This window comes from Larus michahellis, chromosome 5 (assembly GCF_964199755.1).
Source record: "Larus michahellis chromosome 5, bLarMic1.1, whole genome shotgun sequence".
Taxonomy (NCBI): Eukaryota; Metazoa; Chordata; class Aves; order Charadriiformes; family Laridae; genus Larus; species Larus michahellis.
In genome coordinates, this window is record NC_133900.1 from 23,070,092 (window position 1) to 23,131,039 (window position 60,948).

The 60,948-nt window shown below is 42.1% G+C and overlaps 2 protein-coding genes and 1 long non-coding RNA gene across 11 annotated transcripts in view; 1 reads left to right on the top strand and 2 right to left on the bottom strand.

The window, feature by feature from the left end:
* The window catches only part of LOC141743992 (uncharacterized), a 9,732-nt gene extending 6,909 nt beyond the window's left edge, over window positions 1-2,823 (bottom strand). The window contains exons 1-2 of the long non-coding RNA XR_012587303.1: window positions 2,685-2,823; window positions 1,923-2,036 (exon numbers count right to left, since the gene is read on the bottom strand). This is a non-coding gene — a long non-coding RNA (uncharacterized LOC141743992). The remainder of the gene's footprint in view (window positions 1-1,922; window positions 2,037-2,684) is intronic.
* A 19,733-nt stretch (window positions 2,824-22,556) lies between these two features.
* On the bottom strand, window positions 22,557-60,294 carry BBS12 (Bardet-Biedl syndrome 12). Of its 8 annotated transcripts, none has more exons than XM_074589105.1 (6): window positions 60,178-60,294; window positions 36,983-37,431; window positions 30,762-30,899; window positions 29,933-30,016; window positions 28,371-28,470; window positions 22,557-25,903 (listed from the first exon to the last, which is right to left on the bottom strand). In XM_074589105.1, exon 6 carries the CDS (start codon window positions 25,885-25,887, stop codon window positions 23,749-23,751), a length of 2,139 nt encoding a protein of 712 aa, XP_074445206.1. In that variant the 5' UTR covers window positions 25,888-25,903; window positions 28,371-28,470; window positions 29,933-30,016; window positions 30,762-30,899; window positions 36,983-37,431; window positions 60,178-60,294; the 3' UTR covers window positions 22,557-23,748. The 8 variants fall into 8 exon arrangements, with proteins under 8 accessions (XP_074445206.1, XP_074445207.1, XP_074445208.1 ...); XM_074589106.1 differs by lacking the exon at window positions 60,178-60,294 and adding an exon at window positions 51,482-51,530; XM_074589107.1 differs by lacking the exon at window positions 60,178-60,294 and having other exon boundaries at window positions 36,983-37,099; window positions 37,335-37,529.
* Window positions 29,365-35,671, top strand: LOC141743994 (uncharacterized). 2 transcript variants are annotated; one of them, XM_074589114.1, is made up of 5 exons: window positions 29,365-29,591; window positions 31,142-31,297; window positions 33,240-33,368; window positions 33,477-33,614; window positions 33,850-35,671. In XM_074589114.1, exons 1-5 carry the CDS (start codon window positions 29,589-29,591, stop codon window positions 33,937-33,939), a joined length of 516 nt encoding a protein of 171 aa, XP_074445215.1. In that variant the 5' UTR covers window positions 29,365-29,588; the 3' UTR covers window positions 33,940-35,671. The 2 variants fall into 2 exon arrangements, with proteins under 2 accessions (XP_074445215.1, XP_074445216.1); XM_074589115.1 differs by lacking the exon at window positions 31,142-31,297 and having other exon boundaries at window positions 29,493-29,591.
* Window positions 60,295-60,948: the final 654 nt, after the last annotated feature.

The window sequence follows — 60,948 nt, forward strand, 5'->3', positions numbered from 1 at the left end:
CTGTAATAATTAACTTCCAAGCATCTGGGAGGCTAAATTGCTCAGTGATCTGTCTTTTTCTATGCAAAGGCAATACTCATTCATGAGAGTCACTAATTAGTTTACATTCATTTTTCCCCTCAGGAAAAATTACAGAATGAGTGCTGGGATAAACCACTTTGTTACACCCTCAGATTTATAAAATGCAGTCTTTCACCAAGTACTCAAAGGAAAAGTTGTGAGAATATGCCCATCTTTGAAAGCAACCTGAAGAGCAAAAAGGGCTCGTATGTTGCTATATAGTCCTTATCCCAGAGACAGTAAATCGATGCGCAAATGGGTTTTGCCACTAATGAAATATCTATGTAAAGATATCACTGCTTACAGACATGACAGCAGATAATCCAGAAAGTGGTAGAAGGACCTGCTCATACTTTACGGGTTGCATGTTAATTTTTTCTGTAGAAGGTGTATTGCCTGGCCAAAGAACCACCGGCGAATGCTAAAGAGGAATTTTGCTCTAACATTAACGTGGCCAGCTACTGACCTCTGCCTTGTTCAATTGCCAGCCGTGAATTCCAGCCATTTCATACTTCAAACGGAGTTTGGGAAAACTTCTCTACAGACCCCTATAACGTTACAAAGACATGCAAGGAAAGCTAGCTGTACCTTAAAGAGAACGTTGAAGGTGCAAACTCCAAGCAACTGAGACTTAAGGGTGAAAAGCAAGTTACAAGTGCTGTTACCAGTCTGAATGCTCTGAAGCCTTAGCGGTCTGTTAATGTTGTTAATCTGCCCTAATCTAAACCTCAGAAATTCTCTACTGATACCCCAAGGGGGTTATAAAATGATAATGGAGAGAAAGTTGGACCCACTGACTGGCCTTGCCACAGGCCACAATTACTCTGTGACATTAAAAATAAAAGGTTGTCCCCTTCGACATTGAGCAGCAGTAGGGGTCAATGTATGCATCTTATCAGTGGGTTTCAGTCGTCTGACAGCAGACGAAGGGAAAGGCTGTGTAATCCTCCCCAGACCCAAGAATGAAAACCAGGAGGACACTGAAATAGGCACAGACTCATCTTCCTTTCTCTCGTCTGCCCCACCCTCCACCCCCAGCTTGTCTCGTCTCCTCATCCCTTATCCCCACCCTGTTCCTTTCCCTCCCCTTGCTGTCAGGCACAGGTTTCTAGCCTGTTTCTAAATCTTTCTTCAGCTCCTCGTGCCAAGCTCTGTTCTCTGGACTACTTTTCCTTTGTATCTCACTGTGGCTCCTAGCCATATGCTCTATAGCTGGGTTTCCTTTCCCCACTTCTTAATCCCTACCACCTTTCTTGAAGCTGAAAGCCCATGTTCTCTTTCCCCAGCCAACCCTTGTAACCCCATAGCTTAGTTTTCCATAGACTCTTTCATTTTCCTTTCCTCTAGCACTTTCCCTCCTCACGGTAGTTCCCATTTCCCTTCTCCTGGCAAGGCAGTAGCCTCCAGTCCCATCAGATTGCCCATCACCACTACACCGGCACACCTGCCTACATATGACAGGTAATGCTGGACAATCTCCAGCCAGCTCTGCTGGGAGCCTTGCTCCTCAGGCCACCCTCCAGCCCAGGGGACCCAACACTGCCCCACAATGTCACATCGCTTCACGCCCCGATGTCCCCAGAACGTGAAGGAGGGGGCAGAGGAAAAAGGAGGCTGTTTAGGCCTGCTTGGTACCTGCCTTTCAACTATTCTCCAGCCCTTTGGTGTAAAGTTTTAATCAAGGCTATTCTGGAGCATCTGGACGAGTTTAATGGTTGTAACAAAACCAGTCACAAGGCTTCCTCTAAAATTCTGTGGGACTAGATGAAATTTTAAGTCATCAGTTCCAAGCTCATGTGAATTCCTTTCCCACAAAAAGGCTGAAAAACTGAAACAATTTTTTAAACTCATACAACTCTTACCACAAAACTCTTATTACAAAACTCTTCATTCTTCTTTAAAGATGATACTATTGCATAGATGACCTCAGCAAGTGCAACCAATCACAAACTCATACATCTTCTAGGAGTGCTTCACTGCAGGGGAAAATAGCAAAAATATATGTGGCTAACTTTATTGCCGTAAATATTAAGGGCTTTCAGTCTGACTAATTGCACACCTTGAGTCATTCACTGAAGTCAACAAGTAACTTGTAAAAACAACAAAAAACTCCATAAGCAAATAATGATAAAATCCTTTCCCTCAAAGACAAGCATGTCAAATTCATTGCAATTAATGATATTAATGAATTAAATGAAATCAAGGTGGCCAGCTAGCATTTCTAGCGCATGTATTTGCGTGCATATATTATACACACAAGGATGCATATAACCGAGTGCTCAGAAGTCTCTTTTGTAAAATTCACTGGGCGTCCTGGCCAAGATGAATGCTGGATTTTAGCTGTTATTTCCATTCATAATTGAATAGCAATTTTTCAGACAGAATAATCTCAGAGTTTTCATATTAAAATGACAGCAGTTTATGAATCAATCTATGGGCTTTGTCATTTAATGATTCATTTATTTTAAAAAGACCAGATTAATATCGATGATTCCTTTCATTGGGTTACACACCACATTTTATGTCAGTTGCTCCTAATACGATGTTGGGCTTTTATTAATTTCTTCTCCATTGTTGCATTTCCCACTGTTGTTGTTGGAATACAAACAAATAAGGAAACTCACCTCAGAGGTATTAGCCTTTTCTTATGACATCAGTGTGTAGGCTGTCCATAGCCGAGGCATCGGTTAGTCACTCGCACCATCTGTGTGGGCCCGGAGAAAGCAAGATGTAATCTGTCATATGGTGAGCTTTGTACAAAACAGCAACAATCCGCATTCAGCTGCACAGATGAAATGGATCCCTTGAGGAGCTTCAGTCTGCCAGAGCGTGCGCTTGTGGGTGTCAGCTGCTGGGGGTCAGCTCTTCATAAACGCAACGAGGGAAAACTTTCTGTTTGTCCAGACAAGAATCGGGAGGGTGGTGGCAGTTTCACAGACTAGAGTTTGCTAGCCAAACTGCGGTGGTATTAAGTAGCACTTTGAAATTCCAGAGCCAACATCCTTTCTCATTTTTACTGACGTAAGAAAATTTGCTCTGGGATGATTTGAATACAAGAAAGGAGAAAACGATGAAATCATTCCTTTTAGGTTTTTAGTCCCCACAGGAGTAAACCCATTGTCTTCCCAGGCCTCTCTGAAGCTACCACGATGTTGTTCCTCAAAGCAGGGAAGGCAGGGGTCTACCACGCAAAGGAAAAGGCTAAATGTATAGTTTGCAGGTCTATAAAAGTCTCCCTGTACAGCAGTGTGCAAAGGAAGAACCAGACGTGCACAGGATATATCCCCAGGCTACCTCACCTATTTGGCTGCAATTTATGAACATGTTACCTTTTACTCACACCCCTCAAATAGCACCTCTCCACTGACTTCTTTGGCAGTCATCTCTATATTTTATTTTTGGTGCATAAAGATGACAATTACATGAAGGTAAAGCAGCATTTTTACCTACGGCACTTGCATGTTCCCAAGAAAAGTGTACTAGAGCCTTTACTGCCCTACATCAAATTACTTCAGCTTGTGCTGAACAGAATTCCTGTAATACTTTTTTTCCCTAGATAGGTGTCTTGTCACAAGCCCTACCATTACAGATACTGTAAGATGACACCAATGCCATGCCAACTACTTTGGTTTTATAAAGGATATCTGTGGAGACTACTTTCAAGGACAATTACTGACTCCAACCTCCTTCTTGTACTGGTACCAAGTAGCCTGAAAGGCATTATCAGTTGCTGAACAATGGTTGTCCTTTCTTCCTTATATACTGTTTGCTACTTTTTTGGGCTTTAAGTAAAATCTCTGATACTTATATTCAGAGCAAGAATACAATCTCATGCACAAATTTATTATTGAGCATAGTTATTTTTAGGGAACACTGGGTTTTTTCCTAGTGGCTAGTTTCACCACAGAGGCACAGATGAGCATAAATACTTTCCCCAGCTGTGGCTGTGGAATGGAGAACAGAACCAAGCAGCAGAGAACTGTGATCTTTAGCAAACAAAAGACTCTGAAACTCCAAGGGAGGAGGAATGCAGTCTGTCTTCTCATCCCAACAGTCATCAGAAGGGGGAAAGCCAGCTTTCTACTGTAAAGCTTTTTCTGTAAGCACTACAGCCAACCCTTTTCATGTTCTGCTGCATCTAATAGTCTGTGCTCTTCTTGTATGGTTTCTAGGAGAACTCTCCATGCTCCATAAGGGCAGACAGATGAGACAGTTACAAGTATCATAACAAAGCTCTCAGGAGCTAGGGGTAGGAGAGCAGGAAGAAGTGGAAAATGCAATATAAGGAATGAGTTACTGCCAATGCATGTTTTCTCCAGAGCCTATAACAAATATAAAGTTAGGTTACCCATCTTACAAAATCTGCGATTTTATTAAACAATTAGTTCAACTATTATTTTGAACTAAGTTGATTCCATGTTTAATGCAGCCCAGCCAGTGTCACATGACTGGCAGACACACAATTAGTGAGTGGTTTCATGAGTTAATTGGACCTATTTGGGAGCTCTATTTAAAATTTTTTTCAAGCTCAGGGGATGACTGCAATTAAATTCACTTCATTGGAGTTGTTAGCTTGATGACAAGCCTCTTTAAATCAAACTTTTACTGTCATTTTTCCTTACACTCTTCCCTTCAATATCCTGAGCATAACTCTTAAGAAATTAATATTTTAGGGTATCTCCACTTTGCCTGCCATTTTTAAAGAGATGATTCCCAGACATCTCCCATGCTCTCCAAGTTAAGCACCAATAAAGCATCTCAGCACTCTAAAACCAGAGTCAATTCAGGCCTCAATCCAAATCCCTTAAAAAATCTACTGGGCTCTTTCAACTGATCGTGATAGACGTTGGTTTTAAGATGTTTGAGTACCTATCAGTTCTCACTAGAAGACCTGGCCCTATACATCACATACATGAAACCGCTTGGTTCTAGGACCTGTAGTAAGGACAACTGAGTAAAAATGTGACAGAAATGCTGATGAAGTGATTTGCATTAAAAAAAACCAAAACAAAACAAAATATAATTTGTAGCTTTAGCCAGTTATTTTTTATGGAATTGTGCTTAACAGATGGAAGTAATTTTTCTGAAAAGAGTATGAAAGAGAGGCCCCTGAAATTTTATGAAGGGGTGAACAAATGCATTTTGGCTGCCAGATGCCCAAGACACACCACCAAATTCCTAGTGGTCTAGGAAAAAAGCTGCAATGTGAGTTTTACTGTGTCACGTGTTAGGAGGTGACAGAGGTGAATAGCTTTGGTTGTTAAAATTAGTAAAGCAGGCTACCTTTGTTCTTCCATTCACAAACAAAATAGATAAGCACTGAATAGTCTCTTAACTATTTGTATTTCAGTCTCTTTGCTACAACTTTGTGTACTGTCTTCAAAAAACAGATTAGCATATATTATGATGTTTGGATTACTATCACGTGGGATAATTGAAAACACAGTTACATTACCTCTCAGGCGCAAAGCTTTTTTCCAGGATAGTTACCCGGAAGAAAGGCAAGCCATGCTGTAAGCAATCGGCAACAATTGAGATGTGGCACAAATGAGTATAAACAAAAGGAGTTGCATTTGCTTACCTCACCTCTGAATTTGATCTATTGATCTTAGCATATGAAAAGCAGTGGTACTGGGAGTAATTTAGCTGTAATTCCTACTCTGTTGTAGTTAACTGTCTGTCATTGACTTCAACCTGCAGAAGATCAAGTTCAGTATGGTTAAGAATTTCCCGGCTTTTAAAAGCATTATCTTCAATACATTGCAAAGCAGAGGCAGGACATAAAGGTCTGATCCCAACTGCCTTTAAAAAAAAAAAACAAATATCAATAAGACCTTTGCTATGAAACTTCAGTGGAATCAGGATTAAGGTTTTAGGCCACAAGAGAAAAATCACGTGTGATAAATAACACTGTACGGTTTCAGACTGGTTTAAGAAAACTCTACCGTCGTGTGCTTCCAACAAGTTGTGGTCAGTCTGTCAAAAGTTGTTGAAAAAAAAATCCTTACAAATATGTAGGAATATAAAAGAGCATTCAGAATGAGAACAACTCAGAAAAGGGTTACACATAGCAAACAATGTTCACGTTGAAATGCATAAGACATGCTTCCTCTCACTGGAACACATGCTTTATGATTTTCAAATCAATCTAATCTCACTTGAAGTGACACCATTGTCACCGGCCATAAAGTACAATCTCACAACATTACTTTTTAAGGTAAATAATTTGTCTGAAAGAAGAAAAGAATAACTGTTCTTAGACATAGTACCTGTTGCTAGCCTTTTCCCAGGATGCAGCTGCCATTTGCATGGCACTTGTACCACTCTATAGCTTAAGGTAAAGATATAGCCCTAACAACTCTCTTTTCTCTCTCTCCCTCTTCTTTTTTTTTTTTTTTTTTTTAAATTCCCAAGTGTTAGAGAAAGAAGAGATTTTTGACTCCAGGAACAACAGCCACAGCCCATGGAAAGCAGAAGCAAGCAAAAGTCTTTTTGGTACACCCAATTCCCTCCCCAAGACAGACAGACATCATTTTTTCAGATGAGACACAACCCGGCACTCCACAAAACAAAAACAAAAATTTTTTTAAAGTGTATGACACAATGGAGGAAAGAGTTTAGTGCTGAGGGTAAATTCCAAATCACTCGGCATGTTTTCCTGGATTCTCTCTTACGTAACCCCCAAAATTCAGTCTCAGAACAGCCTGCAGGGAACAGAGGGGAGTGGGTCAGGAGCTCATTGACAATACCAACCACATGTGCACATACACACACAGCCACCACACACACACACAGCAACATGAATTAGCTAGTCCACTGCAAATGTCAGCCAATTTATGTAATATCCTTTTATTCGGCATTTCAGGTTGAAAAATCTCAATAAACAGTCTCTGAAGAATTAGAAGTGGGGGAAGTTAGTTGGATTCATAGTCTTTCCCCAGTCACCACTGTTGTTGGCTGCTTGATAGTCTATACATTAATTGGATTAAATCACCAGTGAACCAGCAGGCATTTATTTCCTAAGAATCACCAATGCAATTGGTGTTAACAAGTTCTAATTATTATTAACCGCAGCTGTCATTTTAAGTTGACTAAGCACAACAACTCTGGGCTGCTGCTGTTCATGTTATCCCACGAGGTGCACAGAAGACTTACTTCCAGAATCCAATTTGTCCAGAGAATAGTTTTTCAGATGGTGAAGAGCCAGAAAGTACAGACTGGATGACAGCAGTGCTAAGATTTGCTGATTTAACACACCTAGGAAACAAAGGAAGAGCTGAGAAGCTGGGGGAGAGTATGGAGATGAATAGAGTGGATATAAATAATACCAATGATTTCCCCATCCAGCCTTTCTAGTGAAGAAATCCATTGGTGGTATACTTACACCCCCTGAAACAGGATCAAGAATCTCACCCGTTCAGCACTTCAGAATTACATCTTGGGCAGATCATGAAATACGACCTTTGATGCTACATTACGTTACTCTTCTATTATTTTTTTTTAATTACTTTCATTTCAGAGTTCTGATTTCCTGTTCTTTCTAGGACACTGAGCAGTAATAAGCTGCAATGAATACTGCAGTCTTTTTTACAAATTGGAAGGAAAGAGGAAGAAAGCAGATTTTCTATTCAGCACAAAACAGAAGAAATTTCAAGTAATTGGCTTGCAATCAGAAACAAAAGCTGTTCTGCTCAAAATAAAGCTTACAATGCACATCAGGCAGAATTCTGAAATTCTATCATATCCCTTCACAGGAATTGAAAAATCTAAGAAAAATTTAGGGTTAAAGTTCCAAAACCAAACACAGAAATTCACAATGAAATAAGTGGTCTCTATGTCCATAACGATGTCATAAGGGAAAAACAAAACATCTAATCAGTAAGCACAAAAGCTTGAATCTTTACATTTGTTACAGTACTTGTGTTTATTATGAACACCTTTATTGACTTTGAATGCCCATAAAAAACTCACCTGATGAGCCTTCCCTTAAAAGCCATTGGTTTATGCTCCTCTTCAAAGTATAAAATTAAGTTTTTCCTACTCAAAACATCTTAATAACTGATTATACATTTAGGATTATTTATATGAAGGAGTAGACTTTTTTGTTTTTAAAATGATGAAGGTTCAAAAAATTGTGTTATGTTTGGTGTACTATTTTATTATGTACTTGACTGGTCAAATAATTTTCTTGCAGCTATTTTGAACCTCCATGACAAAATAATCTGTTTATTCAGTCTCATGACTGATCTGATCTACATGAAGAAATTTTATTCTGGAGAGTTTTGTTTTATTGTAGTCATCTTCAATTCTAATTAATACTTCTGGTTTTGATGGAGAAGACAGATCTATTCAACATATGAATCTAAGCTCTAAAACTGAGGGTAACATAATTCTGTCAAAGATAAGGGAATGCATAGAAAATTAAAAAATAAATCTGGTTTACATGAAAGGAAAATGTTCAGCAACAGTCTTAAACATTGTGAAAGCATCCATTTCATTTATTTACAAGATTTAAGTTCTTTTTCTGACTTTTCTTTTTCAGTAACTAAAGTTTCCATTTGTCTTGCTCCTCCTGGAAATACAGCATAAACAATAACATAAGTTGTTATTACAAATACTTAGATGACTTTGCTGAAAGAGTATTTACCTCAAGCATGTCCCAAGAGTCATCAGATCCAGTTTGGCTTAAAGGTTTTGTCTAAGATTAAATGCAAAATGGCCCTTTAGGTCAAAGTAAGACAGAGGATATGTTAGTAAAAAACCTACACGAAATACAAAAGTATTGGAGATTGCATTCTACTTTAAGCTTAAAAAGATTATGTCTCAACATATCATTGTCAATGACCCTTTATTTAAATGAATCCAGTTGATATGAACTGAATAGACCATTTTCCAGAACAGGAGGCACATTTATATGTCTTAAACGTGGACTATCATTACATGCCATTACATGGTATCTCCGAAAAAAAAAAAACCAGCAAGCTCCAGACTTGCTCTAAATCCTCCTGAATTCAGTCTCTTTTGACTGAAATACAAATTTTAGCGATGTCTGATGAGGTGCCTCCTCCAAGAAACCCCACTTGTAGAGAGCATGCAGACACCACAGACCTTGCAGTATGCAGGAAGATAGATGGTAATCTCTAAAACTGAGATTAATATAATCCTCTACCACAAAGAAATAAGCAGAAGTGATGGATTTTTATTTTATTTTCAACTTGGAATTTGTTTTACTTAGAGATGTTTAATTTATAATTACATCGTGCTGCCTGAATGCTTAGTTGTGTTATGGCTCCCTGCCCAGAGATCCTCACGGATACAGCTTTTAACAATTTCTTTGTGTTTCACAAATGGTTTGTATTTGCTTTTTTTTTTTTTTAATATTAATTGCAAGATTTTAAAATGAAAAGAAAAAGCAGTAACAACAGTGGAACAGTTTTAGGCTCAAGCAGTTACTTGTCTCCAGAATTTCTTGTGGAACTGAGTTGCTTCAGAGTAATGCAAAGTCAGCAACACACGTACCATATCAATCTCTAAGTAAATGTGAAATATTAGCTGTATGTAATGCCTTCAGAATTATGTCTGATGTAATGGTAAGAGATTATCTGTTGTAATTGCAACAACTACAAAACCTCTCATAAGGAATTGCCATTTATTGCTGGTCTCGTAGTGCAGCAGATCTTTGCTGCCTTAAACACATCTGTAAGGCAATAAGCAGACATTCATTATTACAATGAAGTCATAAACCTTTAGAGATCTTACCTCGAAGCAAGGCATGGGGTGTGGGCTTATTTGGTTAATGAAAAATAGGTAATGCTGGAATGCTAGAACAACAGGAATGGGGATTTTTCTCCCTGAAAGGGAAGGGTGACAATACATCCTTCCCCAGAGTAGTTCGTTCTGAGGCTGCACAGCCTATAGGCAGTCCCCTATAGGGTACACTGGAGTCCTCATAGACAATGCAATAGTTTGCAGAAGGGCAGATGGTTCCCACAGGTATCCCAAATATCAACCGTAGCCAACCTCTGGTGATCAACTTACTAAAAAACCAAATGAAACCAACAGCAACAAAAAATGAACTCGTGATATTCCACAGCCTGGTTTATGTATTACTCCAGATAAGGTCAGGGAGATAGTCCCATCCACTGCAGGTACTGTCCTCCAGACAAGGCTACACAGTGACCCTCCCTTACCTTAACTTCATTTTCAGTGACATTGCTTTTACAGGACTGGAAAGTCCTGATTGATTGCAGAAAATCAGAAGTAGCCCTGGTTCTTCTCAGAAGCAAACACTGGGATCTTGAGACCAAATATTTCGTATTTGAGGATGTTGTGGGGTTTGGCTTTAAGTCCCTCACTTTCCTGCCAATTTCAAATGTGATTCAAAACTGAGTTCATTTTCTGATCTGTTGCAGTCATTCTCACAGGACTTTGTTAGAAGCAGACTGTAGAGGGGATTGTAAGAAAATAAGTTGGAAGAATTTCTGGAGCTGGCACATCCAGAAGGATTTAAGAGGCTAGATCAGATGACAAGGCCATCATCTTTCTATTAATTCCTTCCTTTCATGCACATTTTGGAGGCCTAGGAAGAATTCTCTCATGCCTAGGTTTTTAACACAAAAAGCTACTCATGTAGAGACAACTGTAGAAGATATGCTGTTTGACTGTCTTGTCATTAATGAACATGAAATTATCAGCTAATAAAAGATGGTGACACAGTAAAGCAACCCAAGAATAAATCCTAGACCTCTTGTGACTCCTTCCCAGGAAGTTAAATTTCAGTGGGACATTTGCTATTGTTCTCAACGGACTGCAGAGAGAAACTCAGGCTACCGTCAGCCGTGATTTCCCGGCCAATAACAAGGAGGAAGTAAATGCTACAAAGAATCCTTCTTAGCCTGCTGGCCACAGCACAGCTACAAAATTAGCCTCTGCTTGTAACATTCAAACAGATGGGTGTCACCCAGGTGGAACAGATGACACATTGAACAACAGACAGTCTCTCACTCTGTCATATTTGACCCCAGAAGAATGACAAAGCTCATATTTAAGGAAGAAATCACTATGCTCTGCTATGCATATTATGTAAGTCATCTCGTGTGCATTTAGAGACACAGGTACAGAACAGAGTGTGTGATTTGTAAGAGTTTTATCTACAGTAACTTAACCTACAGGCATTATGGAAAGATAACTCTGTAGCTGAGCTTCCTACACAAAATAAAACCTCTTTAATCTGTCTGTAAAGCAGATATTTTGTGGAATGAACAAGAGCAGGGAAGAGTATAATTAGTTCCATTTCAAAACAGAACACAATGGAGAAACAAAGGGCAGTGAAAGAAGAGAAACAGGCTAATGGTAAAGTTACCTCAGTAGATTTACCGCGCTTCTGTCTTTATGAAGAGGCATCAGCAGAGCAAGGTACACGGGCTTAAAAAAAATGAGTTTACAACTGCTACATGCATGGGGGAGGGTAGTCCCATGTTACTGTAGGCCCCGCAGAGAAAGAAATAGAGCCTGATAGTTAATCACACTATTTATCTGATTATTATTAATGCCACAGTACAGAATATTTCACTGAATGAGGCCCCTTACAGGGCCAGATCCTGGCCCGCAAGGCTGCTCTGGGGAACGGAGCCATCCCAGTGGGCTGACAACCAGCCTCCTGGGGACAACAACCCACCCACCGGCTGAGACTGAGAGAAACTCAGCACAACGCTGACTGTACCAGGAGAAGATTTGCTGTATAGCACATACAGATCCTGAAGGATAAGTGACATTTTAAACAAAGCTGGATCAGTTCGGTTAGAAACGGATTTAAACCAGGTGAAATTCCCGAGATGCTGAGCCAGGTAACTTCTAGTGTACTTTCTCCTCAGGAAATGTGGGGGTTTTTTTCAGATAAATATTTAAAGTAAATAGGTAGGTTTTCATCTATTTAGGATTCCTGCTGAAAGCAATGAGTTTGTAAACAAGGGAAGAAAAACAGGGTATGAATCTATTCTAAAGAAAGCATAATTAAGAGCACTTTATTTTTACAGCCCACAGTAAAAACCCTTAATAGCTAGAAACATTTGCTGTTTTTCAAAGCTTGAATATTTCAGAAAGACTGTTTTCCATCCAATATCACAAGAGGGAAATAACCAAGACCAAAATAATGTCTCAGAGATTTTATTTTACGTATGATTCAACTAGGCTAAAGGAAATACTACCTTCTTTGACTAGAAGCATGGAAGAGTTCAAGGATACAATATTTGTTTTTAAAGAAAAACCTAATACACATGTTTGGAAAGGAAGAGGACAAGACTTAAGCTCCTGGCAGTATTTGCAGACATCCACAGACATTTTGAATAGAGGTATTCTTCTGGGGGCTTTCACCTTGTCTGAAGGTTTTGTACTTGTTCCAGGTCTTGCACTGTTTATTACATTTTAAAAAGTCAAGTTATTCTTTCCTACTGCACTGCAAACTAGAACATTACTCTTGCTAATTTTGGGGACTCAAGAGCAAACAGAGCAGGGGAAGAGCCAGACACAGATGAAAGCATAATTCTAAAAAAGCAATTGAAGTTTCCACTTAAAAAAAAAAAAACACCAAAGAAAACCCAACAAAAAACCACCAACAACAAAACCAAACAGAAGAGGTAAGGATTTTCCTCAAGCCTGCAGCAATAGACTGTTAGTTTTCTGCTTGCAATATTAAAACCATTGCTGTAAAAAATGCCTGACCCAGCACCGCATCAAATCAGCAACACAGGAAACATGACAAGGGGCAACTTCTTATGCTTTTGTCAGACCAAGACAAATAAACAGATAGAGATCCAACACTGGAGATTAATATTAAAGCCATAAATAAAGAAATCACATGTAAAGTAAACGGTAGCAGATTATAAGGAATTCTTTAAAAGAGATATTAAAAAGAGGTAGTGAAACTCAAAACCCCATACACATACTGCAGTCTCATTTCATTTACAGAGTATTTAAAGACGACATTCATTCTGTCCTGCCAGCATGCCAGTTTGTATGTAGAGGAACTGTTCTGCTCTATTGACTTTGCACTGTATGTTGTATGACTACTAGCAGCTCTACTTGGCACACTATAACTGCTGTGGTTTAATCTTCATCCTATATTCCAAAAAAGAGCTACTGTGTTCATTGTCACAGTTTACTACTACTCTCCAAGAACTACCCCGTCCTAGATATTATCCTTACAGAGTCCAGACTTATGGGAATTCTGTATGGTCAAGCAATGGAGGAGGCTTTTAGACAAATTCCATCAGCTTTATCAGATTTTCAAGTCAAGGAAATGTCTTTTAAGGTGAAGAATCACAGAATCGTAGGGTTGGAAGGGACCTCTGGAGATCATCTAGTCCAACGCCCCTGCCAGAGCCAAATCTTAAATGACATCAAATATTCATTCATTACTACAATAATTCTGACTCCTGTTTATTTTCCAAGGCCTCATTTTGTTACACACTATATGAACAGAGTAAAGAGTTTCTTCTCTACAGAGTCTGCGGTTTTAGAGACAAGAAACAGACTGACAGAGCTGCATGTGACTGTCTCCAAAGCTGACCATTCTCCCTAAGTGGCATTCCCTGCAGGAGACATCCTTTAACTACTAGGGATGCTGGGCTCTGAACCCTCATCAAATTCTTCAGTGGAAAGGATGGCTCAACCTACTGCATCTCTGAAGCAAGTTTTTTTCAGGTCATCATTAAATACCCAATTGCTATTGCTGTTAGAGCTTATTAGAGGTTCATCCAAGAAAGAGCAGCTTTTAATGAAGGTTATACTCCTCATCGGCATTAGCAGTCCTCAATTGTACATTTCTTTCCACTAAGAAATGATCAGAAAGACACGCTTTTCCAGCATTCAGAAGAGTGAGGAAGGACAATCATGTTTTTGCAATAATCCATTTCTTAGGGACCAAGCCTTTTAACTCCCCAAAGCAATGGAAACTTCACTGATGTTTTTAACGAAAAAGGGATTGGTTCCTGTATTAATTCACAACCAAAGCATCATTTCCCCTTCCCCTCCAGTCTCCTGAGAATAACATATCAGCAAAATAACATCTCGTCGCACATGCACATCAGCAAAAGCATCTGTAAATTCTCATTCAAGAACTGAATTTGTGGTAGTGGCTCATAGCAGCACATAAACCAGAAAGAAAACAGCTTGATTAGCCTTTCAAAAGAAAATCCAATTCATAACAAATCCTATTTTAACTTGCTAGCTGAGAGATGGACGTGAGCATTTGAGGGAGGGCAGGGAATGGAACATCTTATTTGTATAATGCCTCTTCACATCATGGTCACGTGTTAAATTCCAAGTATCATGTTGTAGGGCAGTCTAAAGTTCTACTTTACAGAACAGGTAAGCAAATGCAGTTAATTAAAGCAGCACCTCTTCGCACAGACAGAAGTCACATACTTATAAATTAGTCTGTATTTTGGAAGATGTTTTCTTCAGCAGTTTAATAGTAAGTCTGTTTAATAATCAGACTTGAACAAATAAGAGACACTGGAATAAACAATTTTCAGTCATTTCCTCCATCTTCTCCTGGCCTTTAAACTCCTCTCTTCTTCCACAGTTTCACTGGCCATATGAATGGCTGTGAGAGGAATCTGGAAGGCTGGAGGTCCTACTCAAGCTCTGTTGGGAAACAGTCCCAAGGATCCATCACTGGAGCTGAGTGCTGATCCCAAATTAGCCACAGCAACTCCATGTATAGTAATTACCGATCTGACATTTGGCAATTCTGTTGAGCTTATTTACTGCACTGCTCTGAGACATCAAATACGTCAAAAATACAAGCTGGAATAATTGCATAGCAAAGGTCACACATTAAACCATTTTTTAAGTTAATTGCCTGGTACTTCAGATAAACAAAGATTTGGGCTTCTTTTCCAGTAAAGCTCTCTCACTGCCAATTAATCTGAGTTTCCTGGCTTTTGGCAGCCATCAGCATACTGTCACAGCTAAATGGCTCCAGAAAACAAGTAGCCTTGAAAAAGAACAACTTGCATGATATGCTTGGGATGGTTATTTAAACAATGCTTACCTAACTAAGAGATGAAGGGCAGTGAGAAGTGAGGTACTGAACACTGACTGCCCCTTACCTTGAGCAAGGCATACTCAAGGAATGGGAATAATGTTATATTAGGAGGACTTTGCCCGTTAATTAAACCGACCTAATCAACATACTGCTGCACGTTTACTAGTCTAATTTTCATCACTGTAGGGAATCAAAGACATTATACTGATATGGAATTAAACACATATAATTCCCTTCATGACTACTTCCCCTAAATTAGTACATGCATGCTATATGCATATCTTTGAGCTGCAACCCACAGACAGAACTGCAAATGCAGGGAGCAAATTAAATACAGGAGTTAATAACCAAAACAAGACATAATTCCTTTCAATTTACTGGAGGGGTTCTTTTTGTAAAAGGCTGTTCTTTGACAAAATTGGGATTTACCTATAATAGATAATTATTCTGAAAAAGGAGATATTTTGATGGTTGTCTTGGACGTAAACAGGGGGTGAATAGATTAACTGCCTTGTCTCAGGATAGTATGACTAGACAAGAGGTCAGTGTTGCTAACTGCGAAACTGGGTCTGTCCTGCTCTAGAATGTGTATACATATGTAGATATATAAATAAAATTTATTTTATACAACTCTGGAGATATTTTGGCTCTCCAGTACTAACAAATACGGTGTTTCTGTTTGTTTTTAAGTTTAGTCAGTGAAAGCACTGACTCAGATTACACCTTAGAAATAAATCAGTTCAACTACTGTTATTTTTAGTCCTTTCTCCAAATCTGGTTAAATATTTGGTCTCACAACACAGCGGACAAAAGTTGTGAATAGCACTAAACCCCACCTACTGATCTGAACTGAAATAAAAGACAGTCAGGGACCAATCTTCCCATTACTTCTAAATAAAGAATGTATGCTATCTTTTATACTCTTGCAATAATTAAAAAATAACCCTATTGTTTGGAGTAGCACTTGGTCCCCAAGGAAGGAATTCCTTTCCAGCTAAACAGATTTTTACTTTTGTGAATCTCTGCCAGGCAGGGAAAACAAATACAAGCCTTCCCCACTTGGTTACCCCCTCTTCCCATGAGCTCTTTCACCATCTGTGCATGATCATGGCGCAGCCTGTCTTTCCACCCCTCTGAAAAGCACGCAAGGATTCCTCCCAAACACGTCTCATCATAGGAACATATGGCTGCTGGGGATGGCACTGCTGAAATTGGGATTGGATTAAATGGGACATGAAGCCACTCTCCAGGGGCCATCAGGGGCCTGCTGTGGAGGGAGAAGTTGGGGAACTATTTTTCCTCTCCACTCAGGGAAGCACCTCTTCCCTGAAATGCCCTTGTCCATCCCTGAACTGTGTGCGACACTGTCATTCCCTCCACTCCCTCTCCCAACCACTGCAGCAGGCATTGAAGCCTGTACAGGTTTTCTGTGTGCTCCCCATTTCAGCGACTGCTCTGTAGACTACTAGAGCCGCTCTGGGGGGTTTCCGTCTGTAAATCCATGCACTAACGAATTCACCAATCACTCTTCTGCGTGGCCCTGCTGAACCATCCATCTGTTATCCCTCTCCACAGCTGCTCAGGATGTTCCCTGTCATGTCCTCTGTCGGGGTTCAGTGCTCTGAGCTCAAAGGCATAAATGCAAGAGAGATGGTGAACACTGTGTGGTCAACACTTGGCCCATTGAGATCACACCTTAGTCAGTCTGCAGGAAGCTTCACTGTGACTAGTTTACACTGACAATGCCTTTGAACAGCAAAAGCTTGAAACTCTCTTCTAAGAAAAACTGGCTTTTCAGAAGCCACCAAAGTACTCAATACTGCAGGCATGTGACTATTAACTTCATTTTGTTCCTCTGCTAAATCTTGAAATACAAGCTACATGCCTGGAAAAGGAAGGGCTTGCAGGTGAATAGAAGTGCAGTGGCACCTCAGAGATTGTTTCTCTGCTAACACGCTCCTGTCTAGTCCCTGCTGGATCTGCAAGTATTGCAAGCATTTGTAAGGACTGGCAGAAGTACTTGCAGAAGGTTCCAGCTCAAGTTATGTTCTCAAGGCTTAGTGTAATGCACATAACACAGTCCAGAATTTGCAAAACATGCACATACGGACAGAAATGCTAACTGCATCTTTCAAAATGGAAACAACTGCAAAAATAACAAAGTTTTCAGGAATATAATGCAAACTGAATCCCAGTACTTGGAGCAAACCATCACTGAAACACAGCTAAAGACACCACTACAGGTGTTTTTCAAAAGTCTAAAGAAATGGATATTGCTAATGGAATAAACAGATAGGAAGCCAAAAAACATGGAGCACCATATTCCTTTCTTCCTTCCACCATTCAGGATCAAAACCAGTCTCTAGTTTGTGCACATACCTGAGCTGTTCTCACTTTCCCTTCAACTGTGCTGAAATCATCCCTGTGGACATTAGTTCTTAGAGCAATGTTATCTACAAAGAAAAAGCCTTTTAAGACCATAGATCTATTCATAGCTGGTTAACAGGGTTTTGGTCCTGCAGTTTTGCAATAAGTGGTTAATTAATGCAGCAACGCTGGTGGCAAGTGGCAGAATTTAGTCTGTGATTTTTTGATTTTTGCAAATTTATGTCATACAAAGTATGCTTTAACTGTATTGGTGTGGAATTGATCGCAAAAGGATTACTGATCTACAGAGAGAGAGGGGAATGAAACTGGAATATGGTCCCTCTGCTTCAAAGTGCTATCAGCAAGTTACACTTCTACATGCGACACTGAGGAAAAAGCTGTAGAAACAGCGGTATGCATGGTCACATTCTCAAAGTTACCCAAAGCTAAAAAGTTTAGCTTAACTCCCAAGGTAAAGAATTAACACAAAGAAGTTGTGCAAGGGACAGAGAAAATGTATCACTGTGCCACGCTTTTGGAACACCCTGTCACACTCTGATCCCTTCAAAAGTAAAAAATATCCTGTGAAGCCTGTGGTTTTGATACAAAAAAAGCATTTATAGCTGATCAGTACCAGATCCATGTTTTACTTAGCTGTAGAAAAACAACTGAACAATTTAACACTTCCTGTCAGTTTGCCTTATACAAATTGTAAGGCTTGTAGTAAGTCTCTGTTGTTAAAGGTTCTCCCAAAAGTGCCTGTTGTGCACAGCAGTCCTGGCAACACTGCAGGTTCCAGTAACAGCAAGCACCTTGAAGCAGCACCTCGGTCACATTTGAGTATGGCTCTGTCATATTGCAGGGTGTTACAGAGTTTAAACACACAAACATTTTTTTTAAAAATTCAATAATGAGACATTACATGCATTCCTTACCTGGTGGAGTTGATGCAACTCCTCTAGATGTCCTGCCTGAGTTGGTTATCGGAAGCCAGCCTGCTTTCATAGCAGAAGGCCCCTCCTTGCTGCTGGCCTGCTGCAAGATTCCCAGTTACTTTAACCCACTGCAGAAACCATTAGACAGGGAAACTTCTTAACGTCACTGGGCAAGACGCATGCTGAGAAAATTTGTTCTAAAACAGACACTGGCAGCAAAAAATCAAGAAGTTCAAAAGGAAGTAAAGAGGTTAGGCAGCTTCCATACACAGACACCAGAGTAAGCTTGTTTCTTACTCAATTAGATACTACTACTACTACTAACTCCATCCAGAGACATTCTATGGGGGCTTAGGAGTGTTTCGAGAGTATAGAAGATACAGAAAAGATATAGTTTATAGCCGCTAGTGTCATTTTACATTATTAAAAAATATTTTTGTGCAAGTTTGCATCAGTTTCCCAAAGTAACAGCAAAAAGTAATTTCTAGTCTCACTAACTACAGACCCCAGCGTGTGAAAAGGGAACATGCTGGACAGGTGATGTTTCTAAGCTAAAGAGCAAACCATGCTATTCCTTCTGAATGAGGAGCACAGGACAGCAGGCAGATATTTGAGATGTTGAAACCTCTAAAAAAAAAAAAATAATAAGTTCTACTCTGCTCCCAATACTTGAATCTTTCCCAGGATAAACTGAAATGGAGATAGGGCAGCCCAGAAGAGCATTCCAAATAGTCTGCTTCCATATCCTCCCACCAAGACATTCCAAACCATCTTGACTTGATAAACACCAACCCCAGCTATCTGTGATCACAGACCGCCTGGCTCAGGGAGGTTTAGTTTTGCCTTTGCTGGAAGACACACAGCTCCCCAGTCCCTGCCTCCCCCACTTAGGCAGATAGAGGGCACAGCAGCCCACTCATAGCCGGGCAAGGTAGCAGGCAGCCATGGTGGCTGAGCTCATGGGTGGGATGGCTGGGGTGGCAAGGTAGCACCTGCCAGGCTGCTGCATGCCCCAGGAGCACATTTGGCCTGCTGCGAGCACACATTGCACATCCCTCTTAATATATGTACACACGTGATTTATTCTTACTTCAGTTTTTTCACATGAGAATTTAGAGACAAGGTCCAAAGGGAAGAGAGGAAATCACAGCAGAACTCATCCGAGACACAGCCTGTCCCAGTTCTCCTTCCTTTGCTGTTTCTTTTCTTTACCCGCTGTGCTGTAGGAAGGCAAAGAAACTAATAAATCTTCTGATGATGCTAATGGGTCACTTTACAGTAGACATAAGCCTTGATTAAAACCCTGTAATCAAGACTGCCTTCTGCCTTTGGGATTTAAGCTAACATCTTTGCACTGGGACAATGTTTTTCCTTAAATACTGAAAAGAAATGCAAGGAAAGCTGACAGACCTCCCAGCCTCTTCAGCAGCCCTGACCTAGAATATCAAAAGGAGGTCAGTGCAAATAAACTGTCTTGATTCTCCCAGCTGTCTAGCAAGCTCAGGTTTTCACCTTCAGCCTTTCCTACTCCCTAACTACCTTAGCCTGCCCAGCCTCCACCCTCCCCACAGTCATTTCTTGGCCTGCCTGGGTACCACAGCCTCCTACATTTCCTAGCTTATTTTTTTCAGTGCACCTGGTAGCAGGCAAACTATCAGATGCCTCTTGACAACCACTGATCATCAAGCTATCAGAATTTGCATGCAGGCTGTGCCCTCCAGCTCAGCTTGGGACAAGGGTCTCGTTGCCATGATTAAGACCTCTACTACAATTTCAGAAAATCATGAAGGAGCAGAGAGGCCTAAGGAGTTAGCCTTATAAAGATAAACATTAAATAAAATGGCATCAGCCCTAAACAGAAGGAAGAGTGAGCCAGGAATGATGATAGTGGTACGCAAGGGAGAAACAAGGCACCTGACTAGGAGAGCGTTTCAGCAGGGAGTGAAACGCTGCCTACTCCTTGGGACAATCCCTTCCCTAAAATCTCTGCCATTTCCCAGGCACATCAAATGTAAAAGCTTAGCTCTTCCATCACATCATACTCTACACAAACAGCCTCTGCGTACCCTAGGAGGAGCCTCTGCCTGGAAGGAAGGCCAAACACGTACACTGGATTTCACATTGCAGAAGGAGGATGGCTTGAGGACAGCATGCATGTTAACCTTCTTCACATATCAAAGAAATAATTTTAAGCAATCCAGGATACAATATCTATCTAGTTGATAAAATTTTCCATTCTGTTGGCTTGTGGAAAAGCAAGTGTTAAATAACCAAACAGCTTTTTAGAAAACCTCTGCATCACAATATTTAAATATATCATTATGTGCTTTTTAAAAGCCTGATTGGAAAAATTACATCATTATGGACTTTCTGAACATTTGGTGTGTCAGCTCTCAGTGCCTAAGAGCCCTATAAATAGATGTTTGGACCACCTCAATACAATTTATGTATGCAGTTTTTCCGTAATCCACTTAACTCTATTATTCAAATAAAGTGCAACAGGATCTTTTCTTGGGAACAGGGATTATGCAATGCTCAGCACAGGAGGTTCAAGAAAAACAGTATAAAGCCAAACATGAGCTGCAAACACTTGCAGAGCAGCAGGATCCGTTTATATTTATATGCTGTGTTTCCATTCCTTTCTCATCTAACAGCCACTAGCTTCTCTTGCCTCTTTTGATCTAACAAACCCTTTCTCTCTCTCATGTCGTAGTACACCAAGAGTGTGGCCAAGCCCTTAAACATCAACTGCCAACAGGTTAATAATGAAAATATAATTGCAGCATGACCAAAACTTTAATATAATTAGATCCCTATGCTGCTAGGAACCACTGTTTCAAATAGAAATTATAAACCCCTATAGTACTCATGAGATTTTGCCAAAATCTACTGAATTCTGGAGTTTGTTAGAAACCCAAATTTAGAGTTTCAAGTCAGAGATGGCTAAATACTATGTGCATAGCTTTCTACACACAAAAAATTTTCCTCTCATATTTCTAAAAGGCAACTGCTATTAATATGCTCCCTTAACCTCCTTAAGAGCCTTCCAGTTACACACGAGTAGAATACAAATATAAAAATAAAAATATGCAATTTAGCAATGAGAACTCTGAATGAAACCTTTGAAAACATACTGTATAATACTATTTTAACACACCCACATATATATATCTACGTGTACCTAAACTGTGTTTGAGGATGAATTCCATTATCTGTGTCTTTCTTTTCCTTATATAGTGAATATATCAATTATTCACTTAGTGTGAATCACTTCGGTAAATGGCTCTATGAAAGATCCAAGTATATAATTTGATACAGTATATATTCATGTAGAAGAAAGCTCCAGGATAAAATGTGTTTAGATGGATTCTTTTCAAGTTACGGCTTCTGGTCAGTTCAACACTCAAAAGTTGTTTCTAAGGATCTCAATTTAATTCATGCTTAAGGTTCATTTAGAACCTCAGTAACCTACCCCACCTCTCCAGGAAACTCCCAGCTATGGAGACCCACAAGCTGTTAAGCAAGTCTCAAAAAGGGCTATTTTTAATCAGAATGCAGTGTAGGTTATGGAGTTATATGTTATGGGGATGAAGCAAAAAAATTTGGAGAACGTGAGGGAGGTAGAAAATATCAGATATTGTCAAGTATCTATTGACAATTATAATGGGATATAATGCCAAAGTGTTATTTTAAGAACTGTCTTTCCTTTTCATGGACTCAAGCCCTCTGGAATTAGGCACCGTGAAATGCAGAGGTAGAGGGAAGGGCCTTCCCAGGAGGAAGGAGCAACGCCAACAGGACACAGAGGCAGAGAACTGTGTTAAGGCTGAGTACAAGTCAGCTGGGGGACTGCCAGTGGTCACGGGGGGTTGAGGCAGCTGATGCTCTTCTCCGAGATGTCTTCTGCAGTGGGGAGATATCGCAAGGACAATAAGTCCAGAAGAAAAAACACCCACTTAAAATAGTAAAAAGGTAGCAGCAAAGTAACAGTAAAATCACCACTCATTTTCTGTCTGCCTTTCCACTGAATCACAACTTAAAAAACACTCTTTAGCCCACCGCAATTCTTAGCTTTCACCACAGAAGGACTGTCTGCCACCAGCACCAGGAATCACAACGAATTTGTGCTTAAACCAAGTACTGCCAGCCATTAGCATTTTAATGAGAAAGTTCTTAAAAGCAAGAATCCACTTTAGTATCACCATTTCCATTCTTTTTCCATTCTGTTTTCACCGGACTGGTGAGACATTTCACTTTAAGTGCGATTCAAAATGCCAAGTGCAGAAAAAATATCTCCATAGTTACACACCTCTTTCTTGCAACAAAGTGGCAGTTCTCCATGGCTCTGCTTTGAAATTTTAAATGGTGAAACACAATAAAAATACCTTGCTTCGATCATCACGAGGGATTTGTTTTCAGTTTTTAGCCAACAGCTAAAACATAGAACATTTTCCTCTCTACAAGGATAACTGAAAGAGCCCAAAGGAAATAATGTAAAAATCCAACTTGTAATGTAAAAGAAAACTTTGTGTAGAGATACATCCATTTAGTAATACCAAAAGGGAGGATTCAGCCTAAATTCATGTAAAAATGAGAAACATTCCAAAGGGTATATATTTGAAAATAGGAGATATATGGTCCATATAAATATGCAAAAGTAGAATGTACCAATACAATCTCTTAGCATAAAATGTAACACTCAAATTATTGCAAGTTTAACCCTTACATTTGCAACATACAAAAATTAAGAGAAGATATTAATTAAAAATTTTGGGTTTTATATATATTCTTTCATCTAACACAAATATGCCAATGTTATGTAAGAAATCTCCACCCTTCTTTAGAAGGCATTAAAAGACATCAGACAAGATTAATTTACAGAACACAAGTCCAAATACCTTATACACAGAGAGAACATGTTCAAAACATAAGCACATCCATGGTATCAAACTTTCTTCCAACTAGACTCGGCATGTACCCACCTGCCCAGTGCTCCTCATTACAATGAATAAAAGAACTGAACATCTGCTCTGCTAAATAAGATTAGTCAGTTTGACCGGCTTAATCTATCCATACAGACAATGTCTTTAGTTAGAAATGCATAGCTGGAGTTAGAGGTAAGCCCACAAGTGATTTTTGTTTGTTATTTAACTCCCATTTCTAGAAATAGGAAGTTATATCTACCTTGTGACTGTCTCACATTCTGATTTCCGCTGTTACACTCTACAGTCATAATCACATCTCAATGTTTGCTTTATAAACTATGAAGAAATGTAGGCTGCACCTGGACGTCTTCCACTCACTGACTCGTGGGCATATAAATAAAGCCTGCAAGTCCTATAAAAACATAAATTCACTTGACACATGTGAGTTCAGTAGCTGATTCCTTTTGGGACCTGTGATAATTTCGGCATCTGTTTGAAGCACTAGCAGCACTAAGTCTAGAGCTCTCCGCCATGCCTCTGTCTTGGCTGTAACATTATCATAAACCTTTAAACCCTCTCCATCGTCAGCAAAGGGACCAGAACCACCCCTGAGCAGGTCACCTCTTCTAAACTCTTTCAATACATATGCTGAGGGAGAGCCACACTCAGCTGCTTTTTTGAGGTGATGATCAACTGAGGTACACGCTTCCAGCTCTGATGCAGCTTTTGCAGTGTTACACATAACCACTGAAAGATACTGCTTCCAACCGCTTGCTAACGCTTGGAGCACAACTGATGTATACTCTGTCGCAGATGCTGCCAGACAAGGATTGTGAAACTCTCTCACAGCATTTTTATTTGATGGCTGTAAAGGCTGTTTTGCAAGCATCTGAATATGACTAAGGCATAAGAGCTCTGCTGCACCACCACCGAGAAAAACCTTCTCGTCATGTAAAGCATGATGGAGTCGATACGCTAAAGTCCAGAACTGGTCTTCAATGAGCTGCATCTTTGAAGCTACAGTAGTGGTAAGCACGGCTGTGAGCAGGGGAATTCCTTGTACTTTTATCCTGACTGGCACAAGCTCACCCAGATCCATTGCACGCCCATCGCAGGCCTTCCACAGCCCCACCTGGGCTCCGCTCCCCACACAAGAAGCGTTCAGCTGGGTGAGGTACGTCACTGGCTGGGCGCTGGTGACCTCCCCAAAGGCACACAGCACATCCTGAGTCACAGAACCAATTACCAATATACTGTTTGCTATGCATCTTTCCATTAAGTTTTCACACACATTTCCTTTGACCAAAACCAAGTTTACTTCAAAGCTAATCAGAATATCTAACATACTGCTCAGCCACAAGTCTGCTTTGCCTTCTGGTAGGCTAGGATGCTCCAATATGGTCCTTACATTACACGGTCTATTGAAACCTAAGTGACGATATTGTTCAGTTAGGTCACCATCCATTAACAGAATCCGAAGGGGTTTGTCTTCAAAGTATTTGATAACTGTGGTTTGTTCTGGGGACACTAGTGTGACAAAGCCTGGGGAGACACAAGAATAGCTTTCAGGCAGGCCCAGTAAACAGCATGTCACAATTCCTGCAATATTAAACTGAGAAGAGCCACTGCATTCTGCTCTCTCTCCTTGATATGCAACAATGCTCTGCAGCAGTTTCACGCTAGTCTGATTTCCATGGCTCAGAGCCATTGCCAGGTGTCCTAAACCGTAACATTCACATGGATCTGCTGATGGTCCTGAAAGGTATCCCTGAAAACTACCTTGCTGACTTGAAAAATGGCTTTTTCTTAAAGTGCTGAAGTATCTGCTATGGGTTAACTTTTGTTTATTACAGTTGGATGCAATAACACCACTTCCAGAAATCCAAGATGTACTTTTGTCACCCGCTGGTTTGACAAGAGAAGCTATTGAACCCAAGCTGGCCAAAGATGAAAGCAGGCGCTTGTTAAAATTAGAATCATCTTCTTGATGGGAACAAGGATTTACTGGAATTACTTCTTCTGGTGCAGAAATATCTTTCTGAACGTATAAGAAAATGTGGGGATCTAGAAGACTGTCACATCCAATTTGGCAAGTTTTACTTTTAAAAGCATTTGGCCTAACACTGCTAGAACACAGCTCTTTATTTACATCATGTATTGATATTTGAAGACACTGGACTCTCTCACAGCAAGAGTTCAACCCCTCAGACATCACAGATACTATTGCTGAAACAGGAACATTCTGCTGGAGGCACTCCAGTACAGCACTGCTCCACGCACCAATGAGAAACAACAGGGTACTCATCCCAGTCCTAAACTCCTTGTTTTGTGCCTGAATGGTTTCATTAAGAAGTTGTCCGGCAGCACTAGTTAAATCCAAACTTTCAATCAGTCTAACAGCAGAACAGATCAGTGTGCTTTGGTTGGTGCTTTCATCCACAATGAATTTACATGATTTCATTGGCCCCAATAATGTTCTTCCAGTTAACGCCAAGGCTGAGAGCTGCTGAAGTCCAATATGTCTTCTTGCATTCACATCCCTGAAAGCCATGGGCAGCAGGCAGCATCTGTGAACAGAACATGAACATATTGCCCCATCCTCACAGCACTGCAGAGCATGTATCACCAAAAATGAAATTGACAATCTAACACTGAACACAGCTCTGCCATGCGCCTCTCTCCACAAAACAGTTCTTCAGTCTGTGCACTTATTATGAGACATCGATGCACACAGTTGCTGAAATGGTGCATTGCTAAAATACCATGGAATTTTTTCTTGCTGGCAGATAGTACAGTGCTGTTAGTTCCAGTGGTTTCTTAAAAAAGAAGCAGTAGAGATTCTATAAAACTACCATTTCTCTCCTGATCTGCAATCTGGAATTTCAGCTATTTGCCTTACTTAGGGCAAAAGTTCATTAGAGCAGAATGGACCATTATGTGCAAAACCAAAGTGCTCTCTACAGATCCATCTTGGTACCAATAGTTACGCCGCTGACTTTAACCTTCAAATCTGGAAAAACATAATCAAATTTATTTTATCCTGATTCTATTTGTTCCACATAGCATGCATCAATATTTCATTAAATGTACATGAAAAGGAATGCCACTTCTTCATACCTCACAAAGCAAACTGCCAAGACTTTCAAGTTTTGATCTACTAGTCAGTTTTAGCATGACAAAAATAAATCTTCTTCTTTCCCTTGAAATCCCTTCCACGCCACACTCCTGGGGCAGACCACATGGATTAAACTGAAGCTTCCTTTTTTTTTTTATTTACTTTTTGAATGAAAAAGTATACACATCAAGAATTAAGAACCCTGAACTCATGTACCTTTTATGCTCAGATTCAAATGATTTATTTAATCTCACTAAAGGTCCCTTTGCATAGTTAATTCCAAATCCAAAAAACTAATTTTCCACCCCACTCGGTGAAAGTCCATCTGTATATTAACTCAAATGAAGACAAAATGTGACTTTAAAAAGCAGAATAGGCAGTCAGAAATAACCTTTATATGCTGACAGACCTGAATTTCTAGTCTAGCCCAAACTGACAACAGAATTTCCTTTCAATTATTAGGTACATCTTGAATTACCAAAAGAATCATTAACCAGGAAATTATTTTAGTCTATAGTTATCTGTAATGAACAATTTTAAAAAAAGGACTTTTAGATAAGCAAGTGCTTCTGACTTTAAAACTGCACTAGGAGCGCACATCTGAAAACCTCCATCCAACCTGCTTAAGGGTTTTTACAGAAATTTTTCTTGGCAATCTCTTGTGGTAATGGTCTAGCCATGCTATGTACCTATATCAGCACTTCCAGTAGTAATAATAAAAAGCCTCTTTTTTTCTGAACTGGAATCCTTAGCTTAATGTAACAGGTAGTTTGTTTTGAAACAAATGAACAATAAAACAGAAGCGATTAAATAATAATCATTGGATCACAGAATCCAATATGAAACGTGTTTCCCCCACTTGCCTGAAAACTCATTCCATCTGATTTCTCTTAAGGATTTACTAAGACAGTCATTTTGGTTTGGGGTCTTTTTTTTTTTTGCCTTTTGTTTGTTTTTGTTGGTTTTTTTGTGTTTGTGGGCGTTTTTTTGTTTGTGGGTTGGGTGGGTGTGTTGGTTTTTTTTTTTTTGGTTGGTTGGCATTTGTTGGGGTTTTTTTGTTTGGTTTGTGGTGGTTTTTTTGTTCTTTTGGTTTTTTGGCTTTTTTTCACTGTTTGTGAATTCAAGCGGTTCTCAACTCACGATGGTCACTTCTCAACCTGCTCTTGTTTTGACAGAAGGAACAAATAATTAATTTGTGGTTCTCTTCATAAAACTTAGGAAAGAGCTAAGTTAGTTATGCTGAAAGTAATGCTTTCTCACTACCTGCGTCCTTGGCATATCATTCTGGGCAGAAGGACATGCTGCTGTTTGGATGGGAGACAACTATGGAAGGACTGGTGGGAAAGGTCTTTCCATTTTTCAGTACAGTGAACTTCTTACTTCCCAGTCACTCTCTTCTTAAAATAGTTTTTATTTCAATGAATATGAAACCAAGACTGGTTATGTAATTAGAGTTAGTGCAGCAACTTCTATCAAGCCACCACACTTTCACTAAGCCTCAAGACAGACAACCACAAGTTGCTTAAGTAGAATTTTCTCTGAAAAATTTCAGTTGGAAAGTTGGAAAATGAACCCCTTACTTTCAGCTTAAACTCATACTGTAAAACTGTAGCTTCATTTTGGACACCAGCCTGGACTCCTGCAGACCCATAAACCTGAACCAAATGGACCCAGGGCTTGGCAACAAAACCAGATGAAGGCAGGGCATGCATTTATAGGAAAGAATGTTTTTATTTCATTGCTTGCACAACCTCTGGCCTGTGCGACTTATGATTTTGTGATACTTCCCCCCCTACCCTGTTTTTGTTTTATGTATATTATTTGGGCAAGAACATCACACCATCCTATGCTGTAGGAACCAATATAAAGCAGACCCAAAAATTCAAGTTTTCGTCCCTCCCCATTCCCTGACCTCTTACCTCTTTTTCCACCCAGTCCGAGGTGGAAAAGATAAAGTGTCAAGTGGAATTACATTTCAGAGTCAAACACAAGTGAGGTCAGCAAAGATAAGGCGGCATCCTGGAGAACGAATGGACAAACTGGTAGTGAAGGACAGCCATGTGTGAGACACCAACTACTGATGGCTTCTGCTGAGCTAACCTGTGTGCTGACCTACTGCTGCCTGCCTCATCACCTCTCTCTGCAAGCGTAATAAAACTCAACCTTATGTTCAGTTTATGTTTACACACACAGGTTTGAGGGATCTCAAGTGAAGAACTCCAGAATACAGAAAGTATACTAAACACTTATTATTCACTGTGCCTTACAGCACCTCAACCATGAAGGCTAAACTAACATATTTTAGATCAGTTTTCCAAATTAATGTATTTCTGTGAATGGCTGGCAAAAAAAAGTCTTGCATGCATGCATTCGTAGACATTCTCTTGTGCCAGCACGGGTGCACAATGAATGAGAAACGATTAGAAAATGCTCTGCTTGCAACTAAACCACCAAGAGTTCAGGTAACTGACTCAACTTACCTGGTCTACCTAAAAGTCAACACTGTCACTACTACTGTTGGAAGAAAGAGCTTCCTAGATCGGCGCAGCCAAACCCAAACGCCCATGGTGAACCAGCCCGGCGTCACTCGCAGCCTGCAGGTGGAGAACAGCCAGCCCGCCAGCGGGGAGGCAGAGGACACCCCCCGGCAGGAGCCGTGGCCCGCTCAGCTGCCGCCCTGCTCAGGCCTCGGCCCTCATCCGCTTCCTCTCGGCCGGCGGACCTGGCCCAGGCCCCTAACCGTCCCCGCAGCAGGAGGGTGCTGGTTTCTCACCGATTTCCTCCGCTCCCCACGGCCGGGCTGAGGCGAGGCGGGCCGCTAACGGGCGGCCCCGCCGCGCGCCACCAACGGCTGCCGCGCGCGCCGCGTTGCCAGGAGACCGCCGCTTGTTTGCGGAGACTGCGAGCGGAGCGGCCCGTGTCCCCCCGCCCCGCGCCCTCTCGTGACATCACGAGCCCGCCGGCTGCCATTGGCCCGCGCCAAGGGAGGGGGGCGGGTTCCCAGCTACGTCCGGCTCGCCCATTGGACGACCCCGCCGCCGTTGCGTGCGGCGGTGGGAGAACTCGCCTCCCCGAGGCGGGCCGTGAGGAGCGGCGGGGCCGAGCGGGTCGTATCGCGCCGGAGCGGCGTCGGCCAGATGGTGAGCGTCCTTCCCCTCGCCGCGGGCTCCCCTTCCCCTTGCCGCCTCCGGCAAGCTGCCGGCTGAGCCCCCTCTGCGCCATCCCGCTCGGCTTTCCCGGGGGCCCGGAGCCCTCCGGCCATCCTCGGCCTCCGGCGGGCAGGCAGCCTTCGGGCTCGGAGGGCTGCGGGGAGGTGGCGTGGGGCCCGCGCCGGCTGCCAAGGCCGGCTGTGTCGGTCGGTTTCCTCACACAACGCGGAAGTCAACACCCCGTCAAAAAGGGCAAGGAGAACCCCCCTACCCCCCAAAAAAACCCCAAACTTAGCACTATGAAAAACACCAAGAATCGCAAAATATGCTACCTGCTTTCCTGGTGTGGGGTAAGCCAGAGGGAATATGCTTACTGATCTCCTCCACTTTGTTCGGTCCCCTGTAGCATGTGGCACCTGTAAATGGCATCGGGCAGGCGAGAAGATGCAAAGTAAAACGGATTTGCACAACTGGGTTTTGAAATAAATGGGACAGGAAGCAATGCACATGCTACTCCTCAGAATCATCAATATTTTCTCTATCAAAAGCTAGGTTTGATAGCTTTTATCACCAAGCGCTTCCAAAAGCAACAGAATATTTCTAATACGTATATATATATAAAAATATATTCATATATATATAATATATACATGATATATTCATATATATAACCCAGTTAAAGTTTGGGGTGGGAGGGACTGTGCCTCCTTCCATGAATCTGTGCAGATTCAAGACTAAAGGACTAAAATCTGGCTGCTGCTGGTTTAGAAGAAAACCTGTACTTGAGGAAAACATCTTTCCTGCTCAACAGGCAGGTGGTGGTGGGGAAACACTCTGTACTACACCAGCTTACACCAGAAGCAGGAAAGGTCTCAGAAGCATCCCGGATAATAGTGCTCAGCACAAGCAGATAAGTTCTGCTTATGGGACAGATTTTGTGTTGATCTCTCTGCTACCACCGCCTGTTGTTACCTAGGCACCACAGGGAGTTGGTGGACAGGCTAGAGCCATACAGCTCCCTTTAAACTTTGCTCCAGACAACTTTATGCTCTCAGACATCCCATTTCAACGCTGACTTTGAGGAGTGGCCAAATTTGAGTCCCACTTACAGTCAAGACTGTGTACAACCAGCCTTTTTAACTGCGAGGATGATTTACTCACATTTTCCCAGTGAAACCACTCCTGACGTGTCAAGGCAACCAGCAGGAGATGCAGAGGGTCTTGGTCACCTCAGTGGAGTGTTCATTTTCAGACTGCCCGCCTGTTTTTCTAGCATTACTCCTTTAATTGATGATCTTTCTGTTTAAAATAGAAAACATGGAGCCCAAATTGTTATTCCCCAGTAACACAGTCTTCAGTTGCTTTTCTTTCTAGAATAACCCAAGAAAATGAGCATAGAGACCCACTGTCTACCACTTGCAGCAAAGAATGTGTCTCGCTTCCGCTACAGCTTTACTGTTGGTATTTATAATTTAGTTATGTTTCAAATTTTCCCCCAGAGTAGGCTATCTGTTATGTTTTCTTTCCTTCACTTTCTGAAGGCATCCAACTATAGAAAACCTGGTGTAAGTACAGCCCAGCGAAAGAAAAGTGGCTTGAAACCTGAACTTACAGAAGAGCAAAAGCAGGAGATCAGAGAAGCTTTTGATTTGTTTGATACTGATGGATCTGGAAGCATCGACATAAAAGAACTGAAGGTTTTCAAACTTTTTTTTTTTTTCTTGGGTGGAAATATCTTTGGTCTCAAAGTTGTAGCCGCTTTTTCTGTTTGTCCAGCTCTATTTTAAAACAGTTTTGGAGTACAAACAAGAATTAGGCTGTCATGACCGAATTTGGGGTGTACTACATGGCTAACCTGAGAAAGCTCCGTATGTAATACTTCAGAGCAGGCAGGCTTCCCTAATACGTGGATAGTAGGTCAGATAGATTTGAATATCTGAGCATTAGAGGAACTAAACAATTCCTGTGTTTAGGTACACACAGTACACATTTCAGTTTTCACGACTGACTGAGATCATTGGTTCTCAGAAGCGGACTTTTCTTGTTCTGGGATAAGCGTCAGTGTATCAGATTTTTTTCTTCCTCTCAGAACTTAACACACAGATTCTGCATACATTCAGGAAAGATACAATCATCTTTTCATATACATAATCCCAAAATTATCTGGTTTTTAATTTAAAAAAAAGAACAAAACAGATCTGAGTTGCATTTCAGTAGCAGTTCAGGTGGTGTGTGCGTGCACAGGCACACACGCAATAGTACAAGGGTGAAAATTATTCTCAGTTCACTCCCTATGTTTTTATGTGTCTGACCTTTTTTTAACCATGAACCTTTTATCCCAATTATCTCCTTGACCTTGATTTCTGACAGACACACACTCTGCCTCAATTTCTGTGTATGTAACCTAGAAGCATGAGTTACCTAAGCCTGTGGCTTATCTCAGGATTTATTTGGAAGTACTTAGGCTTGGTTAAGGAGAGCGTGTTCTCTGAACACAGAAGATACATGTTAAAATACAGTTCTTAAAACAGACTGAAATGTTTTAGCATCAACCATTTAATTCCATGTTTTTCTTTTTCAAAATAAATTCAAAATAATGGATATTTTACAATAGAAAATGTTCCCCTCTGAAAGACAAAATGGAACATTTTCAGTTGCCTCATTGCAAGAAACTGGTCAGAAAACACACTCCAGTTAAATGTTAAGTTTCTGGTGAGTTGGCACTTTACAGTAGAAAAGTGTTTAGTGAGAAAATTTCAGCCTAATATTAACTATTGATTTCCACTAGAGCATATAGGAAGAACGAACGTTCACAGTTCAAATCTTCCTCTAGTTACGTGTTCTTAAAATTTCAGTCTCTGAATTAAATATGCTGCAATCACCTGGCACACCAGGACTGTGAAATTACTAATAAACACCGAAGTAGCAAAATCATTGTTCTAAGCTGGTGAAATGCCAGAGCCCAGTTTTAAACAATGTTAATATTAAGCATTTGTACAAGAATCTACACAACTGTTTTTGCAGTAATACTTTGCCTCTGCTCTGTAAGGCTCAGAAGGTTTGCTTTGCTTTTCCTCAACTAGCACAGCAGTCAGTCTTTGATTTGCTGAGGCTGACACGCTTACAGAGTACTCCTAGTTCCTGCCCCCTCGCCAGAAGTGCCAAGAGCTCTGCATATGGATTTCTTCTATGTCTGTGCACCAGATTGCATAGATTAACTGCACGTAACTCTACACCTATCCAAATTAATGGGCATTCTGCCCTTAATTTCAAATGTTGCAAGATCACATCCCTGGTCTCCAAACCTCCCTTGAAGTCCCATTTTGATAATCCAGTCCCTTTAGGAACTATGTAAATTGGAATCTTTACTTCATTCAGACACAAAAAGTTTGTCTTAGTTTCAGAAATATATCCATGTTCCACGTGGATCTAAAGAGAAAATATGTCTAACCCTTAAGAATATCAAGCCTACACTATTACTATTTGGAAAGATGAAACAAGCAGTTGAGATATATCAAGATGGTTTTCATTGCAGTGAGTTATTATTACAGTGTTGGACAAGGAAATTAAACAAGCTTTAGTGCAGCTGCTGTCAGTATAATGCTGGTGTCCTCCTAACAGAATTGCTTTTTGGCACAGGTTGCGATGCGTGCTTTAGGCTTTGAGCCAAAGAAGGAAGAAATTAAGAAAATGATAGCAGATATTGACAAAGAAGGAAGCGGCACCATTGACTTTGAAGACTTTTTGGCTATGATGACGCAAAAAATGGTAGGGTTTCTTAATATAAATTCTTGTGACAGCATAAAAAAAATACCGCAAAGGATTATCTCTGTGGCAGGTGTTTTCTAATTAATACATGCTTTACTCCTGTTTTAGAGTGAAAAGGATTCAAAAGAAGAAATCTTGAAAGCTTTCAGATTATTTGATGACGATGGGACAGGAAAAATTTCATTCAAAAACTTGAAAAGGGTTGCCAAGGAGCTGGGAGAAAATTTAACAGATGAAGAACTTCAGGTAAATTCTGATTTGCCAGAGCTTTTCTAACAGGCACAGACCGATCCTGTAGCTCCTAAAGACGGGGTGGAAATTTATGCCTATACAAAAAGGGCTAAGAGGTCAGAAATACAAAGAGCAATCAAATACATAGTTAATGTTTTGACATCAAGTGCTTCTGATTATTTGTTTTAATGAATGGAAGATCTTGTGTTTAGGGTCCAGTGCCTGATCAAATGTACAATATGTTTTGCAGGAAATGATTGATGAAGCTGATCGAGATGGAGATGGAGAAGTGAGTGAGCAAGAATTTTTGAGAATCATGAAGAAAACTAGCTTATATTAATATTTGTTGCCTTGCTGTACAGCTGCTCCAAAAGATAATCTGGAAAGACTTAAAAACTGGGCTTGTGTCTCCTGCATATTTTCTGCCATATAAAGAAAGTCTGGAAAGGACAGATTTTTGGTTCATTCTTCTTTTTCAGCAAAGATAATTGGGGGGAGGTGGGGGGTGGCTTCAGAACTGTCACAATGGTATTGCAGAAGTAAAAAGGAAGGATGAACTGAACCTGCAAGGCAGGGTCCCTTCCCCTCCCCCTCAATAATTTCACTGATTGCCATTTTGGATAAAGAACGCTGTGTTTCAACAATTTTAACAAAAAGATACTTCACTTGAGATGTGAAGATTCCCACTGCTGCTGGGAAAGGCCACTTTTGACCTTCCTAAGGCTACAGAATGAAGGTACAAGCACAGAATTTTTATTCCTTTTAAGGCTTTTAGGTTATCTTTTGGTATTTGTCTCCTTTTGTTTATTCACATGGAAGACTGTAAAACCAATTGCATATCTGTCTTCATTTCTGTATGAAACACTGTTTTCCCATAGCAAAGTTGGTTTTGGACCTAATGGGAAGCAAATGTAGATAACTAGATTTGGTTTTTCATTTGGAGTTCTGTGCCATCAGTAGATGTTCTGTTTATCTGGTCATCTGAAACCTAGTTTACTTGAATGTGACCTGCTTGGATTATCAAAGTTTATTGTATAACCAGTCAACATCTTGTGCCATTGTTCTTACTCCCAAGACGTTACAGAGCTGCTGTCATGCCAGGATTTTAGGTACCTAAAAAGTTCAGTTCTGTGGTGGACTAGAGTAAATTTTGGTTTCGTCTGTTTACAGTCAAGTTGCAGGGACGACTCACATTTAGATCCATGCAATCTAAATTAATTTCTGACATCACAGGTTTGGTTTTGTTGTTTGGTTTTTTTTGTTTGTTTGTTTTATGGAGTACCTTCATTTTTGTCAGCATTTCTTGCATATACTGTCAGTCTAGGATTTACTGGAGAGCCGTATTTCCTTCTGTATTACGGTGACAGAGCAGTGACACACAATATGACATCTGATTATGTGGTTCTGCAGGAGGTTTTATCCTTGGGTCCCAACTAGACAATCAGCTTCAAAACTGCAGGGAAATGGTATAATCTCAAATCACGTCTCTCTCTCTAATGAGGCACCAGGAGGAGTTTGTTACAGCTCACAGTGAAGTGGCAAGCAGGTAGCAAAATGCTGGAAGGGGAGGGAAAGAACAGTATTTCCCCAGTTTCTGTTAAGATCCCTCTTCAGAAAGCTTCTGCTCCTTGACAGCACTAAGGAGGTTTGTAGAAGAAAGGAAAAGCCAGCTCCTGGATTAGCTCCTTATTACAGCTGCTCCAGCTCTCCAGAGCTGTAAGGGCCCAGCAGGGGGAGAATTCGTTTCAGGAGCAAAAAGGAGAAGTGTTCATTTATCTGTCTTCTCAGTCTGCAGATGTGGACCTGGCGCGTTCTGCCTCAGTCCTCCCAGTTTCTGCCCCCCCCCCCCCCCCCCCCAGAACAACTCTAAACTGCCCCTCTCTAACCTGTGCAGAAGTAGGCTTAAACCTGTGGGAGAAGAGGGATTGTGTAGGACCCTGGAACACTCAAGAGACCTGTGAAGTCTCCTATTAACGTATTCAGTGGCAGTAGATGTAACCTGTAGTACTGTAAGCGTTTTAAAAGTCTATTAACTTTGTATAAGTGTGAAATAAAACTGTTTTGCAAGTTAAGGACTTTGCGTGCTTTATAACTGGGTGTGCTTACTATGAAAACTAAATTTTTCAAGATAGTTTTAAAGCATTAAATGGTTCACCAAGTACATTTTCACTTTCATTTATCTTTTCTTTCTAAGAGAGAAATTCTTAGGTGCATCAGTCTATCACATAATTCCTCTGCCTCTCCCACTATGCTGATTAAAAGTTTCTAGTACTAACCACTTATATTCAGAAAGGGAAATCTGAAGTTCTAGTTGATGATGGGGAATCCCAAGAGCCTATTAAGAGTGACTGTACTTTTTAAAATGCTGCCACAGGAAGAGATTGATGACTCTTGTTTACCTATGATGCATGTCACTTCTCTCTTCTGTTCTAATCCCATTACCTGACTTCTGTAGGTAGGAAAAAGACGCACAATCATACCTACCATACACACTGCAATGATGAGACGTTTTTTCTGGCTTGCCCATTAATCTCTTAAGTCTGGAATGTCGAGCAGTGGCTGAATTATCACAAAACTCACAAGCGTTAACGTAATAGAACAAGTGTCCCGCGTCACTTTAGTTTGTGTGATGGTGAGGGATATCTCATCTCCTCTTCAGCCACATGCAGCGGGTGTGACGACTAACACAGCAGTATCAACAGCAGCCCACAGCAGTGCTCTGCTTCCGTGTGAATTATTTTCGGTGCCCTTGCGAATCCTTCCTGTCCCTTCTCAAATTTTATCTTTTATATTTCTATACACGGTGGAGGAAAAGGAGCCTGACTGAAGCCAATGCTAGAACTTGGAGTTAGGTTTGGGTGAGGAACGGGTGCCCATTCAGGCATTTATCCTTATACTGTGCTGGAGAATGCAACTCAGATGACTGAACTGGGAAGGTACCCAGCAGGCATTTTTCCTGGGCTCTGTTCTAGTGCCTATTTGAGTATCTTACCCTAAATGGAGGGGTTTCACTAGAGGAGACGGATCACTTGCACCCCTCTCCTCCTCTTGCCATTCACTCTATTCTCAAAAGTAAGAGCTGGGGCACTTCCAGGAGACTTGGATTCAACTCCTTTGCACTGAAGCGCCAAAAAAGAGGCAAAGCAGTGATCTGGGTTCCCTTGCCTGAAAGGACCCATCCCTCAAGGCACCTGAACTCTAGAGGTCACCAGCGTGAGCGCGTACTGACTGGTGCAGAGGGGAAGGCTTCAGTCACAACCCTGCCTGGTGTTCCCTACAGACTGATCTGGGCAGCTCCGGGGTGGGGGCGAGACAGATGCCTGTGAACCTCATCCTTTGCATCCCCCTTCTCCTTTGTGCCAACAGGGAGGCTGGGTTCTTACCTGGCATTTGCAAATTCCCCTCGGATGGCTGCAAGATGTGCATCCAGCTGAGATCCTTCCTTCTTGCAACATGAGTGAAGCCGGGTTTTCAGTTTGAGTGTTCGTGCCAGTCAGACACTGTACAAAAAGGAAAGTGGAACTGCAATTTATATTTGGCAAGCATCTAGATATCAAAGCATTGATAAGGGCGATAGCTCCTTGGGAGATAATATTGCAAATGACTTCCAGTGAAAAATGTTTTAAAATGAAAATGTACCAGGCTTTTAATAAAATTCAAAATAGTTCAAGAGAAAAAATTTACTAACAAGTTATATTCCAAAATATGCCGGTGGCATGGTAATTTTAAACTAACCTTTGCTGTTATCTCCCCTGTGCAACTATCAGTTCTTTACCATCTCTCAGCCCCACAATCCTGCCGGTCTCACAGTAAAGCAAATCTTCAGCTCGCTCTAGAAAAAAAAAAAAACAACAAAAAACGTGACAACTTGAGACATTGGGCTGTTGTGCTTTCTCACCACATCACAGTGACGAGTGGATAAAGGCAGCGATCTGGAAGGCCATTCAGTTCTTTGCAGTTATACCTGTGCCAGGTGTGTGTAGAACAGCAGGCTGGCCAGGCAAAAGAGTAGACGAGTCTGGCATTGCTTGAGGTGCTCATGTGGTTAACTGGTAACAAGTGCTACGCTCTCACTTCTCTAGGTGTGAGTTTGTTTTCAGAGCAATAAGCACAGGGTCAACCTCTAACATTGCAGAAAAATAATGGCTTTTCAGGTAAACCTAATCTTTGGTATTTAGGCGGGGGGGGGGGGGGGGGGGGGAGTGGGCAACAGAAGAAACCCTTGGTGTGCTTTCACATGCCAAGAGTCCCACTAACAGAGCCCGAATACTTCAATAAATTGATGCAGCATTTAATAGTAAAATATTTAAACTGATCATTCACAGTTCTGAAGAATAACTCTCATGTCCTGCAAACTGCCTGTCACACCACCTACGTGCAGTTTTAATTCCCTAGAAACCTCCTCACTCAGTTCAAAGAAATCAAATATTGCCACGGTACATTTGCTTTTAAACACCCCTGGATAGTGTAAGCGGATTTTGAGAAGGACTCCAGCAGTAGAAAGTGCTGTGAGCCAGAATTCACCATTGCCACATTTGACACATGGAAATGCTGGCAGAAGACATTTTTCTGCCACGGGTTAAATCTTCCTGCCGCCCCAGCAAAAACTCTACGGTACCATATTAGTTAAACCTGTTCCATGTGCTGGCTGGTACTTTTAGCACTTTGCAAGTGTAGCAGCGCAATGTACTGCCTTTAGGTGGTGCATTTTGTGCAGACAGTCATTCTCCCAAAATATCAACTTTAAATCCAAATCAGGACCGCTGAGACTGCATCCAGGTATTGTTGCCAGTGGCGCCCCTGCCCGCCCAGAACTTATTCTCCCTGCTACAGTTGTTTGAAAATTATTTTTGTTCCCTTACACAGACAAAAACGAATGAAGGTGAGAAAAATACCGCTCCTGAGATGCTTCAAAACACATGCTTTGTTTCAAAACCTAGTTACATATGCTAACAAAAACTAGCCACAGCTGTCTGACGTATTTTACAAAAATCAGGCAGGGAGAGCAAATAACCAGATAGTTGGGGATCGAGCAAACAAAGTGCTCAGTCTACAGGCTGGGATGATCCTTGACACTTGAGGCAAGAAACTCTATGAGGATAATTCTGCAGAGACAGCTTCCTTTTTGTCATATATATCAATATAAATAGCCAAACAACAATTCGGTATGCCACTGCGCAGGGCTATTAGGCACAAGCCTCTCTGTATCGCTCCAGGAAAGATGTGGCCAGGACACAACCTCTGCTACAGCCCAAAGGTTCTGTGAAAGTCTCTGCTGAGCAGGCATAAAATCCTGCTTTTGCTGGGCGTTGCACACTCTGCTTAACTACAGGGTGCGCTCCTAAATTTTAACATTAAGGAAAGGTGTAAAAATCTTTTCTCTCTCTCTTAAAAGGGAACAAAGAGCTGACAGATCGGAGAGCGTGACAGTCTCGCTAGAGGGCATACAGTTACTAACATGTAAGATGAGTGATGCTTATTTCCCTCCTCTGTGGCTTTTAATGACGATCGAAAATAGGCTAACAAGCCACCATCCAGCTGGGGCTTGAAATATGCGGTCGGATACAGAATTATTTTTCTCTGAAAAAAGAACACAAGGCTTCTCACACAACTCACAAGTGCAAAATGCTGTAATTATTAGTTGGTTGTTCAAAGCTAAACCCCCAAACCACACTTTCTGAAACTCCCACTCTGTATCAATAACTACAAACACACTCTCAGGGGAGCGGAGACTGAACTTGCCTTTCACACAGTCCCCCCCGAGCGCTCTGACCACTACGCTGCAGAATTATGTTCTCTCTTTGGGAATATTGCTGTCAAATGGAACCACTTCAAGCAGAGAGACAGAGTCAGACCTGCTGCAGGATGCTTCTGGCCCTCCCTTGGGATGTGGGAAAGCTGGAATAGTGGCCTTGCTTCGAATCAAGAGGAAGAAGGATTTGGGAATTAAGACTCTTGTCCCCAAGGTGAGTGTGTTGACCTTTAGGAGGCCGTCTGCACTGGGATGTGTCTTATTCCAATGGTCTTGTGGGATGGAGCATGACCAAGAAACACGTTTTCAGGCAACTGCCTGGCCAGAGGTCAAAAGCATGATAGATGGACACCTGCCTTGGCTTAAAGGCAGCTCAAAATATCAAGAGCTTGACAGCTCATATTTACTGCTGGAAAAATACAGGAAGAGATGTGGAGTCAGGGTGGAGCGAGACAGAGGACCTGCAAAGTTTGATGCCTCAAAACCCAATTTATGTGCCCAATTCCTTAAGCAGTACAGAGAGAAAGAGGGTCTTACAGCCACAATCCAAATTTCTCTGCTAACTCGGGAGCCCAGCAGAGCTGGTTCCCAGCAAACCTGCTCCACACAGGGCAGCAGAACACACAAGAGCAGTTCAGGCTTCATCCCAAACGGCACCAAAGTGTCTCCTACCTTTAAAAGCCTCAGCCCTCGATGATTTCAAGGGCCACTGGAGTGGAGCTGGGGACCTAAAACTATAGCTCTTGACCTCTTAGGAGTTCTGACTGCCACTAATTACTAAACTTGAAATTGCTCAAATTTGGGTTTGTTTGTTTTTTTTTTTTTTGCTTGTCTGAATTAGATTTGATGCAGTGAGTAAGAACAAAGCGAAGTTGTCAAAACTGAGCTGTAAACGTGCAAAATTCTGGGCACAGCCATAACGGTTTCACATGCATTTGTTATTCCCCCCATGCTGGACGCATGTGCATGCACACCGTATGCGCACATGCAAATCTTGCAGTCTTGTCATTATTATGGACTTTCACATACTTTGGACATGCAGAAAGTACAAATTTGAGAATACATTTAGAAGCTTCACTTGGAAAGAGGGTGGATTTGTTATAATGTTTTAGCCCCAAATAGGATAGGATCCGTATACTGTAGAGTTATCATGGAGCAGAAGTCTAGCCCTTATTTCCCTGGAGTGAAAAATCCCGCTGGGCCAGCAAGGGCTGTGGGAACTGGCACAGGAACTCCCTGTACTATGTTCGGGGTCTGCTACAAACTGGTGGGGTCTCATTGAGCTGGCCCTTGTTCTCAAGGCCACTTTATTTCCTTTGAAAGCTTCTGACCGGTTCTAGCAGTGACATAAGTCACCCCCCATTAAAGCAAAAAAAACCGTTTATGTAGGAAACAAACACAACAGCTAACTTAGGCCACTTCCAACATTATTTTAAAACACACTCTGCCCAAAAACATAGCTTAGCTCAAGCAAAACCAGCAAAATTTACAAATCCGTGCTGTTGCATGAAGTTCCTTTCTAGTACGGTGCCTTCTTCACCTGCCTCTACTCAATTCCCTCGCCACAAACAGATACATGCTTTCCTATCAATTCTTTCAGATCTCCAAATGAGAAGTACCACGAAAGATCTAAACATCAAGGAAAAACTGACATTGCAGATCTGAATTATAAACACTAGAAAGTATTTCAGTGCAAACAAGGGACATTTATACCAACTCCTAAAAACATGGTATAAGATGATCGCAATTTCAGTTTTTAAAAGTCTGTGTTCCTCATGTTAAAAGAAAAGCTAAGGTGGTGGGTCCAGATGTTCCCCTGTAGAAAGCTTATGCCATGATCGGCCAAAGAAGAAATCCACTGAAGCATCGATCCCACACACCTTTTGAATGTTTTGTTTAAACAAACAATCCCTACAATGTAGTCAGTTATGCGAGGTCACGATGATTGCTGCAGAATAGCTCCTTTTGGAAAGGGAGGTATATAAATTTAACAAAGTCTTCCCCCCCCCCCCCTTCTTTCCCTACCAAGTCAACTAAATTAGTACAGGACCCACGTATTGACAAGGTCCAAAAAATGGGTCACGCAGAACTACCCTTTTAATCTTAAAAAGTTACCTACAAAACTCAACATCTGGATTTCTTTCCTTCATCCCGTTTCAGATTTCTGACGAGGCCTCTCGGCAACTTTGACTAGGCAGGACCGGTGGTCCTGTTTAAATCAAACATGAAAGCCCATAATTTCCGAAGCATTTCTCCCTGTCAAAAGCTCTTTTTCAATTACTCAATTCTTGATGGCTAATCAGTTACAGAAGGAAACAGAAACCACTGACAAAATCCATGTCAGTGGAGGTACAGTCCATCTAGAGCTGACCTATGCTTTTGTAAACTACAGGTGAAACAGGGGCAAAAGCTACAATTATTTTCTCTAAGCAGAAAACTACCATAGCTGAGACTAGCGTTTGGTAAACACATCCCTTACATGGCCGTCTTTCAGCTTCCTCCTTCATATTAGGAAACAACAAAGTAGTCAACAAAATGGCCGACGGGTTTGAGTATTATTTCTGTTTGTGCTGCGAAATAAACAAATATTCTTTGTCAAATCCCGATAAACTAGGTCACTACCTGGGAGAAGTAAACACTTAGGATCCTTCCGCTGAAAACAATTTTATTATTGCTTACAACATTAAAAATGGTAATATTACAAATTCAAGAGAAAATATGAGTGGAAAATGATTATGTATCAAAATTAAAGGAGCTTTTCCTAGAAATGAAACAGCTTTTAGAAGGAAGAAAGCAGTATTCTTATTCTTCCTAGTACCAAAACAAGATGCAATAGATGTATTAAACACAATATTGTGTTTATTACTTGGGGATTTTTGTGTAAAGATTCAGAATTCTCCTGACTGTCAAATGCCATGCAATACGATGACTCACCGGGTCAAGATCTAGGATGGTTCAATCCTGACCACCTCCTGCTAAGGGCTCAGCACCATCTATTCCCATTGCCCTCAGCGGGACTAAGCGGTGCTTAGCTCTTTTGCAAAACTGGGCCCTAGACAATGAAGGCTTCTGGTATGGACTTCCTATTTCCTGCCGTGGATTTGTGTAGGTGGCCTTGTTACCAGAAATCCATACTCCTACACAGCAACTTCTGACTGTGTTTCTGCAGAAATGACTATGATGAAAGGAATGAAATATTTTTGAAATAAAAATCATGTGTTTGTTTCTCCAAACCAGTTAGGGTATCTCCTGCTGGCGAGATTAATTTCTTCACCTCTTGCGTGGCAAAATTAAGAGCAGGGTGGAAATCAAAAGGATTAAGGTCTACAAAGGCACAGTGGCTTGGGCTGCTGTGCACACGGAGAGGGGAGAGCCCGTCTGTACTGTCCCCTGCCCATCGCCAGTGGCTGAGTCACCATCCCAGCCTGCAGAGCTCCTCGCTGCTGCGTCTCGCAGCCATCCTCTGCCTCACAGCCAGGAAAATCCCACATCCTCCCAGTGGGTGTAGGAAATGCCGCTACAGCCTCTGGATGCATTGCCACCAAAAACAAAGGGGAGATTGTGGTGCAGGCGGTGTCCACGGGCTCAGGGCCAGCATCCCGGGACCTTGCTGACAGCGTCCCAGTTCCCGGGACACAAGGCAACCAGCGTTGCCTGCACGCCTGCCCACAGCCCGCTGGTTTGCCAACCCCAATGCTGTCAGGTGCATGACCAGCACTACCTCCCCGCATGGGGATATGCCAGAGCCACCAGGAAACCGCCTTACTGTCCCACCTCATCCTGTCTCTCTGCTCTTTGGCAAGGGGGAGGTCACACCCAGCCCTCCCTCATCTTCTCCATGGGCCATCCAGCCCAGGCTGTTGGATGGCTTCAAGCACAGGGGCTTACCAAAGTCACTAGTCTTGCCAGGCTGTTGTGGCCAGCATAGCCCTGATAGGCTCCAGTGAAGGTCACCAGAGATGCTCCTCTCACCTCCCACCCATCTTGGCTCACTCTCAGCCATCCTCCATGAGCAGACAATTGCAGAGGTGGGTGCAATCAGCCAGGGTGGCTTCAATCTCTGAATTTGCCAATACCAGTTGAATAGTGCCAACGCTGCTTCAGATGATGGCTCTGCAAGCACACTGCTGGGAAAGCAACTGAAGATATTGCTCACAGATCCATACTGTTTCCTTCTACGAGTTCCCTGTGGCACTTGCCAAGCTCATGTTGAGGGTGGTGTTTTCCCGAGAAGACCGCAAGCACGCTGGGTCAGGCAGCCAGAGCCTGGCTCTCCAGTCTAAGGTTGAGTATTGCTCTTGGGACAGGAAACACAGGGGCAGGCTGACATGGGTTTGCCCCGCTGTCTGGGCAACTGCTCCAGACAGAAGCTCTTTTGAGAGGCCGCTCCTGTAAAGCTGACAGGAGGAGACCTGTCATCCCCGAATGTGTGCTTAGACACACAGGTGGCAGCAGAGCTGGCAGCGGGAGGGATTGCCTTCGGAAAGCAATCAAATAGCCTCTGTCAGTCCTGTGCAGTACAAGCCTTCCAACCCAAAGTCTCCAATGGCTTATAAGCCACTTAGCTCTGAACTGGCATCAGCTCCCCAGCTGGCCCCACAACCCTAACGCAATTCTCCTTCCCTAGCACTATGCTTCCTTGGAGGCTTCTTCTTCTCATCCTTATGCAAAGCTGCTGCCCCTGCACCTCCAGCACTGTCCTCCCGTTCTGCTTAGCCACCTGAACTTCTCCTAGGAAGGGTAAGAAACAAGACCACACAGGAAATAAAGGAGAGAAAAAAAATCTCCTGGCATCTGCTCCCTGTCACATTTGTTCCATGCTCGTATTGACCAAACCAGGAAAGCACAGACAGAGGAAAATAGCTACATGTCAAGAGAAAAACAAACCACCCTTTCCTAACTCTGTCTCGGCATGTATTCATTTCCTAGACCAAGTGCCTTTGACCCAGCCTGCTGGACAGACAAGAGAGCCTGCCTTTGTAATCTGTGTCAACAACGAGGCCCAACAAATACCTTACCATGACCAGGTCACCACGTGGATGTTTTAACACTGGTGTTAAACACCAACATTTTCGTCTGATGAGGTGTCATAAGGCTTGGCTCCACCATTGGCCTGGCTCAGGGAGGAGCTGGTTACACCACAGGTTCTCCCTTCATTGGGTTCATCATATCCCCTATCAAGCAAGTATTTTATAGTGATGACCAAGTAGTTGTTTATGGGTAATTCATGGCCATCATCTGGGATGTTTCTAAATATCTACAGCTACATTCTTGGGGTGAGTCTCCTTTTACAGGTTAGAGCTAGAATGAATTTATACCAATGAATAGCGTGTGAGCTGCTGGCTCATTGTCCTGGAGGTCAAGAAGTTTAAGGTGGTTTTTGAATACCACCTGAAAATGTAAAGGTGAGAGATGAATTCCTTTTAACCTACAAAATAATTTGGTTTTAAGAGCAAAGCACTGATTGAAACTGAATCTAGATATTTAATGTAAAATGGAGTCTAGGACAGTAATTTTTGTGGCACTGTTGCCATCCTGAAACTTTCATAGTTCAAAAGGTGGCATAAGTCTTCGACAAAAATGAAATAATTTGACACTTATTTCAGCAGTTTCCATTGAGAAATTGGCTTGCGCATGGCACCGTCTCTTTAAAAACATTGCATCAACTTCAGTAGATTTTACTTGATAATGCTCACCAAGTTCCTAGCAATTACCACTACTTATTATTTGCATATGAGATTTTTAGGGACTACCCAAGCAGAACAGTAATAGCCCCATGCCCTAGAAAGCTTTCAACCTCAGTGAAAGCCAGCTGGTAACAGACAGATAATACATAAGGCAGTATTGGCCAGGAATCCAAGGGACTTTAACATCCTTCTGATAGTTATTTCTTAGAAAAGGGACATTTCCCAAAGCCATCTGAAGATGATTGAAATTGGGATGCTTTGGAAATACCAAAAAACGTGCACTCTTAAATACGTAACAGGAGGGTGATAGAGCTTTGGAACACATGTCAGTAAGAGGAAGAAAGGAATATACCAACTTGCAGATTAGCTGCTGTGATTTAAAAAAACGCAACAAACCAACATTTTGGTGCTTTTGCCTGGGGCTGCTCAGAGTTTTGGATTCCTGGAGCACTTAGGAAAGCAAGCAAAGGCTTTGCAACCGCATGGAGCCAGCATAGGTCTGGCAGCACATCTGGTATGACAAGCCTTGATGGACACCAAAGTGATCTGTATGGAGAAACCCAGGTTGCTGCCAGAGAGCCAACACACCAGGCAGGGGGAAGCTGAGACAGGCATGATCCGTCTCGTTCCACCTCTCTGCAGACTGGCCGAGGTGGACATACTCTGCACTCTGATGTACCCTCTGCTATTTGGTTTTGTCACAACAGAGACCTCCCAGTCCCTTCTTTACCTGTGGACTGCCATGCAAACATCAGTCTAGTGGTAAATGCTAAGATTTGAGAGCTGTGCTGAGCTTGAGCTTATGAGATACTGCCTTAGTCATCCTTGGACTAGAAGGACCCAGCATGACAGTGACCTAGCAAGAATTTGGGGTGGCTACAATATCAGGGACTGAAGGTACCCTCTTATTGCTTCGTGCTGGGTCATGTACTCCACTGTGCTTTCTGTACCTTCCTGGGTTTAGCAGTGGCAAGCTGTCAGTAACCACAGTGGTGTGACTAACGTGACACACCACGCCATGCTCATGAGAACTGTAAGATCCTTTTCTAAGCATGACAGCCTAGCAGGTGGGACAGGAAGGGCACCAGGTTCCTTCTCTGCCTTGGGAAGCCCATGCAGGCTCCAGCACGGAGCTGGAAAGAAGCATGGAAATCAGCAACGGCAATTCATACATAATATACTAAAGCACCTTAGAAAAATCTTACAGCAAACTGCAGAGAAGTATCACATCAGGGCTTTATTGTGCCTTTTGAAAGGCAGAAAGGCAAGAGGACATGAAATGCAGTTGCCAGCTCCTCCTGCTTCTTCAGTCAGGGTCACTTTGCTCACCCGACTGGTGAATTGTGAACTGTGCACATACATCCCTGAACAGATCCACACTAACATACAGTCAGCTTTGCTGATGCTTCTGCAAAGCTCTTCCCAGCACCAGATTACTCTTACCATCTCTCTGTGAGTCTGTTGCCATATACACACCTAAAACTTTCCTCATTGCCTTTGGCATAATGTTGTTTAATAACTGTTCCTACTCCCCAGAGCCACGCAATTCACAGGCCCCACTGGGGGTGCTGCTCACTGCTCCTCCGGCTGTCCCACCCAAAGCCCACCCCTGAAGCCAACAGCTCCCCTACCTGTTCCCATCGCTGCACTCAGCTCACCCTCAATGAGCCTGGCTCTTCTTCCACCTCATTCTGCACCTCCTCCTACACTGTCAGCTGCTTCACATCACCTCTACTATGCACGGATTTGCACCAATTTCAAGAATCGTGTTTTTCTTGTAAAGTAATATAAACTCCCATAATAGGACAGGAGGCTTTTCCACCTGTGTCCTTTATGATGGCAGATGACCAGATATAACTACTACTGAACTGATGTTAACAGAGACCCCTGAGGGTGTTGCAATACTTCAACCAGATACTCGGTTTAACTGGGTTTCAGTTTGATCGGTGCAAAGGGTGCGCACCCGGGCAAAACCCAGTGTTTGCAGCTGCCTGCAGGACGAGCGGTACACAAGCAAAGAGCTGCAGCTGATTCTGAGCGTGCCCCCCCACCCCCGCACGATTGCTAAAGAAAAGGGTTTGTCAGTCACACATGCAATGAGTAACTCAATAAGCACTCAGTAAAAAACTCTGCGTAGAAGAGTAGAAGAGTGCAAGGCAACCTCACCTAATACCCAGCCTAAGGCAAGAGACGGGTGAACTGAAGCCCTTTCCCATGGCCAGGTGGGCAACCAAGCAAAGACAGGCCACCTAGGGCACTCCTGATCCCAGTGAGGCAGGATCCACAGCAGGACAGCCATTTCATGCAACACAAGGATGTCTGCATCACCCTGGGGGACTATAATCTAAGGCAGCTAATGTAGTCACTCCGAATTTATGCCAAAATCGTCTGTGTCTTCAGTTTCCCCTTTCCTTATACACTTACTCTGCAGGAAGAGGGGAACTGTATATATAGAATCATAGAATCGTCTAGGTTGGAAGGGACCTTTAAGATCAAGTCCAACCATTAACCAAACACTGCCAAAAACACCAAGCACCACATCATATGTCTAACCTTCATCTTTATGTCTGCTTGAACTATAAGAACAGGCATCAGTCACCAGAAGCAGAACTTTCAAAGTACCAGGTCCTCTGTATACCTGCGTTGTCAGTAGGACATCACTTTTACCACTACAAGCACACCAGGCTCCTGCTTACTGTTCCCATCTTCCAATCTACTGCTGCACCAGTTGTTTTTAATAAGAGTGGATATGCTGCTTCTTCAGAGTCCGTACTCTTACAGCTTAGTATTTACCTCCAGATGTACTTCCACATGTTGCCGTCATTCAAAATTGCCCAAAATACAAAGTCACGGTCATGGACACTGGGGAGAAGAAGTTAAAAAACACCTACAGGATTTAGAAGTACAAGTTCTGCTTACCCTCAGTGACTCCTGATGGTAAATACGTTTTTGCGTATTTCCTTTTTAAAGGTTAAAACCTGAATTCTAAGGAAGATTTGGATTAGTTTTTACCTTTAGCTGAAGAATAACACAACAGAGGATCATTTCAAGTCACAAACAAGAGGCATACACCAGAGAGCAATGGAGGAAGCTCCTCCAAGGCTTAGAGTGAAAGGAGGGAGACTGCCACGGTCACTCGAGTGAGTTCTGAATCCAAATCCCTTCCAACATCCAAAATGGATTGGCACAAAGGTATAAACCATCTTTAAACACATGATGTGTTGCACGGTTTGGTCACAGGTGGCTGTTTGTTTTATGCGGCTGTGGAAATGCCTCTGAGGGATTATTTTTAGCAGATATTGATCTACTTTAACGAGATGACCAGCACCTTCCCCCTTCCGCCTCACTTTTTATTAAGACAATCCCCTCCAGCAAGGCCTCTCTGGCCAGACACAGGAGAAGCTCCCAGCCCTCACTCAGGGCAAGGACCAGGACTGAAATACTTGCTGCAGCTTGTCCTAAGATGATTTTACACAATTTCCCCTTTTCTCCAGCTGGCCCTAGCTCCGCTCTCCTTCTCTTGGACAACTTAAAACCTGAAAAGGGTTCATCCCCTGTCTGGAAGCCAAGGGCTCCCCAATAGAAACCTCCCGCTGCCAGCCTGATAGAGGAAAACCGCCTCCCTGCTAGCAAGGCAAGACATTCCCCTCTCCCATTCTATAAGCCAGGTGAAGACAGAGCTCACTGGAGTTCCGTTGGGTGTAACTCCTTCAGGATGCCTCCAGGGTAAAAGCAGAGTGTCAATCTATCTGAACTGCAAAATTACTAATTGTCAATACATTATCTGCCCGCCTCAGCCCAGGGATCCATGAATCATTCACAAACCAATACTGGTTTCTGCAAATAACACTCATCACCTGTTTTCTCCCCTCCACAGGCCATTTTCCTGGGAATGGATTACAAACTGTTCACATCAGTCGCTCAGTCCTTGTGTTTCCAATGACTAGCGTTGGTTGGCTATGCCACACGCTATCATTTCTTACTCTTCAGCTGAGCGACCAGCTTTCTAGTCAGAAGACTGAAACATTGAATGGGAGCTAAGGAATACTACATCCTCCATGGCTTCAGAGATATGATAATTTATGTTAAAATTCAGATATGCACGAGCCAAAGCACAGGGAAATAGTATGCTTTTCTGAAACTAACAACAGCCATACGACTTCAGGGATTGCCTTTGATCTGGCAGCTAGCAGAGGTACGGTACCATTCAACTAATTTCTTGAGCATCTCCAATGACATACACACTTCCTTCTTTATCCATTTGTAATAAGCAAACAGCTTCACTCACATGCAATAAAAGGTTTATCTTCAAACACTAAAGGAAAGAGACAGGGAGCGGGCTTTTGGTTAGAGTATTGTTAAAGACTGAGCACAAAACTACACACAATCCTCTGATCTGTTGGCTCAGACCAGAAATGGACACTTGTGTGGTAAATTTTTATCAGTTGTCAAGCTTTCCATTTGACCTTTTAAACATCAGCATGCAGCCTCGGTCCTTTTGCAGCCCCAGGTCTGACGTTAGTGACTCAGCAGCTCATCAGATACTCCGTAAAGTCTGCAGGCATACAGGACAATGCGGTTTTCGGTGATAATTTTCCATCAATGCTCTTTACTTCCTTTCTAATTTAAGTCAGTCTCTTACTATTAATGATCAAAAGATGGAAGCCCTTGATAATTTCTTCAGCAGACCAGACAAGGTATGTTAATTACAATATGAAAATCACGGTGCTAAAATGAGGCATATCACACCATCTTATGACTGTATGCCCTTCCTCTATTAAATATTTTTAATTTTCTCAATGCTTTTTTAACAAACATTTGCTGATATTTAATGACTGATAAAGCAATGATTTGTAGAACTGTTTATGAATGGCTGATTTATTTATACCCCATCATTGCACTTGCTGTCAAACGCAGCTTCCGTGGCATAACTGAGAACGCAGTAGATGAGGAAAGCCAGGCTTCTCTTGGTACCACGCAGCTTGCACTACTCACAGAATTTTGTCACAGGTGGCTGCTTGTTTTATGCGGCTGTGGAAACGCATCTGAGGGATTATTTTTTGCAAATATTGATCTACTTCAACCGAAGTATTGTAAGTGGTTCAGGAATGCTTTTGTACACAGAAACCCTGTGAAACTGTTTCAAGCACCTCCTCTTCAGCCCTGTCTCTTAAAACCAAGATTTGCTCTGGTACAAAAACATGGGAAGATGGAGGAACGCAGAGGTTATCAGTGAGAGACTAATGCAGAAAAAGAGTTTTTAAGAGAAGACTGTGCAGGTGCACACCACAACTCTGCCTGTGGTCTGCCGTGAATGAGGTTAGTCCTTCCACATCAGACAGCTTGTAAAGAAAAATCCAGATACAGAACAGAACAGCTTCAACGTAAGCAGAATCTGTCTGGTTCATTACAGAGACATTTCTATAGCAACACTAGGTGATGTATCTGGAGGTTTTGGTTTTGCAATGGATGAAAACCGTGAATGCACAATTTTTTCCTACCTTCAAAGAGGACAACTCTTGTTTCAGAGCTCCCAGACCTAGGAGAATGCTGAGGTCAGCACAGTGTCTCAAGTTTTACCTCAGCCAGTTCAAAGGACCCAAAAACGAAATCTGTAAGACTCTTTGAATGGCAGAAGTTGAACAATATAATTAAAAATGAGGGAGAGCTGGGAGAAGTTCTTGATATTTTGAAACCAGCCGTTTGAAGAGCAGAGGTTAAAAAGCATAGGATTTCAATAATATACTTCCCACTTTGACAGATCTCATTATGCCATAGTTTAATGTTATAGGTTTTACATAAGAGAATACCATTTCACTTTTGGAATAAAACTGGAATCTCCAGAAAATCTCTCTCTAAATCCAAGAGGAACATGACTAATTAATCTCCTGTCTTCAACAGGCTCAATAGCTCTCTGGAGGCACAGAAAATTGCCAGGAAAGGGCAGTACACTTGCAAAGCCAAACTTTCATAGTTAAGAAGAGCAATAACTGCATTCATTTGCTCAACCTTAGTTCAGTCTGTTCCTGAGTCCCATTATTAGTTTTTAATTACATGACCTTGCAGATTTTTCCATAGAAGTCTTGCTACTGACAGAAAAAATTACTCAACTTATTGATCTTTCTCATTCTTTGCATTACTTTGTACACCATGTAAATCCAGCATAAGTTCTTGTAAAAAAACCCACATTCTCTTATGTAGCGTACTCATCCAAATCTCCTTGTTCCTTACAAACAGGAACATATTTACTCTCAAACAGCTGAAAAGCAACATCGTGCTCTTTCCCTATTTTACTCATAACAAGTCCAGAGAGAAAGTACAGGCAATACAATCAAGAAAATCAGTGAGTTTTGCATGCTGAGAGCCTAACATTACTGAACTTTTAGTAGTTTGTGCCAATACCTAGCATGAGGGACAGCTTTCTGACAGCTGCTAATGCTCACCTTCTCATCAAAGCCCTAGGTGTTCCAAGTTGGGTACCTAGAAAATTCACAAATTCTGGTTCTGTGTTACAAAAATCTCAGTCTTTTCAGCTTGCTAAGGCATTACGCACAGTCTGTGAGGCAAAGAAAGATAAGAGACTGTGAAGGCAAAATGGCTTCTATAAATGCCTTGTTAGAGGAGGTCAGTGGAGGATGACTGAATCAGGGGCAGGATTAATTGCTGGGATGATGCGGGACAGGTGGGAGGGGAGTGAGAGGATGCAGCCTGACTTCAAGTTTGGCAATCTAGTGAGCAGCTGAAAGCCCCCCAGCATCAGACAGATAGCTCCTCCCCGGAGGCCAAAAAATTAACACTGTACTGCCTTACGCACACAAGTAGATAAAAGGTATTGAGTGAGTTTTACATAGATTAAAAAAAAAAATCCCCCTCCTCACTCTGTTGAGGGAGTCTGACTCATGATTTTCAGACTTTTGGGGACGTCTACCGGCTTTTCTTACAGCGCAAGCCATAGCGACAGCGTAAAAAGCAAAGGAAAGGACATAAACACACCAGCATCATGCAGAAAGGAGCTGTAACGCTGTCAGGGAATTTCATAACTTTGAACACAGGATTTTGAATTCTGAACAAGCTTTTAGCAGCATTTCTTTTGGGCAAAAGGTGATTTGTTTATTTGATTTCTAACATTTAAGACAAAAGGGAAGCGTGCATCCCCTGCTCAGAAATCAGGTGGATGCCTGTTCTCTGTGACCATAGTTGGGACATGGACGGCCCCAGCGCTGGCGTCTGTCCCTTGAGCTACTACCTGATTGAAAGCACTGAGGCCTTCATCCTCTGCATGGACCTGCCTTGGGAGGGACAGAGACATTAGCTCTGCCTTGCCATGCCGCCCCTGCCCCGCAGCACAGATGCCTCCTGTCCTCTGCTGGTCCCACCACCCCAGAGCCCTGCCAGCTCCCTTGCCTGTCCAGTTCCCCCTTGCCTAACCCTAACTGTCTGCCTCCAGCCTTCTCCCTCTCAGGATCTCTATTCCTCTAACACAACCACTAACTCTGTTAGCGAAATTAAGGAAAATTATATTACGGGGATATTAGGAGAAAGTCTTAATTTCAATTCTGAAGCCACAGCTAGCTCCCCCTGATGAGGAAGCACTGGTTGGCCATGCTACCTTCAGCCACAGCATCCTCAGGGGAAGGTGCTTTGGGCAATTTTGCTGTCAAGCTCTAGAAAGACCCCACCAGCAAGCTGCTCAGCATTTGTTACCCGGCTGCATTTGAGGAAGGTGTTTTTGTGACACTAGTATGCGTGACATCTTCCCTCTCCTGCAGACAAACATGACAGTCTTATTCCAGAGGTTGTAACTGCCAGAGGCTCTCAGTGAAAGAGATTAAAATACACATTTATTCTTTTTCTAATTCTCAGAAATGGATCAATTATTGCAAGTGAAGTTTAATGATAGTGATAATCACTCCGCTGCCTGAAATAAAAACTTCCACCAGTGTGAGCTGCAAACAAAGCACTGGACAGAAGCAGCAGTAAGCATTTCAACTTGCGCTGGTTGCAATCCACGCTCCAGAGCAACACTCCCAAAAAACCCCACCCCTCTTCTGCCCCTCAAAAGCAATCCCTTACTTTTTTGTTTAGAATAATTCACTCCAAAGTAGGCATAAGGCTTTTAGGAAAAATATTCCCTGAGGATGATGCCAGGTTTTCTCAGAAAGTCTTTGACTATTAACTCCTTTTCTTTTGCTAGGATATGAGCCCTCGGCGGCACATTTTCTATTTCATGCAAATTTTGGGAATTTTGAAGCCCAACATTGCAAATTTGAATTTGGAGGAATAAAGCACAGTCTATTTAAGTAGTAAAGTATCTGATCTGTAGCTGGAGACTTCTGAGTTTATATCTTGTTATGCTGATATTATTTTCTTTTTATACTACCTTTTTCAACATCATATCATGCATTCACTTTAGCAATCTTTGCTGTGAAAAGGCAAGTGTTTTCTGGTTTCTGCAAAACTTAATTAGTTTTTAATCTTAAATAATCCTTAAAAATTATGTTCTTATCCTAATGAATGCATTGCTCTCTTCTTTCTAATTTAGTTGCTTGGGCAAAGGTTATATATGGTTGATCGGATATGTAGTAAACAAATGTTACTGTCAGTCTCAGTTCAATTTTGAGTAAGAGAAGCCTCCACAAGCCAACAGATGTACTAATACACAGATGGAACCAGCGGTTATGCTGAAAAGTTTTTATTTTAAGAAGCCTCTTTGCAGACCTGTTGCTTCCTATACCAAAGAAATGCAGAACTTCACATACGGGCTTTTTGTCTTCAAGCCATTAACAGAGGCAAATGGTTTAATCACCATCTTTTTCCTTTGCACAGCTTTCATTTCAGTACCGACATTTGCATTTTTATGGATGAGTAATTCGGAGGGAGAATGCACGCTAAAAAGGTAAGACAGAACAGTGTCTGTTTAGTTTTGGGAAGACTCTAGCTCTTGTTTAAGCTGATGTTCCTGCTATGCATGTCTAAGGGTAGAATCTAGACCTGGAAGATCTTACTGAATAACTCCATGTGCAGACAGGGGTATTCCGGATTAGGAGTGATGGGTCCCTGTATAGTTTATCCGTTTTTATTCTATGAGTAGGTTGCCAAAAGAGAAAACGATCTTGAACAAGTTGTTCTAAATATTGAACTTCAAGGACGTATAGGCAGACTTTGCCTAGCATGGCAATTCTCTCTGCGTATTTCTGATAGGAAAAATAGTTCATAGCTTCCTGTAAATCTTTCTTTTCCTAATGTAACTTTGTCCAGATTAAATATTAGATAGTACACTGCCTCTCACATGCCCTTTCAGCAAAACATTTCCCCCTTTGTTATTCAATCAGAAAAGGATTTTGTCTGGGAAACTGCAAGGTTGTACCTAAAGATACAAATCCAAATTAAGGACCCCTTCCTTAGTCAACTTTGACTAACACTTCAACACACAGACTGAGTTCTGTAACACCCCTCCACAAAGAGTAATTTCAAAGATAATACTCCTTCTGATAAGAGCTGTATCTTCTGCTCTTGGCTTGCCTTGGATTACCTCTGAAAAAATAAGTATTCTTAATTGGAGCTGACTAACTTGAAGTGAAATCCTTGTGGTGATGAGGCAGAGTCTAGTTTTTCTATAAGGCAACACCCAGAATTAGGGTCTTGGGTGTGGTCTATTTATAATAACAATGATAAAAGCAAATGGTTGTATGGTATTTTCATTCTTCATGACTTCCGATTGACAAAAATATGCAGCCAGACTCTGTGCAACATGAAACACTACAAATATGCAGCCAAAACCCGTCTGATGTCCTTGGCTGCCCACACAAGTCCCCTGACTGTGCTAAGGACCCGGGACCTGCCTGCCACTCCCAGGCATTAAGCATGAACCCTGTCCCAAGCTGTTGCGCCCTGCTGCAGCTAGCAGGAGGAAATCTGCTTGGGCTTTTCTGAAGTAAAGCTAAAATAAAGCCAGGTGAATGATTCTTTGGCTGCAGATATGCTAAAAGAAATCACTGAAAAATCCGAGGGCAACCTCAATCCACACTGTGGCTGTGGCCTGCAGCAGTCACTACAAACGCTGTGGTGTGCCACCAGTTCCCCCTGCTCTCCTGCCCCGCTGCCAACTCGCGCTGCAGTGTGTTTGTCCTCCCCAACCCTGCTCACCCCGGGAAAGGTAACGCTGCAAACAAAACCATCCTGAGTCATCTCCAGCTGCTTCTGCAGCTCGTCGATTGCCCCACTACTGCTTAGAAAGAGCATCCTATGCAATGATAGTGGGAAGCAAAGGCAGACGGCCACCCTGTACATGCCTGAATATTTCTGTATGGTGGAGTACTCCCTAAAGGGCAAATTTTTCCATTTCTAAGAACAAGAATTCTGCTCTTCTTATTCTAGGTCACTTGTGGAACCACACAGATAACAGATCTCAACAAAATGTCACTAATGATAAAGTCCGGGGTTTTCAGAACTGTGTTTCTAAAGGTTGGTACTTTATTTATGTGTCTAAATGGAAGGGGCAATTTTCTCAAGTGATTTCCAAGACTCTACTTTTGAAAGCACTGGCCCAAATACCACCATTATATTCGGATATTGAAAAGTTAAGTGGGCTGGGCTGGGTGTTGCACCAGGGAAAGGAAAAGTGCGGTGGTCAGTTTAAACGCTGATTTGCTGAATGGGATGGGAGCAGCCACGCCACCCTGCGTGCCACAAACATCGCTATTTTCTGACTTACTGTGACCGCATAGGACTGAGTCACCTAATTCGTAGTTGCCAGTGCAATGTGGCCAGCTCACAGGCTGGAAACATGGGCTCGGCTTTTATCCCAAAGCATGCTTCTCTGCTCCCTGCTCCACTGACATTTTTGTTGCAGCTGAACAGCTTGCAAATAAAAAAGGCCTAAATATGCACAACGTACCACATGCAAAGGAAGATTTTGCAAAATGCAGGGCTGATGGTTGGCTGCAGCGCAGCGTCTGGAGCTTGGCACCTGAATGGTGCTTTCCCACAATCTCCCCCGTGTTTCAAAAGCCAAACATGGGGGAAAATTCAACAGTCGCTCTTTTCAGCAGCCAGGCGGTAAAATAATTTCTTTTGGCTGAAAAAATTAAATATTACTGAGCCATAATAAAAATACTGTTTTGTTTTTAAAGAAGACTTCAGCTTCAAGGCCACTGAGTCCATCTCTGACCATGCCGAGATGGCAGCCGTCCTGCGTCTCGACATGCAGGGGGGAAAAAACATAGACTTGTTTCCGCTTTTCTCTGTTCTCACCTGAATGACTGGATCAAGGTTAAACAACCGCAGACAGAAGGAAGAAAGATCACTGAACAGAAGTGGAAATGTGAAATACGTCAAATGATATTCTTTTTTTTTCTGTCGGCAGAAGTGCTCAGGGGTTGCGGCCAACGAGGCAAGAACAGACAGGCAGTCTACAGAACGGGAGATTTCTGACGGTGAAGTCCAATTGGGGTTTTTTGGGACAGTTACATCTAAGACACCAAAGGAATGGCTCAGAACTACTATCCCCACCTACAGTGTTTCTTTTCCTTTACATTTACGGTAACAACGTTTGGGCAACAGTTTGGTTTTTTCAGTTCCCACTTACTATTCATTGTGAAACTTGGTAAGATTGGCCATGTTATAATGTTACTCCATGAGTATGTGGATAATGACATTTTTCTTCAACAGTTTTTTTCTGTATTTATGAACCTATCCCATTGTTTGGGTCATTCCTTAGGGCATACAACATGGGTGGCACTGGTCTGGTATAAACCTTCTGCCATCCCTCTCATTTTTATTACTGTGTATATAAAATATATGCAAATGTTTTCTGACACGTTGTCCACCGCTTAAACACCGAGTACCAAAACCAATTGCAGAAATTTTTGTCATTGCTACAGCAAGTGACTTATGCATGATTTGGAGCAATGGGCAAATCTATAAGAACAAATACTAAAGTACAACTCCACGTAATATGAACAGCGGCAGCAAACTACAAAGATCAAGTTACAAATTTAAGTGTTACGAAGTTTTTAGTGGAAGTAACTAGTCTGAAATCAAAGTTTCTACCTGAAGCCTGATTGTGTGTACAAAGGAAAGAGACTCATTTGGTTATGCTACAGAACAAGGAACCTTTCCAAACTGTACCGTGAGCGCTGCCTATTCCTTTTACTTGGTAAGTGTAAAATTCTTTATTTTAGGTTATCTAGGCTTTAAATTCACAGAAATGTAAATCTAATCAATTTCACATTCATCAACGTTAAGTAGCTTTATTTAATTCAGTTGAGAACTGCATGGACTATCTGAGTCCTAAACTGCTTAGCGAAACTTGACCTTCTATGATGGCAACCAAGTAAAAAACCCTGTTATGCCATTTCCAGTTGAAGAAATAATACCTAAGCAAACACTATTGACAAAGTCTGCAGGAAGAAAACATTTGCAGTAGATAGACAATATAATTTTAAAGCAATCTTGAATGAGAAACTTTGATGTCTGTCAGCTTTTTTAGTGTCTGAGCATTACCTGCCCCTGGAAAACTCTCAGGTGGCTGAACACTGCCTTGTACAGACAAGTTTGTCTTTGCCCATAATTACGGCCAAATCTACAAAACACCTGTCTACATACTGATGAACAAATTTTATCCTCAGAAATTCAAATCTGTTAGCAAATCGGGGTTAGAATAAAAATATACCGCTATTCATGTATGGGATTGCAAAATGTAAGGCAAAACAGTAGAAGTGACAGAAGATCAGCCTACATTTTTATATTTAATTTCATTAAGACAAGGTCTCTTTAAATCCCTTATTACGCTGACCTTGTTCATAACAGTTCTTTTTAAAACACTGCCTTATCGCTGTTTGCGTGCTTAATATTCTTGATGGTAGTTACAGCATTCAGGTTTGGTCATACCTTATTCATCATTTGATGTTAAAGGGGTACATTTCTAAGCAAAAGACGCCGCCTGGGAACCCTTAGAAAGGATGTGCAAGTGTCCCCATGTTCCCTTTTGTCACAAAGCAGCACAAGTTTGCACATTGACGTTTGCATTCTGAAAACACTCAACAAATTGACACCAGCATGTGCCCAGGTGAGAGCACCTGTGACCACAAATCCCAGTGGGGTTTCTGAAGGTGCAGGTTTTGACGCTTGTAGACAGAGAGTTGTTTACTAACAGTTTCTGGAAATTCCCAGGTTTCCTGTCACTAAGGAAAAGGGCACCAATGTGTGAAAGGAATAGCTAGCACCCTGGTAGAAACTGCTGTATTTGTGCTGCTGTAGCTGGTCTATGGGTGTAAGTGAATCCAAGTTTGTAAAGGGAAGCTGTATCTTCTCAGCCTGACTGAAGCTTGGAGGAAGCCTCAAATGGATCTCCCCCTAGTTCTTTTCAGGCTGAAAAATTATTGCTGCTCTTGCTAGCTTTGAACTCCATGGATCTCCAATCTGACAGCAAATTCCCCAGAACAAAGTACACTAGTTCTTTCTTACGTGTGACAAATCTTATACACCACTTTTGCTGCCCTACAGTGTCCTAAATACACCTAAAGTTTGCTGTCTACGCTCATCTTACCATCTTTTTTCTGGGCTCTGTTGCCCTCCACTGAGTATGGATGCCATCATCTAGCACTGCTTTGAAAAAACACTCCACCAGCAGCACAAACGCATTTGGCTTAGACCACCACCAAGTACTGACATAGTGGACAGATGTACAAAATTGCTTGGAAAACTGAAGTTTGAAAATTTGGCTGCAGTATTTGGAGAACGGTCGTAGCTGATACTAAAATTTGAAATCATCAACTACCCAAACAGAAATAGTGCCTTTCCTGGGAAGCCGGAGGTGTTGGTTCCAGGACAGAAATCTCGGCTTTGACACAGCCTTTCTCAGCAAGCGAGATTTCCCATCTGATACACCAACCTCAGCCATCCCTGCAAGAGAACCAATTGAGGTGGCACCGAAGGAGCACATGCAGTATAACTGAAGATTTTTAACACATTATTATGCCTCAGTAGGCTTTACCAATTCAGCATAAGCTGAACTGAACCAGGAGTGTCCAAACACCCAGCTATCACAGCTCAGCTAAGCGCTTACCTGCCAATGCTCACCTGGCTCTGCTGTACCTCTTCATGGCAAAACTAGGATATCCATCAAGCACCAACCAACATCTAATATTTTGTCTTCCCAACAGTCCCCACTTTCTCTGGAACTTTCATCCTTTGCAAGATGACCGTGCTTTAAGCAATGCTTACAATTAAAATTCACTGTCTTAAGTGTGGCAAAAGCATTTGGCTGAGCATTACATTCTGAAACGGGATCAAGACTCTCATTTCTGTCCCTAAGAGATGGTTCTTTACTGGTGTGACATCTCACAGACGTAGAACACACCAAAGGCATGAAAAATATATATCTTATTTTCTCTATAGAATATATTCAGCTTACAATTCCATTATGAATGAGGGATTTTCATTTTTCCCCACATGAATATGACTATTCTTAGCACACTAGGAAGAATGTCTTTGAAAAGCAAATTCCCCAGAACAAATCACACCAGTTAACTCATACAGCATAATTTCTAAATAAATCATAAACAAATAACATCTACCACTTTTGCTGCCTTATAGTAGATTTGGTTGATAGGTACATCAAAAGTCACTCTAATAAAGTGTGTAGATTGTGAAAATTAGGTTAAGAGGCAGTTTGATTGGTTGGCAATCCTAACAAAGTCTCCCTGGGGGAACTGCCAACACGTACAGTTTATGTGCACACGCAGAGCTTTGTACAGCCCTGCTGCCGTTGTGCCTCTGCCAACAGGGAAAGTTTGCCCTTTCAGCAGCAGTGCTTCTGGCCACACGTAGTGCCAATTCCTCTTCATATTTCCCCCTCCCACCAGCTTCACAAGTATTAATCAAAAGCCATTCACAAAAAGCTTTCACCATGCAGCAGTGTGATTCCTACTCCAGACAGCCCGCAGCATGGAAGAATCAAAGCGCTGGGCCGTTTGACCTCATGTGCCCTTTTTTCTTCAATTCACAGCATGCATGTCAGCACTGCCATAAATATCACACCTCATGTGCGACAGGGCTTCACGGCAGTCGGCACTTTGCTAACTTTTGTCACCCTCTTAATCACACTTTCTCTGAAGTCACCCAGTGTGGCACTGACCTGCAGGAGCTGGGGGCTGGCAGAGGAACCATGGGGGACTTGGGAGGAGGCACATGCCACTTCTCAGCTCCTCTCCGCTCACCTGGGTAGCAACGCTTGGTTACTCCACAATCTTTTTCGGAATAATTTTGAAAAAAAGCCTGTTAGGGAAATGCAAAATAAGAAGTATTTCAATACCTCACCTGAAGTTTTTATTTAAATCCAGTGCAATTTCTTGTGAGCTTGAGGAACTTCCCTTACCCTCCTTGACCAATCCCCCAAAACACACTTAATTGCCCCAGCCCCCCAAAACAGGTGCTGGGTCTCCAGAGAGCTCCTGCAGCTAATTCACACAGCTTGGCTTCCACAAAAGCTGTTTTGTGGTCTTCCTCTTTGGGGATGGTGTGATAACATAAAGGGAGACTGAAAGCTTGCGTGAACAATGTACATTTTCACATAGATTACAAAATACTCACTTCACTCATCATATAGAGATGGAAACACAAACATCATGCTGGGCTAGACTTTTGGTCTGATTTGACCAACAGGGCCAGGAATTTTGGTGTAGGTAGTGGGATCGCTGTCCCTCAAAGCCCCCAGTGTCAGCCAACAGCCCACCACACCCAGCCATCCATCCTGCTTGCCGAGGAGCTGCGTTACAGAGGCTGTGGAGGCAGCCACAGCCTTTGCCCAGGCCAAGGGAACTGCGAGGCTGGATCCAGCTTAAGGGGACTGAAAACCAGCCCCAGCACCCAGCCGAGGCAGCACGGGCAGCCCGTGGCACCGGGAACG

Coding starts and splice junctions, on each gene's coding strand:
- LOC141743994 (XM_074589114.1), top strand. Junction 31,298..33,239: donor TCGACATAAAAGAACTGAAG/GTTTTCAAACTT, acceptor TTTTTGGCACAG/GTTGCGATGCGTGCTTTAGG. Junction 33,369..33,476: donor CTATGATGACGCAAAAAATG/GTAGGGTTTCTT, acceptor CTCCTGTTTTAG/AGTGAAAAGGATTCAAAAGA.
- BBS12 (XM_074589105.1), bottom strand. CDS start 25,887: ATGGCTTTCAGGGATGTGAATGCAAGAAGACATATTGGACTTCAGCAG.